The sequence below is a fragment of the Mustela putorius genome, unplaced genomic scaffold (assembly GCF_011764305.1).
Source record: "Mustela putorius furo isolate JIRA1106 unplaced genomic scaffold, ASM1176430v1.1 tig00003866_pilon_pilon_pilon, whole genome shotgun sequence".
NCBI lineage: Eukaryota > Metazoa > Chordata > Mammalia > Carnivora > Mustelidae > Mustela > Mustela putorius.
In genome coordinates, this window is record NW_025422018.1 from 3,883,843 (window position 1) to 3,955,931 (window position 72,089).

Genomic DNA, 72,089 nt, shown 5'->3' on the forward strand with positions numbered 1-72,089 from the left:
AGTGAGGGATGGGATTACGGCCTCCTTGAATCCTGGCCTATGGATGGGAGATTGCTGTCGGGGGTTGAGGGCAGTGGAAATGCCTGGAGTTTTCACAACTGCCATCCTCTGTTTATTCTCACCCGGAGCCCCAGGCTTGCATCTCAGGAGCTTTCCTGGCTCTGGCCTCGGCACAGCTGCCACGGGACTCCCCACTTCACCCTGCTCTCTCTGTTACTCGCCTTCCTCTCTTCTCTCCACATATGGCCCTATGAGATCTCTGAAGTATCTTGCTATGGAATGACAGAAATGCTTAGTGGTCCCCTCTGGAGCCTGGGACTAGGGGACTCCTGCAGCTTGAAACTCCTTACCTCACCCTCTGGGGTATAAGTCTCCCGAGGGTCTGGGAGTAAGGAAAAAGGGCTGCTTGAAGACACTCCATTAGTAACTGGCGTGATGGCCAAAAGGAGAGACAATTTCACATCAGCCTCTTCAAGTTGACTTTGTGTAAGAAAATGATAAATAGCAGCTCTTTGTAACGTAGCATAAAAAGACACATGACATTTAAATCAAAATGTTATTAATATCTTAGCTTCTTTCAATAAATGTTAAGCAGAAGTATATTTATTCAAATATTTTCTCATCTCATATATTTTGAATCCACAGTCAAATGTTTTCCTTTTATATTCACACTCCCATACCTTTTTCCATTTGGAATCGCGTCAATCAGTTTTACAGCTGAAGGCAGTGACGTGCTGACAGAAGGTGAATGCAACACGATCTGGTTTCTGATTAAATTTGCTATTTGTTGCTCTAAAACTTTGGGGAAATTATTTTCTTTTAAAACTGGAAGTGAAAACTTCATAAAGATTAATCTCAGTTAATAATATTGTGGGGACCTGTGATGCCACAGGTATGTATTTCTTAGATCCTGACATCTTAGCTTAACAAGGAACCAGTTTTCTTCTTTGAGGACATGAGTCTGTCCTTGATGTTTGTGAATCTGTTTTTTGTTTGTTTGTTTGTTTGTTTTTTAAGATTTTATTTATTTATTTGACAGAGAGAAGGAGAAAGAGCATAGGCAGGGGGAGCTGCAGAGGGAGCAGGGTCCCCAAGGAGCAGAGAACCCAATGCGAGCCTTGCTTGATTCCAGGACCTGGGATCATGACCTGAGAGGAAGGCTGAGGCTTATGGACTGAGCCACCCAGTGCCCCTGTGAACCTGTCTTTGGGACTTCCTTTCTTCTTATGACTTCATGAACCAAAATGTAAGATTTTCCTTTTTTCCTCTCTGCCATGAGAGGTGTCCCCTCTTTTCTTTCCTTCCAATAACTTTCCCTTCTATTTCTTAATTCTTTGGCTCTTGCCTCTGTTTCTAGATTATATTTCCTCCACTATAGAGTCTATATTATAAAAAATTTTCACTTCTATCTCTGAATTCTCCCTTGAAGGACAGTGTTAAATCTCTAAATACCAACTATCTACTACTTTGAGTACCTTATTGCTGCCTGATACTTAACATGGTTAAAACAGAATTCATTAATTTATCTTCATATCAGCTTTCTTGATGATTTTACATTATCACAGTTCCATACATAGTTGTGAAATCTATATTCCTTCTAGGTTTATACTTCTTATTTTTCCTCATTCAGTTCAATACATTATTGACTCCTATTTTTTGTCTGTTTATAATGTCTTTTAAGTTTCTTTTTCCTAGAATAGTTGGAGAGTTGTACATAGAAACTGGACATATTAATATCCCAAAATTATGCTTAGGCAATGTGATAGGCAGCCTCCAAGTGGGCTCCCAATGCTTTCCATGTCTTAATCCATGTTCTTGTGTAAGTTGTTCCCACTAAGTTTGAGTGATAAATAGAACTCAGCAGAACTGATAGTATGTCACCCCTGAGATTCTGTTATAAAAGACACTTCAGTTTCCACCCTCATCTTTCCTTCTCTCATGCCTTTTCTCTTGGTTCATGTCTGCCATGAGATAACTAGCCCTACAATGAAATTTTTGTGGCCAGGAACTGGGACCATTGTGCATAAACCAGTGAGAAACTGAGGCCTACTGCTAGCAGTCAAATGAGTGAGCTTAGCCATAGATCCCTCAACCTCACTGTAGCCTTGGTAACTATAGCCTTAGAAGATAACTTGTTTGCAGCCTTAGATGAAACTCACCATCAGGGACATGTAGCTAAGCTTCTTCCAAATTCCTGACCTGTGGAAATTGTATGAGATAATAAATGTTGGTTTAAGCTGAGTTTGGGGGTTAAACTGTCATGTATCAATAGGTAACTAATAAATGACTTTTGAATATAAAAATAATATTTATATAGTTATATTGTCTTGGAAAAAATCAAAGAAGGGAGAGGGGTCCAAAATAACACTGCTGGTGTCACACAGCCCTGGAGAGAGGAATCTGACTCTTTTGTGGAGAGAGTGCTCAGTGGCCCTGAAGACATGAAAAATCTCTACCCATGAGATACCATCAGAAACAAAGGCTTGAGTCAGAAGAGAATTTAAAAGTTGTCTAATTGTACCCAAAGCATCCATCTCCTGTTAGTCTTTTGAAAAGTGACTGAAAGGATCTAAAGGAAAAGAAGAGATTCACCCAGAATGTTTCAAAGTTATATGGTAGCCATGCTGAGCACTCAAGTGGCAGCTCAAGCTCTGATGAGAATGAGGAAAAAGCCTTTTAATCACAATTATGAAATGCTAATTGACAAACCTGTGCACATCAGAATGATACATCTGGCAAGGCTACTAGCTTGCATAGTGTAGCATAGCTGGTGTACAGAATGTTTTTTTCTTATAAAACAAAGTATTCTTATAGTGTTTCATTTTCAAGAAGATATTCATCAGAGTCCAGGAGTGTGCAAGACTTTCAATCTCTGAGAACAAAAGTGGTTAACAAGGCACTTTATCTCAAACATTAGTAATAATGATGAAAGCATAATTGCAGAAAGATGTACACCCATGCAAAAAAAAAAAAAAATGAAGGTAAAACTAAAACAATATATGGCCAGTCAATTCATTATTTTGGTTGATCTTCAGGTATAGACCATTGATTTCATGTGATCTTGTGAAAAAAATAAGATGGACATTTTGACACATGTATTTGCTAAGACAATAAGTAGAACAGAGTGAGAAATCATTTAAAAAAATAAATAATATTGAAAAATATATATTAAAAAATATAGATCATTAAAACTTTTTTTTTTTAAAGATTTTATTTATTTATTTGACAGGCAGAGATGACAAGTAGGCAGAGAGGCAGGCGGTGGGAGATGGGGGAGGGCTTAGTCCCAGGACCCTGAGATCATGACCTAAGCCAAAGGCAGAGGCTTAACTCACTGAGCCACCCAGGCGCCCTTCATTAAAATTCTTTACAGTATGTTTTGCAATCATTAGAAAGGCACAGGATGATGGATTCTTGTAACCGGGATAAATAACGTGATTGGTTCTGTTGCATACATTTTACTCTTCTATTTCCTCTCTTGGCTACTGTTATATTAATGTACTTGAATTTATTCTACTCAGGAATATACAAAATTTTTTTTAATGTTTTGAATACTTCAAAGAAACAGAGTTCATTATAGAACCCTTAAAACTGTTTTAAAGGAAAGGTTCCAAGTCATAATTATCACATAGAAAAAAAAAACATTAAAAGCCATAGATTTTTATGAAGCCACAATTAGTATGTGTAGTCACAGTAACTTGAATTATTCATTATCTCTTGAGGATACATGTTGATGGATGGAAAGACAATTATGATCAGTAGGTAAGAAGGTGAGGTTTTGACCTCTAGTTTGTAAGATAGTATTAACTACCGAGATATCAACCACTCCTTGAGAAAGGCTCAAACAGATTGGTCAAAACAGAAAAGTCTCAATCACCACAATTCAAAGGATATGAAAAAGTTATATTGCATCTGACAAGAGGGTTACGATTTTGATTCAAGACACATCTGATTAGTACATTTAACAAGACCCCTCCGCTGGCTCTAGAAACCAGGGGAGGGGAGTGTAATGTGTAATAAATTCACTCAAATGCCTCAGTATATTTTTCTACTGGGAAACTGGGTTAAGCAAAGAAGACAGCTAAATTTCAGATTTGCCAACTGTGTAGAGAAACTGCTTTAGTCAATATGGCAGAAGGGTCATTGTGGAAAGGTGGATAGTTTTGTTCTATATTTGAAGTTTTTGGAAGCATTTTGTAATATTTTCTGGGTAAGGATTCATGTCCATTAATAATAAGAGCTGAAATTTTAACTCTTTGGTAAAATTAAAGTTATCAATAGCCAAATTAAAGGAAATAGGAGAAGAGTAGAATTTTAAAATATATAGGAAATGAAGGTACAAATGGGGCTTTTTGGTATAGGTTGATATTGGGAGGTTTTAGAAGTTATACCAGTCATACCTTCAGTGTTCTTTTTTTTATTAAAATATGTAATAAAATCATCCTACTTAATCTGTTACCTGATTATGGAAGCCATATTTAGTCCTGAATTTATGTTTATGGGGGCACATTTAAAAAATTTTTCTTTAAATAGTTCTTTAAAATTTTACAACTATCATATGATCTCCCTGATATGAGGAAGTGGTAAAATTTTAAAGAACTATTTTTATTCTCAACTTTTAAAATTTTGATTTCTATATTAAACTAGAAAATAGCATATATATTATTGGTTGTTACATATATTTATATGTTATATTTTAGAAAAATCAAATCATTAAAACTAAAATATTTAATTGGAATGGTTGATAAGATTTTACTCACAGGATCTCATTCTCTATGTTGAAGCACTGGGGAAATGCAACACTATCCTAAGTTGATTTTATTTCTCTTAGTAAAAACTTTCTCCCTCCCTCCAAAATAGGATTCTATTGTTGTCTGGCATCCACCTCAGTTTCTGCAATACTAGTTGGTATAACCACACCCCAGAAGAGATGTTCTAAATTGCCCAGGAGAATCAAATTGAAAGTTGTTTAAAGGTAAATCAATTTCAGAATTCAAAACCATCCCAGCTCTACTTTCAGCATCCCAAATTTGTTTCTAGAAACAGACTTTTTTTTTTAAGAATTTTTTAAATATTTTATTTATTTATCAGAGGGGGGGGGGGAGAGAGCGAGCACAGGCAGACAGAGAGGCAGCAGAGGCAGAGGGAGAAGCAGGCTCCCCACCGAGCAAGGAGCCTGATGTGGGACTCGATCCCAGGACGCTGGGATCATGACCTGAGCCGAAGGCAGCTGCTTAACCAACTGAACCACCCAGGCGTCCCCCAAATTTGTTTTTAAAAAACTGATCTGCAGGTGAAATTCTTGAATTTAAAAAAAAAAAAAAAAAGCACATATGATTGGGATTGTCTTTCATTGTATTCAGTGATAATTTTAACAATAATTACAAACTTGAGTGGTTTTAAACATTGTTTTCAAAAAAGTGAAGAAAAAAGAAATGAAGGTAAATGATGATTTACTTTATTAAAAAAAAAAAGGAAAACTTTCTACTAAGTTGTGACTGAAGAAAGGAGTTTTACCATTTTCTATTGAAGTCCATAAACTGAATTATAAAAAATTAACTGCACGTGCTCTAGAAATGCTGTTGGATCTTCTCCTGGCCTCTTCAAATGGTAACATTAATAATTTCCTCTGGAATACAGGTAGATCTAATTAGAAATTAATAAAAATGATTAAGTTCTCATTTCTTCAGCCACTGATTCACCTTAAAAGATGGCAATGGAAAGCCCCAGGAGACTGTCTTAAGTAAGAGTTTTGTTTGAAGTTAAAAATATGCAGAAAATTAAAAACTAGCAATTTACTAATCTAAAATATTGTTTTACTTGTGGTATAATAGCACTGATAATATTCATAAGTTTACTTCATTTTATGCAAGAGACATATACATGCAATAACGTATACTTGTTACCAGAAGTAAAATTTGTTATTCTATAATGTAAGAGTATATTGACCCATATGTTTCTTTGGAGTTGTAAATATAGACCAGATGAGCCCAAGTTATTTTTTGTGTGTCAATGTAGGTAATTTCAGCTGGCAAATTAATGGATACATATCCTAAAATAGTGGTTCTCAAAGTTTGGTCTGTGTATCAAGTGCATAAGCAGCACCTGAAACTTGTTAAAAAATGCAAATTTATAGGTCCCACCCCAGATCTCCTGAATTAGAATGTTACTGGATCTGGGCCAACAATCTGGGTTTTAGCCAGCCCTCCAAATGATTCTGGTCTGTGCTCAATATAGAGAAACATTGTCCTAAAACAACACGGGGAAGAGGGACCCACTACAAAAGATGGCATTCTCACCCTTTTCAAATGTTAAATGTTGAAGAATCTTTCCACAAAACTCAAACTCTTTAAGACTCTTAGAGCAAAGATTATAATGGCTTTTGTTTTCAGGCTCAGTGAACTAAATTCAAATCTTGAATTTCAAAACTCAGGCACAAAAAAAACAGTCATTGAGGATTCTCTAAGGAATTGAAAAAACCACAGGGCGTATGATTTGGTCTCAGTAGCAAATTTTGGGGATTAATTCTTTGTATTGTTCATATGTGGACATGTTTTATCAACTTCCAATTCTAAAGCAAAATGAGGCATTGGCTATTGCAGAATTTCCCATCCAACTATGAAATATATATCAGTAATACCACTTCAAAGACTTTTCTTGTTTGAATGCTCTGAATAACTGTTAGAACATCAGAATTGGGGAATTAAGGAATAGGAATTAGGAATTCCTAATATCTGAACACAATCTGATGTTCTGTTCATTTTGGAGGCTCTTTAACTTCAATGGATAATTGAATAGAAGATAAAAATGCATAGGACTTTTAGGTCAGAGCCATGATTCCAATTGTCTTATTTAATGATCCAGTGTATCCTTTATGATTCAAAATGGATTACTCACCTTGGATCTGTCGTTGTTTTTTGTTGTTGCTACATTTTGAATGTGTGTGTCTGTGTTTTGGGGTGGGCAGGGAAGGAGTTTAAACCCATCCCATTTTTTGTGCATATATGGAAAACTAAAGCTGTTAACAATTTGTAATATTTTGAATATACACTTCTATCCATATTTGTATTATGATACTATGTATTTTATGGTGCTTCATTAATATGGAAGCTTGTTTATAAAATTTTTTAAAATATAGATATTTTTCCAACTGAATTTCTTCCTTTAATTTGTATTTGACAGTTGTCAAAGTAAATTTCATTATTTGCATATTTTTGAATCTATAGATCATTATTTCTACAGATTTAGTATTTTGTTTTCTGATAAATTATATGATTATTGAGAAAGTGATTATCACATGAAATAGATATGCATATACATATAGATAGATAAAGCTATGTATCACCTACTTGTTCTTGGTATAGTGATATACAGCATATAAATATATATATATATATATATACACACACATATATATATCCATATACATGTACATTTACTGTATAGATTTATATATTGTATAACAAAATATTTAAAATATTTATATATAATTTTACATTTATGTAATTAAGTTAGAATGAAAAATGGGAATTTTTGTCACCAACTTCTACAAAAGGTAATGTGCTTTCTTCTTCTTCTTAAACATAAACTATTTTAAACTATTAACTGAATTTATTTTTACCTATAAACAACATTAAAGCAATTTGTTAAATAAAAATATCTAACTCCCACCTAAAATCACTTATTACCCAGCAAATCATTAATTAGCTTACTTCAAGATAGGGGCCTGGTGGTAAGCAACTCTAACCACTCATGAGGGCAACAAACTATTACTAAGAATGTCCTTCAGTATAACCTAAGGAGTTTAAATACATTCAGGTACCTGTAGTCTGTTCTAAAGCTCCCCCAAAAAGAATTTTCAAGACCCAAAGCCCAGGACTTTTTGTTTTAATGCATCGTAAGAAATTTTCATTTTAAAACAAATAAAAGGGGGGTGCGCCTGGATGGCTCAGTGGGTTAAGTGTCTGCCTCTAGATTTCGGCTCAGGTCATGATCTCAATGTCCTGGGATCAAGCCCGCTATCAAGCTCCCTGCTCAGAAGATATCTGCTTCTATTTCTCCCTCTGCACTTTGCTCTGTGCACTTTCTTTCTCTTGCTCTCTCTCTCTCAAATAAATAAATAAGTAAATAAATAAATAAAATATTTAAATTTAAAAAATAAAACAAATAAATGGACAATATATGATCCACTGGAAATTGGAGTAAAGAATCTAGTTATGTGTCACCATTTTCAATGTTTTGCTTTTCTGGGCTTATCTGGAAGGACTCACACAACTAGTATTTTGGTTTCCTTAGCTCATTCTCAAGGTATTCAATCCATTATGCTTTCTGATTTCCAGGTATCCCCAGAACATCAGACAGTTGTCCTTTTCCAACCTCCAGAATGTTGGCGGTTTCATTCTCTCTCGTGTTGATTCTCTTTCATATTATTTATAATTTCAGTGGCCCTCTGTGTGTGAAAAGAAACAGAAGCATATGTTTAGTCTACCACATTTCTTCAAAATTAGAATTAGCATGACTGATGCACATTTTCTTTTTGGGGGGGAAAATTTTTCTTCTAGTAAAGGTTTGATTACAATTTTGCGTTTGTTCTAATTGACTAGGTCATATAACAAAGGACACAAATTATTTACAGTTTAGACTCTTTTTGCTCATCTTCTATACATAGTTTACTTTCCATTGGTTTTAATCTTTTGTTTTTTGTGTTTAAAGAAGGGTTTTTCAGTTGTTCTCAAGTTTCCCTCCATCCTCTGGATTGTTCGCCATGTCAGACCACCTCTAGCTGCCTACAGTGTAAACATTACTTCTGCTCTTTCTGGTCTCCCATATTCTGCCCCATCTCTCACCCAGCACTCAATCTTCCCCAGTCTATTTTGAAGATATTCTGCCCACAAGTTACTAGAAATTACATGATCTTTTAACATTTAAATTGGTGGTTCAAGGCTAATATTCTTCAGATTCCTATGACACATAGGTTCCACAGGTATGCCTCTCTTCCTGGTAATACTTCTTACTTTTGTCTTCTTTTCCTCAAGTACCTGCATTTGGTTCTTTCTATTCATTATTATTAAAGAAGAGATCACCTTAATAGCCATTTACCAGCAGATAAGATGACTAACCTTGGCAATATTCATAATAATCTTTCATATCTACCTACTTCCCTTCCCAAGTCCTTAAAGGTCAGATTGCCCTGTGTACTTCTTAGTCCAGTATACATGATCAAATAGGAAAACAATTAGTGTAGATATTTTGTTTGTTCATTTAAGATTCAATGAAAAACAAGCAAAAGAACACAAAGAATAATAAAAACAGATAAAAACCATAGCCTAGTTTTCTGGCAGTTTGAAGTTTTGGTTAATATGGGAAACTCTATCTGAGTCCCTTCTATCTTTTTGTCTACCAATGCTACTTCATTTGTTGAGATTATATCCCCTAAGGTACAATGTTAGTCTTCCCTGTGTGTGTGTGTGTGTGTGTGTGTGCGTGTGTGTGTGTGTGTGTGTGGTCTCATGAGTCACTGCATTCAAACTGATACGAGGATATTAATGGATATTTTGAGCAGCACATTGGCCACAGATCTGAGAGGACTAATTCACGGGCTTTTGATTTGTAGAGTCCCTGGTTCTTTGAACCCGAGCAAACCAGAGGGAGGTTCTATTTTGGTGGGGCTGGAAGAGTAACGTGGTAGGAAATAGGATATTTTTCCTATCTTTTGTAGGGGCATTATACTTCTAGTAGCAAAATGTGTTAACTCTGAACTGTCACTCAACTTAAATCTATAGTTCTTCTGGTTAAGAAAATTTTTCTCTCAGAGATAGACTAATTATTGCTTTAGAAGTTAGCCATTTTGTGTTTTTTTCTGTAATTATGAGGAATTTGGAATTGGTTATATGAGGGGAATAGACATCTTTTTTTGTAAATCTGTATGTTAGTGTATGTAATAAAAGCCACAGAAACATACTATGAGTTAATAATCGTTCAAAAATCCAACATTTCTATTTATGGGTAATTCTTTTTTGTGGGTGAGTATGGCATTTGAGATTATATTGCCTCAAATGTTAGAGTGGCCAAGTATCTTAAATAGGACTGACGTTATCATTGTAGTGAAAAATGGGATCTGAATATTGAGATGCTTGTTAAGAGAGTTGCATTTTTACAGGACAAAATAGAGGTAACTTTTTTATTTTTTAATTTTTAAAATTGTTTTAAGATTGTATTTATTTGAAAGAGAGCGAGTGAGAGAGAGAAAGAGAAAGAGAGAAAGAGAGTGAGAGCATGAGCTGGGGGGTAGGAGGGTAGGCAGAAGCAGAAGCCGAGTCCTTGCTGAGAAGGAGCCCAATGCAGGGCTCAATCCCAGGATCCTGGGGTCATGACCTGAGCTGAAGGCAGATGCTTAACCAACTGAGCCACCCGGGTGCCTCAGAAATAATTATTTTAAAGACAAGTTTTTCCAAATTGGATATATACTTTAACGTTTGAATCTTTTCATTGGCTAGTCCTTCCTTTTAGAGCAGGATATTGTACTTAGAAAATTGAGGGGAATAGCATATTCTTCAGCCCTTGATGACTTTATGGCTTTTTAAGTTCCTCAAACAAATCACATATGTTACTGCCAGTGTCTTTGGGCTTTCTGTTTTTTTCTGACTGGTATGCTATGTCTCTAGGTATCACTTCCTTCATTATCTTACTTCCTACAAATTTATGTCAAACTATTAATTCTTCTGAGAGGTTTTCCTGGATCATCATATATAAAAGTATATTTTCCCAAATACTAACTCACTTTCATTATTTTTTTCTTCATAGTATTTGTCCTTTCTTAAATTATATCATATTACTATTATTAATCTTTACACTATAGTATACCATTTACAAGGATGATATTCCTTGTTCTAGAATACTACTAGCCTGTTACTTATGATAGAAAACACATAGTAGGTATGAAGTATTTATAACATGAATTAATGAATAAGTGAACCAATAGAATAACTGAATGATTCTCACTTATGGCTCTTAAGTGGCCTGCGTAATTACGGTACTGTCCTCCCAGAGCACAGAAAACAAGGTCAGAATACAATGTCATATAATTAATAGGGGAGAGAACATGGGTGAGCAGAGCTATGTACTCACAGTCCAACTTATAAATAGGTTGTATTACAAAATATTAATTTTGCTGACAGCATATTTTTGTTAGTGAAACAGTGCAACAATAAAGATTTGTTTCTCAACTGAATTATAAAAGTTTAACTCAAATTATAGCTGAATTATAATATTAATTTCCTATGTTTTTTCTTACTGTTGCTATGGAGAATGTTTCATCCAAGATCTCAGACCCTCTATAAACATATGTCCACTTCAGTGGACTGTGGCCAGGATAGTTCTAAATTATGTATTAGAACAATCCAGAAATGTGAGGATCAAGGCCTTCCAAATGTTCATATTTATATGCATGTTTAAAAATTACTGAAACTGGAATATGTCACTAGAAGAAATAGTTTGGCAAAATCACAATTTGAGACCAGTATAAAACAAGCACTTGGAGTTTTATGAAAGAAAGCCATGGAATTTTCAGTCTTCTTCATTCCAATAGCCCAAGAGATCTTGTTTCACTCCAAACATCCTTTTTTTTTTTTTTTTTTTTTTTTTTTTTTTTTTTTTGGCTCTGGGTCTCCGATGCCCAGGACACTTATATCAGCCTCCTACTTTCATTCTTGCAAGTGTTTTGAACTTCTTCACTGATCTTGTGTCCTCAACTTGAGGCTTATGCTCAAACAAATTTAGAGTCAAAATGGCTCCTTAGTGTTTCTGCTTCTGTTTGCCTGAGATACGTCCATGCTCTGATTCCTCAGAACCCAAACCCTGACAGGGGCTGACATTGTGAGTATTCTGTTTCATCCCATGTGGCTGAAATTGGAGCACCCATAAGTGTAGTCAAAAGCAATGAAACTATCCAAAGCAGTCTGTATATCTGGTTGGATATTTTTATAAGATTGTCTTTACAAATAATAGGCATGCCAGTCAGTATTCATTTATTTCAACTCTTCCTTGATTCTGTGGTGATTATCTTCTGTGTGATTTGTCTTTTAGCTCCAAAAGATAATATTCTCATTTGATGCTATTTTGCTGGTTGAGGGAGAAAATTTGTCCTTCTCCTAAACCAGCTACTAAGGCAATTCCTTAATCCACTTCTCTAACTAGTTCATTCCATCTGTGCTAAGAGCAGAGTTCATACTGCTGTGGATATAGCAAGAAAGGATTTTGATGATGGTGATTTAAGGAAATTCTATCCATATACAGTTTTCATAGCTTGGGAAATTATTGAATTTCTAAACTGATACAATATTCTTTTTCTTTCTCATTAGTTATTCACTGGCTCAGTTATCTACTGTCACCATAATGCTCCATAAGAAACAACTACACAATCTCCGTAGCAAATATAGCAACAAGCATACATCACTCACATCGCTGAGGTGGTCAGGTTAGAAAACAGCTTATCTTGGCTGGGCTCTTTCATAGGTGGCATCAGTTGGCTGTCAGACAATCTAGGCTGACTTGATTGAGTTTGCTCATACTTTTGTAGGTCAGGTGGTGGATCATCCTTAAGTCTGTGGATTGGCTCTGACCAACCTGTTTCTTTTCTTTTTCTTTCTTTTTTTAAAGATTTTTTTAAAGATTATTTATTTATTTATTTGACAGACAGAGATCACAAGCAGGCAGAGAGGCAGGCAGAGAGAGAAGAAGAAACAAGTTCCCCGCTGAGCAGAGGGCCCAAATGGGGCTTGATCCCAGGACTCCGGGATCATGACCTGAGCCGAAGGCAGAGGCTTTAACCCACTAAGCAACCCAGGTGCCCCAAAAGCTCATATTCTTTTCCAATAAAAACTCATCTCTTAAATATTTAAATATTTAAACTTAATAAATTAATTAATATGTTTAAGAAATTGATAATAATTAATAATAATTTAATGAATTCATTAATTTAATTTAAATATTAAATATTGGATGAGAAACAGGATGGCTGTATGGGTACAGAAAGATTTTAAGTGTATAAGTTGCTTACCCTCATGATCTCCTGGCTAAAAGCTGCCCAGCATCAGAAGAGAGAATTCTACTGTACATCGTTAACCCTGGAAAAGGTCAAAATGCAAAATTTAATGCACTGTTTCTAATTGAATGAATATTGCGTTTGTATGATCATAAAGCTAAAAAATCAAAAATGAAACCATTGTAAGTTGGATATCATCTGTATGTATCGTTTGTTTTGCTTTTAAAAATATTACAAACCTAGGGATACCTGGGTGGTTCAGTTGGTTAAGCATCTGCCTTCAGTTCAAGTCATGATCTCAGAGTCCTGGGATCAAATCCCATGTCAGGCTCCATGTTTAGTGGGGAGTCTTCTTCTCCCTCTCTTTATTTGTGCATGCATGCTCTCTCTCTCTTTTTCTCTCTCAAATAAATAAATTAAATCTTAGAAAAAAATTACAAAGCTTGACTGCTATTTAGGGTTGATGAAATGTTCCAAAATTAGACAGTAGTTATGGTTGCACATCTCAATGAATATACTAAAAACCATTGAGCTCTATACATTATAAGGATGAATTTTGGCATAGGTAAATTAATCTTAATAAAATTTTTATTTAAAATTTGAAGAATTTTAATGTTATTATATGTATAAATAAGAAATTATACATATATATTTAATTTCCAAAGTTTTCATCCCTAAATTTATAAATAATAAATGAAAAAAATTTATTACCTTGTTCAATGTAGAATTTTAAAATGCTTTCTTAAAACTGATTTTGATATAGTTCTCAAGTAAATGCAATATAAAACCTTAAAATAAAATTAAATGAAATAATGTAAAATCATAGAAAAATATAAAACACTATAAAAATGATCTTTTATTATATTAAGTAAGCAGGTAAAATTTATGATTTGTAAAGTATCAAATATACTATTAAAATATTTATCTGGGTGCGCCTGGGTGGCTCAGTGGGTTAGGCCTCTGCCTTTGGCTCAGGTCATGATCCTGGGGTCCTGGGATCGAGTCCCGCATCGGGCTCTCTGCTCAGCGGGGAGCCTGCTTCCCTTCCTCTCTCTCTGCCTGCCTCTCTGCCTACTTGTGATCTCTCTCTGTCTAATAAATAAATAAATAAATAAAATCTTTATAAAAAATAATCGTATAAAATATTTATCTGCTATTTAAGCTCCCTCTCATCTCTGCCATTTATGGTGAATCACTAAGAACATAACCACATTTTTATACAAAAGATAATACAAGAGCTTTATGAAGTGCATATTAAATACAAAGTAAGGGTACTGGGAGAAAGTTAAGAAGATATTGACAAATAGGACAAGGTCTCTGCCTTCAAAATTTAAGAAAATGCTAATACTTAGACTTTAATTGAAAAGCTTTTTCCGAATTTATTTTTGTTATTTTCCTGGATTCTTTATGCAATGAACCCTTTAATTAGAAAAGATGTTATTTATGGGTTTTCTGATATCACATTATAAAATAAATATCTGCATTCTTAAATCGTGATGCTAATATTCTACCTTAACCCCCCCATTATTGATGTGACATTCTCAAAGGACCTTGTCATCAACACAGATAAAAGTACTTGAGCAAGCTGTCATTACTTAAAGTTATGATTCTGTGGTATGAGTCTTCCATTAGAGAGTTCAGAAATCAAATATGCCAAATGAAATAAAGTTTTGTGTACACAAAAATCATTACTTTATTTATTTATTTATTTATTTATTCATTCATTCATTCATTTATTTATTTTTACTTATTTTCAGCGTAACAGTATTCACTGTTTTTACACCACACCTGGTGGGAGGTTGGGGGAACAAGGTGGTGGGTATTAGGGAGGGCACGTATTGCATGGAGCATTGGGTGTGGTGCAAAAATCATTACTTTAAAAAAAGCATTATGAATATAAATTAGGCTGATAGATTGTCTTAATATCTCTCTTCTCAGATGTTTTTGGAAAAGTTAAGGCCCAAATGTGCTAGTTTGAACCCAATGAAATTGACGTTTTGTAGGCCTCAAATACTGACAACTTTGTGGGGCTCAATCAAATGAAAGCACTAATGATAAAGAGTATATTTTGAGGTACACAAGATATGTTTGCTACTTCCTCACAAAACTGTATTCTTTTCTCTGTATTAAGAAGATATTAAGTAAAACCCTAAATTGGTTGTCATTAAGTTATATCATGTTTTAATCCCTCAAAATGACTGGTTCCTGGGCACAGAATCAGCATTTCTATTCTTCTGTATCTTTGTGATTTTGTTGCTAACAGTAATATAGAGGTACTTGAAGACAATTAACTTACTGTAATCAAAACCTGTGCCATTCTAAATAGAGTTACTGGATTACTATCTAATCAACCTTCAGATTCCTTTCAAAATTAATCTAAGCCTGAAAAGAGGAAGGAGAAGCAAACAAAGGATAGACTACTGTATTTAATATGAATATTTATGTTGAAAAGCGTGTTCTATGGAGAATCATTAAAAAGTGCTGAGGATATCCTTGAGGTTTATCAAGCTTTGGAATAGATCATCACCAGATAAGTTGGTTTGAGGCATGAAACTTCCAGTTATTAGTATATATATCTTAATTTCTTTCTACCTTAGTTTTTTTTATCTATATAATATCAATCACAATATAATTTTCTCAGCCTCATTGTAGAGGTATTGTTGAGATTAAATATGCAGTATTCATAAACACTTCTTGCAAAATAAAAACAATTCAATAAATTTTAATAACTACTATTTTTTATTAATTTAAAATTGCAACAATGCAATACCTTAAAAAATATGACAAAAATAATTCATGTCTCAATAGTATTTCAAAGTGGTAATTATGACACTAAAAAACAAGATGGGATTGGGAGGGAAACAAACCATAAGTGACTCTTAATCTCACAAAACAAACTGAGGGTTGCTGGGGGGAGGGGGTTTGGGAGAAGGGGGTGGGATTATGGACATTGGGGAGGGTATGTGCTTTGGTGAGTGCTGTCAAGTGTGTAAACCTGGTGATTCACAGACCTGTACCCCTGGGGATAAAAATATATGTGTATAAAAAAAAATAAAAAATTAAAATACAAAAAAATAAAAATAAAAATAAAAGCAAGAAGGGGTAGCAAAAAAAAAAAAACAAAGAAAATGGCTCTATTTTCAAAACATGAACAAAATACAGTACATTTTACATTCAAACAATCCTACCATCTTGAAGTCCTTTCCCCCAGATTTCATATGTAAACTTATATTTTCAAATATCCCTGAAAGAAAGATCATTCAACTGTATGTTTTCAAATTTATGTATAATCAGAAACACTATCATAGCCTTTAATGAACTAAATTACTTTTATTATACCACAACATGTGAATAGACCTTTGCGTTTTGCAGTTAAAGTAAACATGCTCATATTGTAAGTTGTCCATCAAGAACTATTATCTGTGTACTAAATACAAACCAATTTATTGTATTAGGCAAGATACCTGGCTGCATACATGACTCAAATTGATGGACTATGAAGACATTTATTATCTAATGTAACTGTAAAGTTCCATCAGTCCAGGACTGTTTGACATAGTGGTCCAACAATATATTCAAGGACATGAGGTTCTTTGTACCTCTCTTCTCTACTATGTTCAGTTTGATTTTATGCTCATGGCTGCAAGAAGACTGTAGTAGATTCAGATGAAATAGTAAGATATGAAAATACCCAGATGAAGAAAAGGATTATTTCTTTCCATGTTCCCTGAAGAGACTTGAAACTCCTTACAGAACTTTTGCTCACAATTCATTTGTCAGCATAAGGGTATACGCAAATGAATGCCCATGGGGATAGGATTGCCATATTGGCTAAGATAAATCATTTAGCATGGGAAGGATGTTAGAGATTGTTTGAAGATGAACTAATGATAGTCACACTGAGAAGTGACCAAATGAAAAATTAAGCTCTAGGGCTACAAAAGGTTGAGTAAAATGTGAAATATAATTTTAATATACCACACTGAAGAGTCTACATGACTTAGCTATGGATAGTATTTACATAGTTATAATAATACAAATATTGACTATCGACTTAAGCACTAAAAACTAAAAACCCAACTTATACAGTTCTGTTGTAAGAAAGTGGGTGTATATAAATATATAAATATAAATATAAATATATGCATATTAATACTTATGTTTCTGCAATATGTGCTTTGGCAGGAAGAAGACAGGATAAAAAGCCCAATCTTCCTCTTCCATTGTCCATTTTGGGAAGTCTGCAGATAGCCTTTAAGATTGAGTAATCAAAAAACAATAGAATACACATGTGATTTAGGAAATAAAGATAAATAACAGAAGAAACAGCTAAATGTTTAATGTGACCCTGGGACTGACAATCGGGATAGAAGCATTGAGCAAGAAAGACTGTTGTGTTGGTATAAAATACATTTAACTTTTTAACTCTTTCAACAATAAGTGGCATAATCTTGATAAAATGAAAACTAAAGAAACAAATCAATAGGCAAATTATTCCTGAAAACAAAAGACAGGCTTGCATATACCAGCCTTCAAGGAAAGGCTGTGGAAGCAGTGTTGATTTTTTGTTTTTTGTTTTTTGTTTTAAATTAATTATTTATTTATTTGTCAGAGAGAGAGAGGGAGAGAGAGAGAGAGAGCACAAGCAAAGAGAGAAACAGCCTTCCTGCTTAGCAAGGAGCCCAATGTGGGGCTCGATCCCAGGACCACAGGACCATGATCAGAGCTGAAGGTAGATGCTTAATGACTGAGCCACCCAGGCACCCCGGAAGCAGTCTTGTTTTTATTTGTCAATTCGTTTGTACTATAAAGAAGCATGCCACTTGTGTGAATAATCTTTCAAAAATCAGTGACCTGATACATAAAGAAAAGAAATCCAAATACGACCATGATCTATGATTACATCCTCACCACCCAACATATACTCTGTTTTAATGAAATAATGCTTGGAATATAGGCACAGATATCTGGCAAATAAATAAATAAATAAATAAATAAATAAAATATTTATTTTTCTGTGAAATACTTGAAGAAAATGATATATTATAATCTTCTCTCTTTCCAACTCAACGTTGTTTCATATAGGAATATGAATTTAGAAGTACGGAATAAAGGAAAATTTATCTTTCTTCCAAAACTTTTATTGGACAGGTACTTATCTTTAAAGTTTTCTATTATCTTTATGATTTCATAACCGAATATCCTAAAAAGTAACATTTTCAAGGTTGATATTTTATGCAATAAAGACATTTCTTTTTTCTTCTTTTTTTTTTTTTTTATTATTTGTATTCTACCAAGGGAGTTTCTAAATAGAACATGTATCTATCCCAGGATAGCAACTACATAGTAAATAGGTCCAGATGTTTAGGATAACAACTTTCCACCTGCAAGTCTTTAGGATTCCTTTGCCTTCTTCCTCTCTACCTCCCGCCAAGTTCCCTTCTGTCATATCTTATTTAATGTAGCAGATGTGGATTAACTAGAGATGTACAACAGCTTTTTAAAATCGAACAATTACAGATTTTATCAGCATGGTAATAAAAAATTTTCATGTCTTTCAAACTCAAAAAAACCACTGGGTACTTGAAAAGATTTAAATAAGCTTACAATTCTCACATTAAGATTCAGTGATTTTTCAAAAAATAGTTCATATGACAGCTACAAGAACCTTGGAAAGAGGTTTTTTGATGGATTTTTCTTATACACGGTGCAATCTGAACCTAATTGCTGCATGTGAACCCAAGTAGAGTTAGGGAGATAAGGAGGCTTAGTTTCCTAGTGACAGAGAAATAACAATGAAAGGTGAAATAGGCGCCCTAGTAATATAAGGAGCATGTCTTCAGGGAAACTGGTCTTGTCCATATGAAGGGAACTCAAGTAATATCTTGAGTGTCCCCAAGGATTGATCTATCCTTATGCAGATGCAATAACCATGGTTCTGTATCGTGAGCTCCCCTCCATGTATGATGCTGGCTCCCGTGCCAAACCACTGAAGGAGAGAAAAATGATTACGCTATATGTCCAATTGATTCTGCCTCTCTTGTGGAGTGTGTCAAATAAATTGCATTTTTCCTGAACCCATTTAGATGGAGTATAATCCTGCTGTGTTCTTTTGGATCTTGTACAGATTTCTGATTGCTGAATTGTAACACTAATCATAATAATTATCTATGTAATAAGTTCACAATATGAATTGTTACAGATGGTCACATTTTCTATCACAGAGCAATCAAGCTTATTTGTACAATCTACTTGCTCCTAGATAAAACAAAAGGCAACATGTAAGTTTCTGTATGTTCATCACACATTATAAGTGGCAATTTAGGTCTAGTACATCAGAGAAAATGAGAGATGATAAGAGAGAGTGCTAAAGAACTTTTCAATGAAAGCATATTTGGATTTTCTATTAGTTTTACAGATATTATCATTATATAGCCAATTAAATACTAAAGATTTGTTGTGTTTTTTCACAGCAAGCAATTTATTTTTTCCTATCTAGAATCTGAAATTCATTCTGATGAAAGAGGACATGCAAATGAATTATAATTCAAATATAATAACAATATAAGTTATTGAAATAGGATGTAGAGCATATTTATGACCTTCAAAAAATGGTTTTCTAGGATTGATTGCAACTAGAAACAATTTATCCTGTCATTTAACAGTTGCCATGTTGTGCTTTCCTTGATGAGCCAAATCTGGTCTCCATCTAAGGTAGTATCAGAGCTGAAGAGATACTTTGCAGATATTAATACTCTGTTTTTATTTTCTTGTTGCTGATTCTGAAACATGGTCCATTATTTCTACTAGTTTGCTAAAAAAAAAAAAAAATCATTACAGCAGAGGAAAAATGACTTCTCTGACTTTTGTTTAATATTTCACCTAAGTCAAAGGAGACTTTGGCTTTATGAAGGTAAATTTACAGAATATATTTAAAAAGACTACTGACCTGGGGCACCTGGGTGGCTCACTAGGTTAAAGCCTCTGCCTTCGGCTCAGGTCATGATCCCAGGGTCCTGTGATCAAGCCCCGCATCTGGCTCTCTGCTCAGCAGGGAGCCTGCTTCCTTCTCTCTGCCTGCCTCTTTGCCTACTTATGATCTCTGTCAAATAAATAAATAAAATCTTAAAAAAAAAAAAAAACTACTGACCTAAATTAATTGTTCTATGCTATCTTACATCTATTCACACACACACACACATGCACATTCATCTGTAAAAATACTTATATCCTATTACTTTGCTTTTTTGAGTTCCTTCTTGGTTTTATTAATGATTTGATTTTTAGCCACTAAAATATATTGGTCATTCCTGAAATAAAAACAAAAAATGATTTTTGCTTAGTAACTGTTCATACCATAGTCATTGTTATGAACCATTTGTACCGTATCCTTAATATTAAAGTAACTATAAGTATCACCAACATAGTTATTTAGCAAACTTTTAATTACACATGACTTAATATATTTTAAGCTGATGTCAGAGAATCACTGAATATACAAGCAATAGTTGTGTTATTTGAGAAATGAAGGATTCAAATACATGTAAATGGGAACTTTTCCCTCTGCATTATCTGATTGTTTAGCCTATTCACATTAATATCTACAAGATATATATTAATAGATAGCTAGATATCAGCTTAATAGATAGCTAACACAATCTTTAATTTTTTTTGAGCTACGGTTTTAGCTTGTTTGTATTTCCTAAAAACTTGACTTCTACTTTATTGTAAAGAATAAATCTTTAAATTTCCTAACTTTCTAAATTATAAGCAAAAAAAAAAAAAAAAAAAAAAAAGGAGGGGGAAGAAAAGAAAGAAAAGAAGAGAAGATAAAAGAAAAGAAAATGGAAAGAACACTGTTCCGGGAGAGCCAGAAGACATCAATTATTTCATTTAAACTCCAGGAGAAAATAACAAAGATAACAGACATCATGTTCCTTTTGATGCTTGGAAGATTGTTAACTGAATGATTTAAAAGTGTTCAAATAGAAGGGTGCCTGGTGGCTTAGTTGGTTAAGTGACTGACTCTGGATTTCTGCTCAGGTCATGATCTCAGGTCATGATCTCAGGGTTCTGAGATCAAGTCCTGTGTTGAGCCCCTCGTGTGGGACTCCATGCTGAGCGTGGAGCCTGCTTAAGATTTTTTCTCTCTCTCTGCCACTCTCTTTCCTCCACCCCTCAAAGAAAAAAAAAAAAAAAGTTCAAATATAAAAAATTCTCACACAACATTATTTTCCTTAGGTATTGAAGGATGCATGGAGCAGTAAGAGTCATATAAATATGTCACAGAGAATTCCATGACCATGTATTCTCTCTGACTCACAAGGACACGCCTCCTTTCAAGGTCATGTTGTTACATAAATGATCTTTAGGCTAACCTACATACTTCTTTTGCTAGTTTTTAAGAGTGAACGTTACAAACATCTACTTTGTGCTTAGTTAGTCATGTGCTGTGGTGAATCCTCTCAATGGATTATTTCATTTTTCACAACTTTGTGAAGAAGTTATGAATATTATTCCCATTTTCAGCTCAGAAAACTGAGGTTTAGTGCCATTACTTACCTGGGTCATTCAGCTGGACCTAAACATGTTTCTTTCTCCATTCCAGAGTCCGAGATCTTAGATCTTAAGCATAGTTATTTTAAATAAATATATTCAAGGATGTTTAGGGGATGGGCATACAGAATGGTCTGTAAATATCTTTTCTTACAAAATACTACTTCCAGGCTCTAGGGGCCAAATCTTCAAATTAAAACTATTACCACCATAAAATATATGTTTGGCAAAGATTTAACTCATTAATGATTGAACTAGTAAAAGAATAAAGCCTTTTCAAGAAGCATTTTGAGTATCAGGTGTTTATAGGTGTTGGGCCTTTGGTTAAGTCCCAACAGAGCAGGAAAAAACAAAAATTGGAGGTTCTCTTTTCTAATGGACATTATTTACATCTGTGCCAGCAGCAGTAACAAGTTATATATAACTTCCAGAGTCTCAGCCCTTAATTAACAGTCAAAGCCAAACAAAGGTACCTTCCCTAGAGGATTAAATAATCTTTGAGTGAGTTCAATAAACAATGTCTCAGCAGTCTCTTGGCCTTATTTGCATATTTTCAATGATTTTTCTTTACAAAATTATCAACCCTAAAACCTGACACCTTGCTTGTGGCTTTGATGTCATTTACACCCTGAGACTTCGTTATCACTCTTCCTATTTCTGCCCTCCTCACTCTGTCATGTTGTATAATTTCCTTATAAACTATGAGTTCAGGTTTTTCTTTTTCATTTCTGTTTAGCATTCTGAGAGTCCTTTTAACCCAACACCTGTTTTGTAAGAAAAAAAATCTGGGAAATTTATATCCATTATTACCTCAAATAATTATCACTCTTCATTTTTATTTCTTCTGCTTTGAAATAAACAAATCTTATTTTCCATATATTGGCACCTTTTCTTCTAGCTTCCCTAGATCTAAGCTTATCTTTTAATCATTTTCATTTCTTTGTTATTGCTTTCTCTGAGAAGTTTCCATGATCTAATCTTCCAATTGGTTTATATATTCTTCATCTGTATCCATATGGTCCTTAATTCCACATATTTTTATTTTATAAAATAAAATATATTTTATAAAATATATATATTTTATATAAATATTTATATTTTATAAAATATATCTATTTTATAAAATATATATGCTATAATTTAAATATCATATATTATGTATAATATATGATATATTATATATGAATATAATATAAATACAATATAAAATATATATAATGTATTCTGTTTATTTTGTCTGTTTTTCTTTCTTTGTTTTATCTTGATAATATATACCCTTTTTCATTTAGTTTGTTTTTGTTTGACCAACTTTAAATTTGATAACTGTGTTCTAATATTTCTGCTTTTAACAGAATCAGTCTGTTAAAACACTGATGACACACTTGTGTGTCTCAAGTGTCTTGATATTTGTGCCTGTGAGTTCATTGCTTATGAAGGAAAGTCAGACTCTGTCAATTCCAATGTGCTAAAGGGATTTGGGGGTGGGGTAGGGGGTAGATGATTCCCAAAGTGGAAAATCTCACGCACCAATAACCATTAGTAATGACTGCCTCCATTACACAAATCCTTAGCTAAATGGCTTCCCTCTTTACCTTCCAAGGAGAATCAGCTTTAAGACAGACAATCCCTACAGTAGTTTATAATGTGCCAACCCAGGGAGTTTGGAGATGGTGTGCAGAAGTGGCTGACCAAACTTATTCCCCATCTTCTGTGTTAGTTTTTTTTTTTTTTTATATATATAAGCCAGGGCTTCAGTGCTGTTCTAATTCCATTCTTGAAGACACCTGTACCAGAATTCTGAGTAGTCACTGGTAGGGGAAGCACACTTTGCCCCAACATGGTTCTATGGGAGAGGCTGAAGCGAGCTTCCCATAGGTCCCTCCATTTTTTGCTCTCATCCCTTGCTCAATCAAAAATGCCCCCTCACACATAGCAGTTACACACTTCTCTCTGCCACCACAAGATTTTTTTACATTATATTTCCAGGTCTTTGATTCATTTCTTACTTTTATTGTTCAAGTCATATAAAATTTGAAATAATATTTTTTTTCATGACACACAAACTTATACTAGAAGCAAGCAATATAAAGTGAAAATGCTCATAATTCAAATATAAATACTTTATTGTCACATTTCTATGAAATAAAATAATAGTTCCATTATTGGAAATGTTCAATACTCTATATACATTTCTCTGCAGTCTTTGGAATGTGTTTCATGGAGTAAAAGGAAAACAGAAATACATTTCAATCTTGACTTTTTAATAGTGGCTATAACTGAATTATCATTTGGAAATCCTCTATTTTGCCAGATATGGAAATATAGCAAGAATCTTTAACATTTGTTTAGACCTAGTTGAAAGGTGTCATGAAAATAAGGCCTTTAATCTCTTCTTGAATGATTTCTTATTCAAACTCAGCTGGGGTTCTGAGAGCAGAATGTTCTGCTTTCTTGAATCTCCAGTCAAGGGAACCTTTAATTCACTCTGTTTCCTAATAAATCTAGGAAAACCAGTTTCATTTCTGCATTTTCATTCTGCATCTTATATATTCTCCATCATTGATTTATTTCAGGCAGAAATATGTACAACAATAGATAAATAGTATGTCTCTGATTTTACATAGAGTTAAGTTATTCTAAGCAAATGAAATTTTTCTTTATTGTTTGTAAGGATCACAAGTGAGTTACTTGGTTACTATAATATGGAGCTCAAAGCCTAGGTTTTGTGTATAAATTATTTTGCCAGATATTAGTATGAGTTTGTGTGTGTGTGTGCACATGTGTGTGTTTTTCCCTTATGTATTTCTCTGAAAAACTGATAAAAAATACTTGTGATTTTTTACTTGGGAAAATAATACTTAAATATTAAATTTTAGTTTGAAGAGAAACTCGTCTTAAAACATGGCAGAAAGAGATCTCAGTAACATGATTTCCTGGAAATAAGTTGGGGAATAAACTCTGTTTGCTGTGTGAGCAGCTATGGACTTTGGGAAGAATTGACTCTGGCTATCTGAAGAATCACAGTCACTGTGCTTTGGGATACTACGCTCTAAAGCTCCAAGTTCATTGTAAGTACTGACATGACTCCCTGATTATTTACAGTAGCACTGGAAGTTTTTCTTATATCAGCTCTGGCAGAGGCAAAAAAAAAAAGGATGGGAATGAAAATGGTTTCATACACAGGTGCTTCAACTACCACTGTATTTTTGTATTTCGAGTTATAATACATGTCCTAACTCAAATCCCATTTTTCACATAATGTAATAACAACACTGCTGTTACATAGTGATTGGTATTATAAAATGTGCTGTGAGATAAATGCTGTTATTATGAAAATCCTATTAGCAAGTCCCTATGTACTGTACATGTAGGGCAGATTTATTAGCATACACTCTGTAGTCACTTTCTGAAAACAGTTTTACCAGCTATGAAATACTATGCAATAATGCCATTAATAAATGTGCCTAATTGCAGTATATAAAAGTGAAATGCTGAATAGCTTGAAATGGGTTTTGTGAATAGTGAGATTATTTCAAGTAGATGCACTGAGCAAAGGATACACTGTGTCCCCCCTTTTTAATACTGCCACATGTCAAGTAATAGATCATTAAAGTGCATAGTCAGTTAGGCTAATAAGAAAATGTAGGTTCTTTTACAAAAAACTGTCAGTAGATGGCAATGTGACTGTTTTGTAAAGCATTTTTATTCCATATGGAACTAAAAACTTGAGATCATTCACATTTGCTACCTAAATTACTGTAATTTTTCCCCAAAAAGGGCTCCAAGAGCCATTTTAAACTATTCTTTAAATAATTGATAGTTACAAATGAAAAGTCAAGCCTAGAATTTCCAAAGTGATCAAAGTTGTTTTAATTTTCCATTGGTCATGGTTGAATAAAAATAATGTTACAAACTATACCATTAATAACCAGGAATTATAGAGCCTCATTTCAAACTAAAGCGTTTTTAGCAAATCCATATTATAATCTTACTTAGGCACTGTCACCAGCTATGGCCCACTGGTGGACTATTTATTATAAGACTCAGGAATAATGTCATATTGAAAATTTTTATTTTGGTTTGTTTTCATCTTTTCTTTTATCCTTTCAACTCTCTTCTGATCCAAATACATCACCTCTGTTGTTTTTAGTGTTGCTTTAACTAAGTACTCACATAATAACATATAACATTAAATATTCTTAAAAAGTCAAAGCTTGTTAGGGAGTCTGCATGTATACTTCAAGAGGCCATGGCTTCTGAGTTCATCACAAATTATAATAATATATTTTGGAAAGAAATTCTGGGACTTGAGTTTTGGCTAATGTGGAAATTCTAAGAGAAGGAAAAATATGTTGAAATTTCTGAACAATTCTACCAGAAGAAACAAAGATATTATTCAGCTCTGCAGAATGATTTAATCATAGTGGGCTTTAAACTTGTGATTCCATTTGGGGTGTGGGAGGGTAAAGAGAGACAAAGTACCAGGAACAGAATTCTATGAATGGGCAATGTGGTACAACGGGGAAGTACTGATCCATTGAAACATATGACTACCTATCATAGACTAACCTGGGGGAGAGTCAATTAAATAATCTGGGTTGCCATTTTATTGATAAAATGAATGGAAGTAAGTTGTCAATCTCTAATATTTCTTCAGCTCTGATTAGCAGTTGAAAGTCTAGTCTAACTTCTGCCCCATTTTGATTAGCAAGATACACCCAAATGGGATAAATCCAACCTGTAGGGATCCTATTTCATTCAGCATCCTTGAGAACCTATTTAAGGCCCACCCCAAATGAATTAGAACTAATTAGTTAACATCTCAGAAATTGGGATTTTTGAGGGCTGGTTTCTTTCTTTTCATAACTCCTTAGAAGTCTTCCTGAATGGGGCATTTGAAAGTCCATCAACCACAAAGGATCCTTGGATCTGTATTTAAATATATAATCTAAAGAGTAATTTTGCCAAATGTTCTAAAGTAGGGAGAGTATTCTTTGTAGAAATATACAATTTAATATTAACATACATTGGAGAATTAAGGAAGATAGTGAATTTGTTTTGATTTTTTATTTTATAATTTTAACAAATCAGTTCTCTTATGATAAATTTTGACAACGTTAGCAGCAAGGACAAACACAAATTAAAAACAAGAGGCTTAATTCTCACTGTTGAACATTGGAGAAGAGACCACCCTCCCCTTCTTTTTATCAGAACTTTTACCTTAGAAAACTTGTAATTGTGATACTTTCTCAACTTCTTGATATGTATATAACTTTTTTTTGAAGACCTTTGGTCAGTTGGTCTAAGGTCAGTTTTAGAGAACTCACTAACCCAAGGAGCCACTAGCCACCTCTTTGAAATGTAATAACATTAAGAGAGATAACACCCTTATATCTCAGTTTCTGTAGGAAGGTAGGAGCCTACATTCATGGTGGTCACCTTGTTCCAAGATGCAAAATTACCTCTGGTCATAAAAGTGAAAAGTTTATTTTTCTTCTGGATAAAGCTAATTCAGATGGTCACCCCAGTTAGCAAGTAAAGTTAGTTTGAATTATGTGTGACAAAGGGTGTTGTCAAGTCTTTTTACTTGAAGCTCAGTTACTGTTTCTTGATTGTTCATGTAATGGGTTGTATCTGCTTGACTGTGTAAAGCAATACAATTTATTTTTTTCTTTGCAGTCTCTTAACTGATTGTCTGAGACACTCATTACCTTTTGGTGTAATGCTTATTCAGTCATAAAAGTTGTTGCTGTCATTGTTTTTCTCTACAACCTTTGTGAAGAGGATTTCTAAGTTGGGAGATTTTGTGTTTAAGTAAATTTCCCCAACAGTATTTAACTAGAATTCAGATCTGATTTTCTTCCTCCCAGTTCAACTCAACCCCTCACATTGCTCTGGGGAAGAATCAGATTTTTATACTACTTACCATTTCTTTTTGATACAGTTGCAACTTATGTTCATGATCGTTCATTCTTCATTGAAGATAATTGTGTGTCTTAGAGCATGTACCTTTCAAATAAAGCAATCAAGACATACATATAGAAGAAAGCTATCAAAGAAAGTGTGGAAAAGAAAAGAAAGTTTAGGCACCTTTAGGTCTTAAAGAAGCATTCACTTCAGGTGAGTTTCCATTTTTTTAAAATCTATGTGGTTTTTATGAAATGTTTTGGTCAATAAGGATAGCTGTTTGGCAGCATTTATGGCTAAAACAATGTTAAAAATTAAGAAAAATGAGTAAAAATGCTTTACAGAATTCTTTCATCTCATTTGTGAAGGAAATGATATTATTTATCATTAAACAAGATTTATGTGTTATTCCTATTAAAATATAACGTTCTTTTCAAGGAAACCATGAGAAAGCAGTGGTTTTGGATTTCTTTTGGAAGTAGACATGCTAAAATAATAAAGATATCTCTCTATATATTATAAAACATCTTTCTTTTATCAATTGTTTTATTAGGTATTTCTCCATCTATCATCATCACATATACATGTGAGTGAGAATACTCACTCTGTGAATGATACTTTGATAATTATTTCTAAATCAAATGTCTGGATGGAAGGTTATATATCATTAATTTTGCAAGACTTTGTTGGAGACCATTTAATATACAAAAATATAGTTTTCCTTTATAAATGCTAATATTTCTACCCTTTAAAAAATGTAGAGTTTTCTACTATACTAAATAGAAAAATAATTGTAAACCCTCCATAATATATTTCTAAGTTTTATCATTCTTGTTATGTATGCTATAAAACTATATACAGAGACATAAAATACAGCCCATTGACCCACCTTCAGTTCTATAATAGTCTTTGGAAATAAATCTTAAAGCATAGATTTGATTCTTCAAGAAGAGGAGGGTCAAAGAGTAGCATATATAATATGCGTATTCTTAACATCTGAACCCTATGGTATCCAGAGCTTCTAAATGATTAGGTGTTGAAGGTTAGATTGGACGTCATTGAAAAGACAATTTTCCTTGGACTGGCAGTAATATCATAGGCTGGCCTAAGACCTCAAAGTCAGAAGCTATTATCAATCAGTCTTCAGAAGAGATGTTATTTTATAAAAATCTCTAAGGTTAAAGGAAGAGACTACACTTGCATTAAACATCTTTTGCTTCTCTGTTTGAGGAGTGCTAGCAAATCTTCTATATTTATTTCTTCTGGAAAATTCTATGATAAATCCATTGTGAAACTTATTACTTTTAGGAGATTGACATTTAAACACTGATTTACACTAAGTATATTTTCTGCATGCAGTCAAGTTCTATTGATGTCTTTAGTGTTCTAAGTATTCTGCCAGGTATATTTGAGTGCTAAATAAGACTATTGAAAGTAAAAGCTTTTTCATTTCTCAATATACTTACTCTGATTTACGTACTCAGATTTTCAGATATAACTTTGATATAATGCTGAAGAAAAATAATCTGAAGTCTAAATGGAATCATATTCCTACAAGAGTTGGGAAGGACCCTAAGAAACTTTTAGTTGGTCTTTTCCTTTAGTCAGAACTACATTATCTCAGATATGTGAGAGTAATTCCAAGAATACTTTCAAAAGTAACAATCTGTTTTAATCTGTAGGGACTCTGTGTAAGGAAATTGTTCACATAACCAAATCTGTTACTTAAAAAAAAAAATAATGTTTTTCACTTATTCTCTCTTAGATAGAGTGAAGTTTACTGAAAACTACTTTGGTAGAGTCTGCTGTTAAGACAGTTAACAAACAGTCTTCAACTTGTGATTTTTTTATTTTAATTAAGTAAATTCTTTTGTTTTTTATGATTTTAGTCATTGGAAGGTAAATATGCTGAATTTGTTTTTCAGTATCTTGACTTTGAAATATCTATCTTGACTTGGAAATAATATCTTGATTCTAATGATATTTGGGTAGCTACATCACATTTCTAGGGAATTTGTTTAAATTTTTAATATTTGCCCCTTTTTTCTGAGTCTTTTTCTAAAGGGAATAAAATGAATAAAATTAATACTGCCTCACTGACTTTTTTCAGGAAACTAAGTACTCCAGTGTTTACATGTTTATTTTAAAATTCTCTAAAGTAACAAATTCTTTCATTTGATACATGTTAGATCTCTGTATTTAGTAATGAATGCCTTTAAATGCATAGTTATTATAACTTCAGATATTTAGCAATTATCCTTACATTGATGAATACCCAAAATGAAGGGGCGATCATTTTTTTTCTGCAACATCTTCAACTAGATATTATGCTCTGACCTTATGGAGAACAACTTGGTTTTACATATCATCAGCATGGTACAAATTATGAAATAATTGTTTACTTAGGATTAACTTACATTCATAGCAGCCATAGCAAATAAAAAAGAAATTGGATTGGTCAAAATAGAAAATTATTAGTATTTTTACATGTTGCGAACTCTAAGGAAACATTGTGAGGATTACTTAGAGACAGTGGGGTTGGCTCCTGAGTTTGCCGTAATTCTTCCAGTGTTCCACTGGGAAAGGTTCCAAGCAGTTTTAAAAATTATTTATTTTTTATGGATCTAAACTAACAATTGGTGGTTGGTAGTAATAAACTGGTTTCCTCTTATGCCCAAAGTTTAGGAGTAATTAAGCATAATTTTAACCTTTTCCAAGATTGGGTGGGAAAGGTCCTCATGTATAAATATTTGTCTTCGGATAAAATAGCTGATTACACAAGTAAGAGCAGGTGCATGACAAACAAGTCACTATTGGGATGGAATACTTCAAGTTAGAGAGGAAAATGTGAGCCATCTTGGAAAACTACTACTTCTATATCTGAAATGGGCATAGATTTTTAAAATATATGCATGAGAATAAATAGCATAACTTTGTTGATATCCATATATGAAGCAGAGATGCATTTCACACCTTATATTTGCATTATGATTTCATTACTATTGTTGTAATTTACATTATTTATCTTAAAAGACATTGTATGTGTTAGATATTAGATATTAGATGTTTTTATAGTATAAGTATATTTCCATTCTGCGTTTTCTAACACGCATTTATATAGGCAAATAGAAAACATTCTACCTTACTGGTACCCAACTGTAACAAATTTTCACAGCAACATTAAAAGAAAATTATCTAAGATTTTCTCAGAACTAGTATCTTTAATGACATGGTTTCATTACAGATGTCATGAGTCGATAATACTATAGATCCAAAATCTGTTATCCACAGTGCTGAAATCCAAAAGCAGGAATATCACAAATAGTTTTGTTTTTTTTTTAAAGAATTTATTTATTTATTTGACAGAGATCACAAGTAGGCAGAGAGGCAGGCAGAGAGAGAGGAGGAAACAGGCTCCCCGCTGAGCAGAGAGCCCGATGCGGGACTCGATCCCAGGACTCCGGGATCATGACCTGAGCCGAAGGCAGTGGCTTAACCCACTGAGCCACCCAGGCGCCCACAAATAGTTTTTGAAACTAATTTTTAATAGAAACTTTCCCAAACTGATATTGCTATTTATAGTGTTTATCTCTCTTAGAGTGGATATTCATACTTTTTACTGCATATATATTAAGATTTGATTACTGTGTAAAGTGCCAACCCTGCTGTGAGAATTACACAATACACAATATATGCATAAATTAACCTTACAATACTTGACAGTTTCTGAATTATGAACCATTCTATCTGAAGTTACATATTTCAAATTATTTTTTTTCACCATCCATTTGTTATTGAAGGTCACACAATAAACCAAAATATTAAAGATGGAAGGTATTTAGAAATCCTGCACTTCAATCATGCACTTTCCTTTCTAGCAAGAGAAACTGATGACCAAGGAAGTAATTACTTTGTTTAAAATCATGCAACTAGTAAGTGAATGTTGGGAAGACTGAATCCAACTCTCTGTAAACAACAACAAAAATAAATAAATAAAAATGTGCCGGGGGGCGGGGGGTGGGACTTGCTATGCAGCAGCAGAAGAAAAATGTGATGAGATTTTGCAGTTCAATGGGGAAATGGTGCTGGAGCAATTAGATATTCATATGGGAAAATGGACATTACCTCTACCTCACTTCATACACAAAAATCAATAGAAGACTTATCAGGGCCCTAAATGTAAAAAGTAAATCAATAAAGCTTTAAGAGGAAAACGTAGGAGATTGTCTTTCCTACCTTTCTGTAAACACAGATTTCTGAAGTTGGGTCTAATAAGAACTAACTATAAAAGGAAAACAGATGATAACTCCAACTTCAAAGACAAACTTCTTTTTTATCAAATGGCACAATAAAGAAAGGAAATTGTAAAACGCACAATAGGAAAAAGATATATCTACAAATTTCTGACAAATATATCAGGACTATATAAAGAACTACCACAAATCAATAACTAAACCACCTTGTTAAAACACACACAGAGGCACAGTGGAAATCACTTTGCATAAGGGGGTATCCAAAAAACAAACAAACCAAAAAAAAAAAAAGCACTAATAAGCAAATCAAGAGGGGCCCAACAATATTAATCATCAGGAAATGAAAATTAATCCACAATAAGATAGCACTATACCCTGAAAACTCTGAAAACTAAAATGACAGATAATAGATACTGAACTATGCATTCATTCAACTAATAATTTTTATGTCTTCTCTATTTGCTAACCACTTATTAATTACTAAGAATACCTAGAAAGTAACAGTTGCCCTCAAGTTGCTTAGCCTAGTGACTATGAATGGTGAATAGAATGATTGTGTGTTAGAAGGAAGATGATTTCAAGCTGGAAAAATGGTAGTAGCAGTGGAGTATGGAAATGCATGGATTATTTAAGAAATGAAAGTAGTTCATTTGAAAGAGGATAGGTTTCACTGAATAATATGATAATCTCATTCAAGTTTCTCTACCTTGCATAGAAATATTTTCCTCGTCTGTCTTTTACTTTATGTTTATCTTTTTTCTCTTTGTCTTTTTCTCCCTTCCCCACTTCCTTACTTTCATTCTTTTACTCTTTTTTTTTCAAGAAACTTGCATTTATCCTCAACTCACAATTTGCACATCCTACTGAGCTCCTTATATTAGGATTTAATCATATATCACTTATGTGGATGTAGTTATTATGAAGCTATATCACCAGAAAGAGAGAGACTAAACAGGATCCTAAATTCCTAAATAGACAACTAACCACAAACCACTGCATTAGGTTTCAGAGTGAAATGCAAAAGGGTATTCTGAACTATTTCAAATTAAATGAATTCTTCTTACCCTGAACTCCATTGTAAAACTCATACACATATTGAATCTGTCTGGGATGGACAATATATGAGCTATGAGATTCTTTTTTTAACACTCTACCCTGATACATTGGGCTTTTCCCCCAAGTCCACTTACTAATTCTGATTTCAGGGGGAAAGATGTATTTTCCATTGAGGTCTATAACAAAGCTGGTGCATTCATTCAACCCCGGGCCTTTCCAAAACAGGAAAGATTTAGAACCACAAAACAGCACAGCCTAGAGGCTGCCATCATAACTCCTAAAACAGAGAGATTTGGAATTCTGAGGCCAATTCTGCTACCTGTCTGACTTTGACTAAGTTGTTTAATTCATGATCTTCACCTTCTCCTCTTATAAATAATAAATAATAACTAATGCTTACTAAATGCAATCATTGTTTAAAGCATCCTTAGAGGTACTGACTCATTTAATGCACAAAGCAATGGAATGAAAAGAACATTATTATCTTCACTTTATAGACAAGGAAACTAAAGAAACAACAACTTAAGTAACTTGCCTAAAATCACATTAACTTTTGAGGTAAAGGTTTTGTTTTTGAAACAATGCTAACCCTGGGCCTTCTCACTTCAGTCAAGACTGACTTTGTGACCCCAGCCAATCAAATAATTTCTGTTTCTCTTTCCCTTGCTCTTCATTCTTTATCTTATATAATAGCTTCCTGACTTTCAGCCACTCTGCAATTGTCCATATGGAGACTTTCTGCTGTATGGAGCGTTACATGGAATTTGTTTCACTTAAGTTGTATTCTTTCATCATTTTTTTCTTTTTACAAACATTTTTATTTAAATTTAATTAATTAGCACAAAATATATTACTGGTTTCAGATGTAGAGGTCAGTGATTCATTAGTCTTTAATAATACCCAGTGCTCCTTACATCAAGTGCCTTTCTTTAATGCCCATCACCAAGTTACCCCATCTTTCCACCCACACCCTTCCAGTTTGTTTCCTATGATTAAGAGTCTCTTATGGTTTGTCTCCCTCTCTGGCTTCACCTTGTTTCATTTTTTCCTCTCTTCTCCTATGATCTTTTGTCTTGTTTCTTAAAATTCCATGTATCAGTGAGATCACATAATAATTGTCTTTCTCCGATTAACTTATTTCACTCAACATAATCCCTCTAGTTCCATCCATGTCATTACACATGGCAAGATTTCAATTTTTGATGGTTGAGTAATGTTCCATCACACACACACACACACACACACACACACATATACACATATGATTTAAGGGTGTGATATATGGAGGGCACATATTGCATGGAGTACCAGGTGTGGAGCAAAAACAATGAATTTTGGAACACTGAAAAAAAATTAAATTAAATAATAAAATAAAGGGTGTGATATATATATAACACATACAATAATAATTTATTTTAATACAAGTAATCAAGTTAAATAAAAGGAAATTAATTTAGTTTAACATGCATCTGCTATATATTATTAATGAAGGCTATCTAGAACATATAAATGATTTCATTAATTATTATATATGGCTTGTAAAATTTGAAAGAAAACAATTCTAAGCCTAATAGAACTTTTTTTCCTTAAGTCTGGAAACTCACAGTGCCAATGGAAATAAAATAAAGTGGGGGAGAAAGTTGGAAGTATCTGTGGGAGAAAATAAATTTCTTGGTAGATTATTCAGTTTATTAGGGATAGGGTCATGCAAAATATATGCCTATAATATATGGATATTAATTTTGAGGTTTCAGATTCATTCAAAACTACAGGAATTTGTGAGTAACACAGAGAGAAGGAAAATACATATTTCTCTTAATAGTTAAAACTTTATGAAACAAACTTAAGAAAAATACATTATTAGACTTATCAAACCAATTTAAGAAGTTTAATTCATTATACTTCTCCAGCTATCCAATAAGTTGTTATAAATCTAGTATGAAATCAAAGAAAAACAATAACATCTTCTTTTGTAATTTTTTAAAAAGATTTAAATTTATTGATTTGAGAGAGAGCATGCAAGTGTGGGAGTGGGGTAGGTGGGGGGGAAGGGCAGAGGCAGAAGAGGAGAGAAAATGTTAAGCAGACTACCTGCTGAGCAAAGATCCTCGCGGGGGGTGGGGGGGTGGGAGGGGGGGAGGCCTCAATCTCATGACCCTTAGATCATGACCTGAACCAAAATCAAGAGTTGGATGTTTAACCAACTGAAACACCCAGGGACCCCTGTTAGTAATGTTAGCATATCTATCTAGGCAACTAGACCAGAGACATGTAAGCATTTTCCATTTCTCAAATCATGAGGGTCTTACAAAATGCATACTTTGAAATAGGTTCTCACTGAATGACAATTAAATGAATGAATAAATTAGTAGAAGGCCACTCAAATATATAATTGAAACTAAAGATAGAGAAGTAGAGTCTGTCATTTTTTAAATTGCCCTAAGAGTTTGGGACTAAATAGATCCAACAGACTGAAAAAGAAAATACTGTCTTCCTCACTCAAGTAATTTGATCTGGCAGTGTTTATAAACAAATGGATACAATATAGTACATTCTAGTCCCCTTCCTTCTCCTTCCCTTTTAAAAATGCCTCACTCAGGCAAGTGCTGTGACATCAAGATGAATTTAATGACGTCTTTGTGATGTATTTGCAATAAAAATACCTTTTTAAATTTGTTTAATGTAGACATACTAGGCAAGAGTAACTTTGGGGAGAAGGCACGTACATTCCAAACAAGCCAAAATGAAATGAATATGGCATAAGGAAGTCAGGTATTGATAACCTGCATAAAGAAAGCAAGCAAGCAAGAAATCTGCATAAAAGAGTACTTTTCTATTTTGTATTTCTTTCTACTTTGTGCTAGAACTAAACTTACTAAATTATATAATTACTCAGGTAACTCTTTGGAAATCAGTATCTTATATAGCTAAACAAAATTCGTTCTGCTACAATCAACTCATTTTTTTGTTGTTGTTTACTTTGAAGGTATTTGTGACACATCTAATACAAAGCTCTCATTAAATACCAGCAGTAAAAGACTTAATGCCAATCATACCAGAAACTACATAGCTATGACAAATTCTTTATAATTATCATAAAAATATATTAAAAGCATAGTTTCATAGCCATGAAATTTAAATAAGATTAATCAATTTATACTTAAGTAAACAAATATCTAGGAACTGCATTAAAAATTAAATATAACCAAAATCATTTTTATTAATAAAGTTACATTTCTTGTACATGAACTAAATAATTATATATTCTTCTTATCTACTAAATGCCTATTATTGTTCATTGACAAAAATTACTTAATTCCTGCCATTTTTAAACTCAATTAAATATCAGGATATTTTCTTCTTTTAAAATTTAATATAAAATGACAAAAATTAAGTTCTATTGAAGGCAAAAAGATGACTAGTTATAATAATATTTTAGAGCACCTGGATGACTCAATCAGTTAAGCATCTGACTTTTAATATCATCTCAGGTCTTGATCTCGGGGTCCTGAGTTCAAGTTCTATAATGGACTTCACACTGGACATGGAGCCTACTTAAAAAATAATAACAAAAAAATAATAATGACTTAGTGAATTTTCTTGAATCTCATTTGAAAAATATCATGGAATGAAATAATTTATATCAAAGCAGCAACATCTTCCCCCATCATTTATTTCATCAGTTATTTCATCATTTTATTTCATTATGTTTTTGGTCCAGTTATCCTATCTTGAGTCACTTTCCTTATTTACTTATGTGATTTAAGGGTTTAAAATTCTTTGTAGTGGCTATTTTGATAACTGTCATCTCATGAGTTGTGAGGTAATCTGTTTGCAAGAAAAGAAAGTTGATGAGTCAATGGTATGAATCATTATATTAAAGCCCTAATTATAAACTGTTGACATTCTTTTAAAAATTTTTCAAAATCCTTAACGTGGTTCGGATTTAAAAGAAATATTTTCTATAGATGGAGATCTTTTGCACACAGAGTTTCCAACTATAGGCCTAAAGATCTTAACTTTCTATTCCTTATAGTACCACACTATTTTTTTTTTTAAGTAGAAAAGCAAATGAAAGCTATTACTCTTAATGGTTTAGGTAGGCTCAGCTTAAAAGTTAGTCCTTAGGATTCCATTAGATTTTTGAGAAGTTACTTTACTTCGTAGATTTTAAAGCTATGTTAAAATACATTATTTGGCTTATGAAGCATAGAGACAATGGAGTCAAATTTTGATAAATAGAGATAAGCATTAAATTCTGGTTCATTTCTCCAAAAAGGCATCTGTGGATTTTGGTTTGAGATTTAGGATAATTTTAAACAGTGAATATCATTAAACATTGAACTAGAATTTGGATCTATCCACATAAGTGCCAACTCATACTTACAAAACACTTCAAAATATATATTCTGTTTTTAAGAAACTTCATTTGTTGTAGTCTAGTAATATGGAAATGCCACACAATTTTCCAAGCTCAGAGAATTGTTCATAGCTTTACTTTTTCAAAATCATTACCTAACGTGATCATGTAGTTAATATGCCATGTTCAAATAAGTCAAAAAACATGAAATAAAAAACCAAACCTAGCAAAAAATGTATTATCGTGTTTCCTATAGAAATATGAGTAACTATGGAATCAGTGCTGGGTAATTCATGTTGCTATTTATTTTCTCAAAATTTTGACCTCTGTAGACAAAATCCTACCTCAACGGAGAAACAGAAATTTCAGGTAGTTCCCAATTCTTCAGGACATAGTTCCTTGCCTTCATTTGTTTTCCTTGTATTGAATATGCTAAAATTAAGGCTTTTGTGATGATTTTTCCATTGACATATATATTAGTTTCCTGCTCTTTCACAAAATTTGTACCAAAGATTGGTGAAAATTGGTGCCCACAGCTTGTCAAGAATGTTGTGGATTGCTTTATTGAACTCTATCATTCACTTTTTATTTATTTTCAAGTGGTAGGGATTGATTTTGAGGTATATGCCAGTTAGATTTACTTGATCCATGGTACAGCTTAAAAGAGGCCACTTAGCTGAAAACATATATTATTGCTTTTAAGGGGGGTGTATAAGAGGGTAGGGATAGAATTAAGCAAATAACTAGTAATTGAAGTTATTACTGGACCAGCAACCCAGATGCCACCGCTCCAATTCTGGATTATTACCATGCTCTATCAGTCAACTTTTTGGTAGGGAATGGGTTACATTGTCAAACTGGGAATTTGAAGAGAGTCTAGTAAAGTATTCACAAAGATGTAGCAAAATATAACAAAATTGAAGGGCATTTTATAATAACATGGGGCACTGTTACTACTCCTAAACCTGAAAAATAAGGACAAGATGAAGTTAAAGGAATCAGAAGAACTGGTTCCTTGACAAAGTCTGTGATCATCCAATAAGGCATGTTGTTGGGCAGTGAACCTTCTAAACAGAGCTGTGGAAATGGTTACCATGATCTTTCCCTCTCCGAACTCCTACTATTGTTCCTCTTGGCTGGATCTGACTGGTAGCCAGAGAGCTAGAAAGTTTGTTAATGTACCTCCATTGGGCACAGGTGGGGTTTGGAAAGTTGGGAAAATAGAGGAGCATAGGAACAATGTCCAAAATACTCTGCATACTATAATTTATAGTGGTGGAACAATTAGATGGCTAAATAATTTTATACAGGTCAAAATTATTTATATTATTTTTTAACCATCTGCCATAGCCTCTAATGCAAAGATACATAGATATAGATATAAAGATATATAGACTATATTATATTAATCCTTTAAGTTTCTTGTCAGGTAGAAATCAGGTAATGCTGCCCTCATTTCACAAATTATTAATTAGCCTAATAGCAGACATGTACCCAGGAAGTGGTAGAATGTGGATTCAAACTCACCTTCTGCTTTTCAAGCCCAGTGTTATCTCCATTAATTTGTTTTTATTAAAAAAAGTATTTGGGAATATTTATTTTCTTCCCCTAAAAATGTGATGATTAAGCATTCTTGGCAAGCTTAAGTATTTGACCTCAGTCAGTCAGTTGGGTATTTGATACATGAAGTCAAGTAACCATTTTGGTTGAACTATTTGACATGTCATTTACTATTAATCAATTAAGCTGATGACTTATAGACTCAGTTTAGAGAGTGTTAAACTAAAAATCAAAAGCAGTTTTGACTCTAGAAGAGTCTCCTTCATCTTCTTGTAAAATACAAAGAAATTTATCTCTGAAATATAGTTTAATATAACCATTCTATATAATTTGTTATACTCTATATCTTAATATAATCATAATATAATCAATACAGTTCATATATTCAATAATAATTATAAGTGTAATTATTATTACAAGTGAGACCGGCAGGGAAAGAGGAAGGGTGGTTCTGAAGTAGATTCCTCACTGAGTGCCAGCCCAACACAGGCCTGGATCTCACAACCCTGAGATCATGACCCTGAGATCATGATCTGAGCCCAAACCAAAGTCTGAGGTTTAACTAACTGAGCCACCCAGGAGCCCCTCAAGCTTTGTCTTCTTAATAACTAAGTCATCTAGTATGAAGTAAGGTAGAATCTTTCATTAGAGTGTGTTCAAAATTTAATGGCAGAGAATTAGTTTATCATTTTAAGCTGTCCTTTGTTAAAAGATATTCATTGGTAGTCGTCATTAAGTATTACTGTTCTGACCATGCAGTTCCAAGACACAATGACTCAGTGTGACGTAAAGGCCAGACCACTGATTTCCAGGTATGAGCTTGATCTGGGCTCAACTTTGGCACTAGCCAAGTTATGAGAGAGTGTTAGCTTCTCAATCCATAAAATGTGTTTCCTGAAAAATCTGGCATGGAGTTTTATCATCTAAAAATTATCTTCCTCCTCAACTATTCTTCCAAGTTAGAATTGTTTACTTGAGTAAAAACTACTGCATTCATGCAAACGTGACAAGTGTTTCCTGCATGTTGTTTAAAAACAAGTAAAACAAAAATTAGTCTTAATCCCTGCCATGAGAATTTGGGTCCAGTAGTAATTAGCTCTTTTGTTCTATCTTAATTAAAATGTACACTTTCACTGGTAGCAGCAGTATAAAGAACTGCTAATTTAGATTTTTTTCCCATTTCCTCCATTAACTTCAATATATTTCATGGAAGAAAAACTATATGGTGATGAAATAAAGACCAAATATTTCAATTTGGCTTGAGTAAATATATGCAACTCTATATATCTTGGTAATTTGAAATAAATGTATTATATTAGGTTTCACACAATCAAAAAAGCAGAGTAGTGTTACAACTTCATGCAAATACTAACTTTCATTGTGTTAGTTTTAGTAATGCATGGAAATAGCATTAATAATTTAAATATATATTTTATTGCTTAATGAAACTGCTAAAGCAGTTTTATTTTGAATTGGATTTCTAGTAAAACACTGACCAAGAAATCATCCTCTAAATACTTCTCTTAAAAAATAGCTTAGCAGCTAATACATTTAGTGTTACAGACATTTTGCAAAAATATTTACTGATTTGTTAATATGTAAAATTCAATTGCATGAAAACAGCAAGAATACTGAATTTAGTTTACAAGCTTATTTCTAATTATTTCTATCTGGGTCACTCCTTAGAGAGTAATTATCCCTGTAGATAGTATAGAGATTGGGAAGCATTTGAAGTCAAAAAGGAAAAGGGAATGAAGTTTCATTTCTACTTTAGCCTATGGAGCATCCTCGCGGGGGAGGAGTGGAGTTATCCAAGTTGTCTACCCTTGTCATTTCTCATGCTGTTACAAATCTCATCCGAAATCTTCAATTACGTTTTCAAAACCATCTTGAAGCAATGCAGACCCTAGATGTCCCAAATGCATGTCCTGAGACTCTCTACGTCTCTTCTACCTCCATTCAATTTTTCTTCGTATCCCTCCAGCACATGCTTCTAAAGTCAGGCTTTCTCTCATGGTATTCCTTCTAGTTAGAGCATTTTCACCCCCTTATTCACCCTTAAAACAGAGTTTAACATGCTTTTATTTCTAAAGTTTTTCTGTAATATCCTATACCCATCTTGTACCTTCTATTTTCTGATTTACCCTCCAACTCAGAAAATAATTGTTAGGTAATTACTGTATTTGCCTTAAAGTTGTTCTTACATAAATTCCATGAAGGCTTAGATTTTGTCTAATTTGGAAGCATTCTGAATACTGCTTGATACTGATTGGATTTTTGCTTTGTTTTTTTCTTTCTTTCTTTCTTTCTTTCTTTCTTTCTTTTATTAAGTAGATACGTGTCTCATTTCCTTATGACTATGTGCTGTACTCTGCAGAGAAATTTTCTTCTACACACAATACAGTTACTAAGCTAGGGGGCTTTAGAGAAATACTAGGTGGTTTAACTTTCTAAGTTGACCAGAAATAAATTGTCCTGAGGGTGTTTAAAATTATGAAATATGTGAACTAGCTGTAACCTGTATCATGCTTCAAGGTAAAAAAAAAATAAGAAAAAAAGCACACTCATGATTGTTATGGGTACATAAACACCACAAATCACATTATAATTCTTAAGAGACAATTGTCTTATTTCTAATTATCTTTTTGAAATTCACCAAACTGAAAATGCATGCTTGATATGCTCCCACATAATACTTTGGATTTACAGATGGAATACTTGGTACAGCATTTATTCTTTTTTTTTTTCCTCATAGATTTCACACCTTTGCAAGAAACCTACGGACAAGTGCTAAGTCATTTGATTTATTTAACTCTGAATTTCTTTGCTTTAGGATTATAAATCAGACTCTTATTGTCACTTTAATGCAGAAAGTGTTCTTTTGTGTTCATAATATAGATCAAGATGTGATTTAAGTCGAATCTTGTCAAGGTAACTCCTTTTTAAACTATGAGAAGAGACTTGGCTGTAGCCCAAAACTAATGGGAGTCATATTTTATAATAAAAAGCAATATGTTAGTAATAGAGGCTTTGCTGCTTCTTGCAATCTCCACAAGTACAACTTCTTGTCAGTTTTCACAGCTAATGTGTTTTTTTGTCAAGTCATAAGCACTTTAAAAAAGGCTCTACTTAATATTGTGGAAGACAGAAATTCTAATTTCCAAAGGAAGCAGTGAAAATAGAGATCTTAGCCTGGAGGAATAAGATATAAGATGCCTGACTATCAAATGAATCCCATTTTGAAAAGAGAGACCATCAGAAAGTAGAGTAGTGTGGGGGCGCCTGGGTGGCTCAGTGGGTTAAGCCGCTGCCTTCGGCTCAGGTCATGATCTCGGGGTCCTGGGATCGAGTCCCACATCGGGCTCTCTGCTCGGAGGGAGCCTGCTTCCCTCTCTCTCTCTCTCTGCCTGCCTCTCTGTCTACTTGTGATTTCTCTCTGTCAGATGGATAAATAAAATCTTAAAAAAAAAAAAAAAAAGAAAGTAGAGTAGTGTGAATATAAAATTGAACAAACTTTCAAATTGAACATAAAGGGGTGTCATATTGCCAGTACTTTTCCTCTTCCCCACACTTTATAAAGGAGTCCTTCAACTGATCAAATGTAAAAAGATGACAAGAAGTAATTTATATTGTTCACATCTACTATGTAATGACTCCTGTGAGGAACGAAAGTTAATTTCACTCGTGTTTGCATACACTGTAGACACTTGTCACACATTGCTCATAGCTTTTATAAGACTACTAGTCTGTACTGTAGAGATAGACATTGAGGAGAAACTAGAGCAAAAGTTTCAGAAATGTTCGTTACTTAAACTTTTAAACTTCTGTGACTGCTAATGTGAGAAAGCCAAAGATATGTTGCATAGGAAAAAAAAGACCAGTGTGAGCAATTAAGTCAAGTGGGAAGAACTCATTTTTTAAAATACTGATTACATTAAGTCATCTTCCTAGAGAAGCAAGTCAGTTTTATTTATTAAGTTCATAAATTTTATAAAAAAGGAAAGCTAACTCAATTTACAACTTTATTCTTCCATTTTTACATGGCATATGAGATTTCCAAAGCTCTCATTTGCCTATTAACTTACAGGGTTTTCAAAGACGTCCAACATTTCAAGGACATCCATGTAGCTTTTTAATATTTAGTTTTAAATTATGCAAATCCGCTATGTTCACATTGTTATAACTGTCTTCGTGTTTTCCTCCTTCATGGGGGTGTCACAGATGGAGGTGAATAGTCATCTTTGATGTCAGCGTGGCTTTCTTCAAGAAATATCATCAGTGGTTTAGTAGATGTAAACTTTTGCCTTTGCTCTTATGTGCTCTGGAATAAATTTATTATGTCACAGATGTCTTTCTTTTTATTTCGCTTATGTTTTTTACTTATATGACTGAATTCCAAACAGCAGTTAAGCTGCTTTGGACATTGAAACAAAATCTATCACTTACTTCATTTCATTTTATATTTCACAGTTTGGTTTATTGAAATATTTTAAATCTACCTTCCAGATGAAAATTCTGAGGTTCACAAAACTTACATAAATTGTAAAATCAGGGTGTAAGTATAGGTCTTATAGCCCTAGTAGGCTTCTCCCCCTACACACAAAGTTCCCTCAAATTATTTTGAAGACAAAGTCACCAACTCTTCTTAGGCCCATGGATTTAATATCTAGAGTATCTCCAAGTATTAATAAGGGTAGCGAAGATGAGCTTGTGAGAAATTTAATTCCTACACAAATGTACACATGTGCCTTATTATTTTATAAGAACGATCATTCCCAAAAAAACATTTCAGTAGAACCTGAAACTTCAGCTTTCCATCTTAACCTTTTCTTGAGTGCATCTAGAAAGTCAAATGTAAAAGGAAAATAATTTTACATGAAGAATCTTTTACTTATAATCCAGTAAGAGATGTAGTTTCATTCTGTAATGATCTGTTATTGGAACATATAATATCATTTTCATAGTTCTAGATTATTCAGTATCTTATTTAGGACAATTTTATTGGAATTAGTTTGTTTATATTCCCTAATAATTTAACATTGTTTAATTCTTATCTTTTATAATTCTTTGAACTATTTAAAATTAATTGTTTTGTCCTAGAAATCAATATCTATTATTTTTTTAAGTCTGAAATTTAAAAAAAAAGATTTATTTATTTATTTGAGAGAGAGAGAAAGCAAGGGGGAGGGGCAGAAGGAGCAGGAGAGGAAGATAATCTCAGGCAGACCCCTGCTGAGGGTGGAGCCAATGTGGAGCTCAATCTCACAATCCTGAGATCATGACCTGAGTTGAAATCAAGAATTGGAAACTTAATTGATTGAGCCACCCTAGTGCCCCAACAGCTATTAGTAAAAATCATTCCTTTTTCAGAAAAAAAGAAAAAAAAGTTTGTTCTTTTTGAGCTAGGTATATGCTAAAAATGGAGAGTTTTGTGTATCACTCTATTTAGGTAATTTATTAAAGTGAAAGAATATCCTTCACTTTAGTTCTTTATCTTGATTTAACCTGTCCTAATATGTTGTCCTTTTGCTGTCCATTGATATTCTCTCCAAGTAATCTCCTCCATTCCCAAGGGATTCAACAACCAGAGATAAGCTGAGAAGGGTTGAATTCCCATCTCTAAACTAAAACCTGCACTGAGCTACAAATTATTTGTCCAATGTCTCATTAAATCTCTATTGGGGCATCTTAAAGACAAATTAAACTAGGAGACTCATGATCCTTCCCTACATTCTTTTTTTTCTTTTCATTTTTCCTTTTTTATTTTTTATAAACATATATTTTTATCCCCAGGGGTACAGGTCTGTGAATCACCAGGTTTACACACTTCACAGCACTCACCCAAGCACATACCCTCCCCAATGTCCATAATCCCACCCTCTTCTCCCAAACTCCCTCCCCCCAGCAACCCTCAGTTTGTTTTGTGAGATTAAGAGTCACTGGGATTGGGAGGGAGACAAACCATAAGTGACTCTTAATCTCACAAAACAAACTGAGGGTTGCCGGGGGGAGGGGGTTTGGGAGAAGGGGGTGGGATTATGGACATTGGGGAGGGTATGTGATTTGGTGAGTGCTGTGAAGTGTGTAAACCTGGTGATTCACAGACCTGTACCCCTGGGGATAAAAATATATGTTTATAAAAATAAAAAAATTAAAAAAAAAAAAAAAAAAGAGTCACTTATGGTTTGTCTCCCTCCCAATCCCATCTTGTTTCATTGATTCTTTTTCTACCCACTTAAGCCCCCATGTTGCATCACCACTTCCTCATATCAGGGAGATCATATGATAGTTGTCTTTCTCTGCTTGACTTATTTCGCTAAGCATGATACGCTCTAGTTCCATCCATGTTGTCGCAAATGGCAAGATTTCAGCCATCAAAAGAAATGAAACCTTCCCTACATTCTTGAACAAACTCCTCCTCCAGTGTTTTCAATCTCATTCAATGCCAACATCACAGTTGCTGAAACTAATAACTTTGGAATCATCCTTGACTCCCTCTCTTCCTCACCCTTCCTTTAGTCTATCACCAAATTTTATTGATCCAAACACTTATCCCTTCTGTCACCTTCTCTTTATCCTTAACATTGCTAGAGACCGACGAACCATGCCCTTTAATGCCTAGACTATTGATAGAGCCTCTTTACCATTTTTCCCAATTCCTACTGCCATTTAGAAAACATTCTAAATACTTAATATGGACAGCAAGTCTATGTGAAAGATAATCTCTACTCACCTCTGAACCCAAGTTCATTTCTTTTTCCTTTTCAATATACATGCCTGTCTATGCTTCAGACAAATGGGACTTAACTCGTTCTAACACACTTTCTCTTTTCACATGCAGGCATCAGAACAGGAAATTGTTTCTTATTGGAGCTCCTATTTTCACCACTACATATACATAAGTTTATGTCATCCTTTATGTATTAACTAAGATGTCACTTCCTTTACTGATATTCCTAAACCAGATAGGGTACTCAGTAAATGATCTCTCCAAATCTCCTTTCATGACAGTCATCAAAGTTGTAATTATGTGTTCATTCCCTGTCTTTCACCCTAGAATTTAAATTCCATTAGGGCATAGACCATTTTATTTTGTCTGCTGAGTTCTTTGTATCCATCATAGGACACTGACAAAAAATGGATGCAATAAGCATATGAGTATTGAATAAATGAATATCATTTTGGTTCTTGATTATTTGTTCACAACACTATTCATTTCTGGAATCATCATGCCATCTACTTTGTAGACAAATATATATTTACATACTGGCATCCAAGTCTTAGTTTGTGATATAAGATCCGGTCAAAGTTAAAAACTGTCCTTTACCTTGGGGCAATTGGTAGCCTTCCTTTGATCCTGCCATTGAGTCAGGGTTAATTATAACTTTCAAGAATTCAAGAATTGGGACTTTTGTCAAAAAAGTAAATTTTACTTACTTAGTTGAATTTATTCTTTAAAAATCAATTGTGCAATATTATTAAAATTCATGAAAATGAATTAAACAGGATATGCAAATCTAAGCCCTAAAGATTTCAGAAATCAAATCACAAATTTTAAATCTCATTAATTAAAGTCACACCCAAATAACCCACACTGGTTCCTCTTATTTTTTTAAAAAATATTTATTTATCTATTTGAGACAGAGAAAAAGAAAGAGAGAGAGCATGAGCAGGGAGGGGCAGAGGGAGAGGAAGAGGGAGCAGCAGACTCCCCGCTGAGCAGAGAGCCTAACCAAATGGGGGCTCCATCTCAGAACCCAAGGAACTTGATGTGAGCCAAAGGCAAACACTAAATCAACTGAGCCACCCAGGCATCCCTCCTCTTATTTATTTATCATTTTTTATGACAGTAGATCTATACAAGCCTCATATCAAAAATAAGTTAGAAATGTTATGTTTGAAAATCTGATTTGCACTGTATGGGGATGCTGGTCTTATGTGAGTCAAATATGAATGCACATTTTCATATTATGAAACTATGATTTGGTATTTTCTGTGACTTTGTCAAATATACCCTGCATTCTAATCTCCATTCTGTTACAAAGCTACATTTCACTACTAATTATAAATCATCTTGATATCTTTGGTTACCACATAATGTTCAGGAAGGAAAGTGCCATTGACCATTTCCTCTCAGAAATGTGTATGACATTGCTGCTGTCTACAACTACCGTCATAGACTATGGAGTATGTGCATTGGACTTGAGCTCAAAAGGGCACTCACTCTGACAGTCAGAGATTGTCAAATAGAAAACTATGGTAGAAATGTAGGCTGCTACTGGAAAATAAAAAATAAGAATACAAAAGTAACAAAACAAAACAAAAAACTGCTCTGACTCTGACAAAGTAATGGAAGAGGAAGGATTCTTCACCGGATTAAATTTTAAACAATGCTAATTTAAAAGAGTGACAGTGTCTAGTTAACTCTCAATTTCAAAGTACTGGTGGATTTCCTGGAGATGATGGACTTTTCAAATCATCAGATTTTCCAACTGGAGATGCATCATTATGGCAAAGTTCGCTTATTTTCCTCAGTATCCATTATCACACACTATTCTCCTTGTACACTTATTTTCATAACATCCATTGAAGTCCAGCTGGAGACACTTCTCAGCTTTCTGGTCTGTTTCCATCTTAAGTTCTCAGTAATTAGAAAATAAACAGCAGTCATACAGCAAGTTCCATACCTGTTCCTTAACAGAACATTGCTTCCCTTCTATTTCTTCTCTGTCTCCTTTCTTGGGATTTATAGACTGAGCCAGCTTCAGACATGTAGATCAGGACAGCAGAGTAGCTGAGTAAAAAGTCACAAGAAACGTGGGAACACACCTTCCTATGGAGAACGTGGCTTTCCTAAACGGGGACTAAAATATGAGGAGAGATACAATTTGAAGGAAAGCTTGCGTTCTTAGAAATTTTTATATCATTCTTTGATTTCCTAAATAATAAAGTTGAAATAGAAATGAATAGGGATATTTATGTATGCATACCTGTATGTATGTGCATATATACGTTTTAAAATCTGCTGGCATGTAGCTTACATATCGTGTATTGTGTTAAATTAAAGGCAGGAGAAACCCTTGCATTTGTAAAAAAGTAATGTGATTAGGCAAGGGAATATCAAGGATAGTAGACTTGAATTTTTTTTAAAACTAGTTATCTCTTTTTTAATGGAAAATGCTAGAATATAGAATACTCCATTGTAGAAAACACAATTAAATTTAAAAATTACTAACTCTAAAAGTTTTTTGACTGTTCTCTTTTTACCTAGTGTTGTGCAGCCTTCCAACAGAAGGGTGATAATGCCTTTCTTTAAACACCTAGGCTCGGTGAAGTTTTATCTTTAACCTCCTTCAAGATTCTGCATAAAATTGTGGTTAAAAGCATGAAGATGTTACATATGCCTAAGATTGCCTTAATAACACTAACCCAAATTTTAGCTCTATTTCCAGATATCCAAATAAGCAATATTAACTATGTACATATGTATATACATGTATACACACAAACACACATATGTATACACATATAAACGACTTATTTGAGGTTCTTTTTCATTATATTTTTTTAAAAAATGTTGTTGTCATAGTTAACTTTTGCACAGATGCATCGATGGTGTTCCTAGTAACAATTAAATCGATTATCTTTATCCCATAATATTATCCCAAAGTCTTGGGCTTTGCCTCCTTTTAACCTTGCTATTCAATATTAATACATAACTTAAAAGCCTGTGGTGAGCCAATTAGTTATTCTCAGAGTATCACAAAGTCGTATACAAGAATAGGTGTTATTTCAAGTGTCTTGCTAACTCGGGGCTCTTAAGAAGTCTTATGTTTATAACTTTAAAAAACATAATTTATATTCTGATTTCATAGAGACTAATGTAAGCAAAGGGATCTAAATTGGGCTATCCAAATTAGTATCATTACCAGAAAGCCTGAATGCCCACAAGATGGGCTGGTGACAACTTGATTGTGTTCAGACACTTCCCAAATTAGGTGCTGTGTTTGAAAACTTGGCCCAAGTGAGATTGACACCAGCTTCTCAGCGAACAGTGAGGAAAACAGAAGGGAGATCAAATTTGGGCCTGCCAATCCTTGACAGGCTTGCTTTAACTTTCTCTCCCTGAAGTTCTTTGTCTTATATTCTCTCTTCACTGAAATTGTGACACAAAGGTTATGACAAGCATGTGAAAATAGCTAGTGACTTATTAATGTCTGCTATGACTTGGGAATCACAGAACAGCACAGTGTGGCTTCCATGATCTCCTTTCTTGCTTTCCACATATTGCAGCCAATCTCTTGAGCTGTCCAGAAGTGTCATATTCCTTCAGTGAAATAAAATCAGTGCATTAATATGCTTTTCTACCTTGAAGCTCATAGATACTTGTCGCATTAATATTTTGCTTAGACCAACTTTCCCTGAAATATAAGAAGGCAAATTATTCAATTCTTGAAATCCGAATGCAGGCTCATTCCCAACGTTCCGTTTACACATATATTGAAGCGATGGACTTTCTTAACAAACAGGAATTTTCATTTATTATATTCATCCAAAGGGAACTGAAAAAAGCAATATTGAAACAGGTATTTTATGAAGTGGAACCAATCACTAACCTCCTCCACAATACTAAATTTAGAACCCTTCAAGAGTGATCTCTCTCTCTCTCAGTTTTGGGACATGATTGGCTTTATTCTTTTACACTTAGTTGTTTTATTTTGTTTTAATAAGACTGTCATTTTTATTGGCTTAAATTTGAGCACAGACATGTGAAAGCTGTCCTTGTAGGGCTTTAGCTTATTTTGTTTTTCCTTCCTCTAGAAATTTAGAACATAGTATTGTCAATAACAATAACAACACAAACTTTTGGGAGCAAATCTGTCATTGCACACAATGATGGTTTCGAATTTAGAAGATAAATGAGGGGAATTTGAGGGAACAACTTAACATTCCTAGAGCAAGACAATTCTTCTTATTTATCTTTGCAGGATATAGAAGACAGCTAATAAAATGACTTTTTCACAACTCCTTTATTTTGCTGTTTTTGGCTCTTCACTGTTTCTTCAAAAGCATATCATCTGCTTGATAAAAGTATATGTATATTTTGATTTTCACTATTTTTCTGAAATAAAATTTTTGTCCAATATTCCTGGGTTTCTAAAATCTATATTTCTATTATGAATTTTTATTGTCATTGTGAAATAACAGATTAAGAAGGCAAATCATTTTTCCAAGGCTTATTTTTCCACTCAAATTATGATGAAACAAACTGATTGTGTAATGTTTCAAAATTTAGTTATTGATGAGAACTAATAATCTTTAAATTTGTTGCTGTTTAACCATGCAGAAGAGATTATCCTAAGTATATTATATTTACTATTTCTTTTTAGCCTCACAGCAAACCCTAAGAAGGGTGTCATCACTATTCCAATTTTACAGATGAAGCAACTGTTTCAGAGATATAATTGTTTAATGTATAAAATAATTAATACTAGGTTAACGTTCCACTATCATAAAGCAATCCACAATTTGTGATAACACTTTATGCCTGTTGGGCATCCTTGTGACTCATAAACATTGAAGACTTTTATCCTCCCTCAAAGTCTGCTATATGATAAGTCTGATGACTACTTATCCCAAGTCCAGAAAATAAGACAAATTTGAGTACTATAGCAAATACACACTGATCCAGACTTGTCTCTGTAACTCTTACATTTTGACCCAAAATAGCTATGTCTTCTGAAGAAATAGGATTATTTTAACCATGTAAAGTTCATGCAACCAATGGACTGTTGAAATACCGATGACAGGAACAAATAAGATACTGTAATATTCTTCCAATACTTTGTATCCTGTGAACTTTGGAATAGTCACACAAACTAGGCAGAGCATACAAAGGCACACACATGTGCAGGCATGCCCACATTTCTTGTGTAATATGAGGACACCAAGGCTCTGAGAGAGTAGATTGTTCAATTCTAAAGTCAAAGTCCCTTAGTTCATTGTGTTTTGTACACACACATTTTTCATTTGAGACCTTACACAGCAACTATAGCCTTTTGTGCTAGATGTATCTAAGAAGTTACCTTGCTAACATTTTTCATTTTACAGAGGTACGAACTAATATCCACAAAAATAATGTGACTTGCTCAAAATTTGGATTTTTTTCTTTTATTTTAACATCAACGTTCTGTATGATCTCTTGCAAATCACTTCTGTTCTCCAAGTTGTATTTCATGTTCTGTTCAATAACGGATTGATTATGAACTTTTTGGTCTCTTGCAATGTCACCGTGTATAGAGCAATACATTGCAAGGCCAGTCACGTCGGTTCCAAAGCCAAAACCCACTGTATGGCTCCATTCTTATTGTTCATCACTGGTGTTCTTCATTTGAATTTGTGTACATGCAGCCCTGAGATAGGTTGTCTCATCCCAGTTCTAGGTGAACACAGACTTTATGTGCTGTGTCTCTATATTCATAGTGTGGGAGGAGAAGGGGCAGTTCTGTAAAAACCCCTGCACTTCACAGTCCAACTTTTTAACACTTCGATGGCAGAGAACCTCAGGTTAATATGTTATCCACAAATCGAAATGTTAGCCCGTTATTTAGTATGGTTCTTAATGGTAGTATTTAATTAAAACAGAATTGCGGAAGAGTAATCAGCACTTAACTGTTCCTAAAATGTGCGCTTTGCTTTGAATATGAATTAAGTCCCTTTGTCCTCTTTATAAAAACCATTTCATAAAAGGAACATTCACCTTCCATTTGGCACTTCATTATAGTTTATTTGCGGCACACCTACAGACAGAAGATCATTCTCTCTTTTTATGTTCTTAAATCACTGTCATGGGCCAGCATTCTGCTTGCTAACCACCAAAGTTCAGGTGTGATGCAGAGAGAGAGTTTCTTAGTGAACTGAAGAAGTTTCTAGAGACAAATCTTGATTGAGTGACCTTGAATAAGTCTGTTTATTTAATTATGGGGCTCTCTCGAGGTTTATTATTTTTATAATGTTTTTTTAAGATTTTATTTATTTATTTGACAGAAAAAGAGCACCAGCACTCCCAAGTAAGTAGAGTAGCAGGCAGAGAGAGGGGGAGAAGCAGGCTCCCCACTGAACAGATAGCTCAGTAACATGGGGCTCCAACCCAGGACCCTGGGATCATGACCTGAGCCGAAGGCATTTGCCTAACCAACTGAGCCACCCAGGCACCCCCCTTCTGATGCTTAAATGAAACTACACACACACACACACACACACACACACACACACACACACACACAGGCACACACTACCCTGCATATGGAACATAGTAAGCACTTAGTAAATGTTAACTGTTGTTTTGCTTATGAAAGACCTAACATAAAAACTAGATTATTATTGTTCGTGCTTCCAGAACTGAGGCCAATATATTAGACCTTGTTATTGACTGAGATATTTTATAATTAACACAAATCAACATACCCTGTGTATCAGAAATCAGAGTAACAGAGTTATAGAGTTATTTGATTATTTCACAGATCATTCATATTTTTATGAATAAAGTTAACATTAAAGTATATGCAACAAAAATTTGTTGAAACCACTGTTTTCCAACCATTTCAACACCAAGATCCACTTTCCTTAGTGGATCTGACCTTCAGTATATTTTTCAAAACATTTGCTACTGTTGACCACATATCCATTTCTTGGATAAGTGTGAGATTTGCATTAATTTAGAACTAGCAAAAATCTTACTATGTTCAGACACCTCAGTGATTTCTTAGAACTATTTCTTAAAACCTTTGTGCCACAAAAGTTTTGTAACTTTTCTTATGTTTATATATTGCTGTAGAGTGTATAGAAATGTTTATATGAATTATGCTTATAATCCTGCAGACAGCACTTTATTATAGTCTTGTAAAAATTTGATGTAGCTAACATTATTTAAGAGACCTGGAGTGATTCAGCCAGATCTTGCTAGTGAGTGCTAGAACAAAGCCTAAATACTTTCTGGCTTCAAATTCTTTGCTCATTTTATCCACATTTTACTGCCTTGTAAAAGGATCTGGAATGTAAATGGAATGCCCAGCAGCCACCGAGGAGCTCAGGATGTTTAGAAGACAAAAACAGGGGCTTTGATTTATGACTCAGTTCTTGGATAGTTCTTTATTAGAATTTTAAGTGATCACTATTCTATTGTCAGATAACATATACCATGAGAACTCTTAGTTCGGTTGGCCAGATGGTACAGCCAGAAGACGGAGGGGAGACCCAAGTAGATTAAGCATGGAGCTGGAGGCAGGCATATGATTAGAATGCAAAGCCTCTGTTCTCCATCCATGCTTCTGACGCTGGGTTACTCTCTCCAAATGTTTTACGCAGTTGCCAAAAAATCTGCATAAAAATAATATTCATTTGTGCTTGCAGCATTCATTAGTTACCCTGAATTTTCTCTGAATATCAAATACATGCCTAAGTGAGATGAGATATAAAAGCAGCAGGCAATGCTATCCAATTACCCAGGGAATATTGCCAGTTCTCAGCAAAGCCGCCGAATGGCTGAACCTCAAGCCTCCATACATGTATCTCTAATTGCTTAGATTTTAGAGTTTGGGTCAGTCATCGGCTTTAAAGAACCCTAAAACACCGCTTAAAACAACACTTGGCTTTTTAAAATCCTGTGTGTGCCTTTAAAATCCTGTGTGCTTTGAACATAGATCTTGTCCATCTTAGTCTGAACGTCTCCATTGTAACAATCCTTCCTCAGCTTTTCCTGCGATCCTCTATGTAGAACCCCATATTTAATCATTCACACACGCTTTTTCTTATACTTCCCTATCCTCTTTCCTTCTCTCTGTAATTCTAGACAACTTACATTTAGTCCTTAATTGACAGCATGCTTCAACATATTTTTCATTGTTTACTGATTCATTTATTTGGCTGAGCTACAGGGTGTCAGTGAACTGACTGCAAGATGACACATAGGATGCTGGCAGACAGGCATGGGAAAAAACGGGGGAAACATGGGCGGGGACTCGAGAGTGTTCAGTTGAGGAGATTTATGTTCCCCAGTCAATCTTCTTTGCTCCTGGATTTATCCATAGTGACACTATCCAGAGCTGCAGATTTCCATCTGTGATGATAATTGTGATTTTGAGTTTTTATTTGGATTATAAACCTATCCCAGCTGGGTTTTCTTGTGTGGCTTTATTCTGGTTGGCAAAAATGAGATCTATTTAATATTATAAGCATATCGCAGCTTAAAAAAGTACTTTTGCATTCTACCCTAGGGCAGGTGGTTTCATTTACATTTTAAAAATAAGGAATGGGAGGTTATTGATTATAACTTGTCATGCAGTGCAAGCCAATTTCATTTGATTCTACACACTGCAAATTTCAGCCTTTGCTCAACAGGTAGTCTAAGGTTACGAAGAAAATAGCTTTTAAAATTATTGCCATTCAGCTTCATTTCCAGCAATACACTCCTTCACTCAGACTCTTTTCTGGGCTACTTCTAAGTGGCAGGCTCTATACTGGCTGCTAAGAACATGGAAGTGCTCTAGATGCCCCTGCAGCCAGTAACAACATAGTTTATAGTCTGATAGTGAGTAGTGCCATATTCCAAATAGCCCGGTTCTTCTGGGTATGTGTCCGAATTTCACTTGCTGTCTCCCTTGACTTTGTGTGGTGCATATGACCACTCCTGTCCAAGAAGTTATAAACACTAGTGTCTTCTCAGGCTGTTTTTCTCTTTGTGAGATTAGTCAGTTTCTTCTTCTCCCTGCCACTAAAAAAGCAATGCTCCAGGTAGAGGCTCTTCTAGTAGCTTGGTTCTGAGGGTGAGGACAATGACAACATAAAGAAGAGTCCTCAGTAGATACGTGGTGGGAATCTGGTATGAAAAGATATGACATTTTGTTTTTTAAGTTACTGAAGTATAGTGGAGTGTTGCTTTCTGCTGAATAACTTCAGTTGTCCTGACTATCATGCAAAGGAGCTTTCAAATTGAATTGCAAACTTTATTTCAAAGTTCCTCATTATTTATGTGTGTGTGTGTGTTTGTATAATTTCATTTAAGTCTGGAAGTCATCCTGAAATTTGATACTATTCCTTCCATTGTTTGACATCCCTCAGCTACAGAATAGAGGACCACAACTGCCCGTCACTTATGTCTGACTTCAAAAGCTACCCTCCTTCCCCTAGGAGGGCCCTAATAACAATGATTTGTTATCAAAATAGCATATCCATCATTTAACTATTAAGAACTGAACTTGTTTTTGAATGTAACATTTCTAGGATTTTTTTTTAAGATTTAAAAATATTAGACATTTACAAGTTTTCTGTCTTCACAAAACATATATTTTATAACTGAAGTATATGATAAAGTAACTGAGCTAATATCAGCAGTAGTCTCCAGGAGGTGCTTTTAAATCACCAAATAGACAAGTGGTAATGTGTATGGTGCTCTCTATCACCCAAGCTATCGATGATTGTATGCTCCTCCTATACTCCATGAATTCAAAAGAGAAACTCACATGGAGTCCCTTTTTCACAAAACATCCACCCCGAGTTTGCATAAAAGCAAGAAAGTCTAGGGAAACTTACACAGTAATATCCATATTAGTAAGGGAAATGAAAGTGATTTGGCTAGCAGCATACGAACTTGTGGACATCTGAAAGATTCATGGTCCTGCCCTGTCAACTGAAAAGCATCCAGCTCATTTTCCTTCATGCTGTGAGTGAGAGTAACCACGGTGGAGGCTATTCCAGTAGCTGTCACTAAATCATTTGTCCCATGGTGTAACCAAGTAATGGGGCAGGATGTCATACCTCAAAATGAAATTAAAATAAAATAGGGTAAAAATATAAGTGAAAGAAGAGAACCCTTTTATCTATGGTGAAATTTGAGGTAGTTGAGTTTTATCTCCAGACAGTTTTAAATCAACCTGGTGAACTCTAATTTATTAGTACCAGAAATAGTATTTGGCTTAAGTTTTCAATACCCTGACTTAATCCATACCAGATTTTCTGCACTCATGCTGTGGAGTTGTATGCTGGAACAGTAAGTGACAAGTGAATGAGGTTTCCCTCCTTCCCTCCTATTTTTCCTTTCTGAGTTGCATTGCCATTTACTCAGTGAAAGGAATTACAATGGTGAAACAAAAAGTATCCAATCTTTCACTCAACCTATTTTCTTAGTTTCTTTTAAGTCTGTGTTTCATAGTAACAATATTTTTTAAAAGACACATAGAAATTTATTTAAATAATTAAATCAGGAGTTTTTCCATTTTTATGAAAGAAAGCTCCCCCAAATGAGGTATTCTAGTCACTTTTCACAATGTTTTTTTCTAATGTCACTAATTCCCCTTCACTGTAATGGGATTTGGTGTCATTGACATTCTCATGAGATTTTTATAATATAAATCCATAGACATGATGTTACAATGTCAAATGAAATAAGCTGGCATGTCTATGGAGATATATGTCAATGATGCAAATATTTCTAACCTGTAGAGGTAGCAATATGTCAAGATGATGGCAAATAATGCCGGGGGATTTCTGGGGATACTATTTTCTGGAGCAAAAACAGTGCAAAAAAGACTGTTAATGCAGTTCTGTAGAGACAATGATCTGATTATCAAGGCTATAATAATAGAAATATTGCTAGTGCTTGTGATCATCAGAATTATTTTTTTCTGTATTTGGGGAATTGATATTTTTATATACCCCACTGCAAAGCACTAAAGAGCTTCTTGTGTCATAAAAAGGAAACTTCTGGTCTTATAATACACCAAACCAAGGAGAAAGGAGACTATCTCGGGATTTTTAAGATCAAGAAGACATATATCTTTTTACTCTGGGCCTACACTGAATCCTGAATCTGATTATTAGCTATTAAAGTAACCATTAATATCCATTTCTCCCATGCTTATATTTTTTAGGAGTGATTTAACTTTGGCAAAATTCGAGTTTGACACAGATGTGTTCATAAAACTTCTAAAATATGATTTTTAAAAATGAGGCACGACCTTAATCAGATAAATGGAGAAAAAGGAAAAAAAAAAAAAGAAAAAAGGTCATCCATTTAATTCTTTAAGTGTATTCAAGATAATGCCACAAGGAGAGTAATTTGACCTTACTGGGTAAAGCAATTTATTATAAATAAAGATATTTTTGGTGCCACTCATTTAAGTTTCTGCACATGGATAGAGTCCAGAATAAAATATTGAAATCCATGATTTTGAATTATGTGAGCTATTCCATCATTACTGCTGGAGCAGCAGACATAAGGCATAATTTCCGGCAGTGCAGTTATTGGAGTGATAGTGAAGTGGGTAAGAACGTGTGTCCAGAAACAGCACTTGAAGAAAGAATCAAAATAATATCATAGTCCCTCAGGAGAAAGAGGAGCTTATATACACAAACACATGTATCAAACCTTTCAAAGAGCTCAAAGTACTTTCAAGCATGTTGTTTTATCTTCTTTTATCATACTATTCTAGTGATACAAATAAGGGGAAAGATTGTTCTGTTTTTGCAGGGAAATGGACACAAGCTCAAGTCACTAGTTCTTTCTGATAATGTTTCTAAGGAGGATCATGTAGAATTTAGTTACTTCTGTCTAAAATATCCCAAGTTTTATTTATTTCAGGTAGGTCAAAAGTGCATAAAATGAAAATATTTTTCCATAATATCTTATTTAATTTTTAATACTATATTTCTCCACCTACCAAATCAGAATTAATTCCAGTTTTTTAGTGCCACAGCTTAGTCTTTCTCTTACAAAATTCTATTTCTAGAGGACTGACATTACCATCATGACTTACTACAAAGCTATGGTAATCAAGACAATGGGGCATTGGCAAACGAATGGACAAACAGATCAATGGAACAGAACAGAGAGCCCAGAAATAGTGCACATAAATATAGTCAATTGATATTTGACAAAGGACCAAAGACAATGCAATGGAGCAAAGATAAGTCTTTATAACAAATGGTGCTAGAACAATTAGCTATCCACATGCAAAACATGAATGTAGACACAGACTTTATACCTTCACAAAAATTAACTCAAAACAGATCACAGATCTCAAATAGATCTATAAACTCATAGAAGGTAGCACAGGAGAATCTAGATGACTGGGTATGATAATGGATTTTTAGTATAAAATGAAAGACATCATCAATAAAATAACTCATAACCAGGATTCATTAAAATAAAAACTTCTGCTCTGTAAGTGAAAAAGCCAAGAGGATGAAAAAATAAACCAGAGACTAGGAGAAAATATTTGCAAAATACACATCTAACAAAAGACTGTTACCTAAATATATATATATATATATATATATATATATATATATATTTATATATATATATAAAGAGATCTTAAAATTCAACAATAAGAACACAAAAAACCTGATTAAAAAATGGGCAAAAGACCTTAACAGATTCCTCACCAAAGATATACCGATGGCAAATGATCACATGAAAAATGTATCCCACACCATCTGTCATTGAGGAAATGCAAATTGAAATAACAGTGATGGGGCGTCTGGGTGGCTTAGTGGGTTAGGCCTCTGCTTTCAGCTCAGGTCATGATCTGAGCATCCTAGGATTAAGCCCCACATCCAGCTCTTTGCTCAGTGGAGAACCTGCTTCTTCCCTCTCTCTTTGCCTTCCTCTCTGCCTACTTCTGATCTCTCTCTCTCTTACTCTCTGTTAAATAAATAAATAAAATCTTAAAATAAAATAACAATGAGATACCACTACATACCTATCAGAATGGTCAAACTCCAAAACACTGACAACACCAAATGCTGGCAAGATGTAGAGCAACAGGAACTCTCATTCAGTGCTGGAGAGAATACAAAATGGTACTGCCACTTTTGAAAAACAGTTTGGTAGTTTCTTATAAAACTAAACATACTGTTATCATTCTATGTATCTATGTGTTATATCTACATATACATCATTCTGTGTATTAATTAGTCAAGGTTCTCCACAGAAACAAAGCTGATAGAAGATAGATGTAGAAAGGTATAGTTCTATATGTAAGAGGAGATTTTGTTAGGGAATCGGCTAACCTGATTATGGAGGCTGTAAAGAGCCAGGATCTACAGTCTGCAAGCTAGAGAACCAGGAAAGGTGGCGGTGTAATTCAGCCCAAGTCCAAAGGCTTGAAAATGGGGAAGCTAATAGCATAAATCCTGGTTAGAATCCAACGGCCTGGGGACCAGAGTCTCTGATATCTGAAGGCAGGAGAAGATGGGTTTTTCAGCTTAAGCACACAGAATTTGCTTTTCCTCCAACTTTTTCTTTTCTATTTGGATGCTTGAAGGATGGAATGATGCCCACCCACACTGGTGAAGGACATCTTTACCCATTCTACAGATTCAAAAGCTAATCTCCTCCAGAGATACCTTTACACACATACCCAGGAGTAATGTTTTACCACCTATCTGGATATCCACTGATCCAGTCAGATTGATCCATAAAATTAAGCATCACACATTCCTTGATATTCTCCTAAAGGAGTTGAAAACATATGCCCACATAAAAGACTACACAGGGGTACTTACAGCAACCTTATTCACAATTGTCAAAATTTGGAAGCAACCAAGCTGTCCTTCCATTGATTGAATAGATAAACTGTGGTATCTCTAGACAATGAATTATTATTCGTTGCTAAAAAGAAGTGAGCTGTCATGCCATGAAAAGACATGGAGGGAATTTAAACGTATTACTAATGAAAGAAGCCAATCTGAGAAGTTTACATACTATGAATTCCAACTATATGACATTCTGGAAAAGATAATACTATAGAGACAGTTAAAGATCAGTGGTTGCCAGAGGCTAGGGAAGAGTGAGAGATGAAAAGGTGGAACACACAAAATTTTAGGACAATAAAACTATTCCACATGATATTAAAACAATGCATCCATGTCATTATACATTTGTCCAAACCCACAGAATATACAACAGGTAGAGTGAATGTGAAATAAATTATGCACTTTGGATGATAGTGATATATTGATGGAGGTTTAGTGGGGGATTTTGATACTGGGGGAGGTTATGCATGTTTGGAGGCAAGGGGTAAGTGGGGAATCTGTACCTTCTTCTCAATTTTGCTCTAAGTCCAAAACTGCTCTAATAAGTAGTCTATTATTTAAATAAAATAAAATAAAATAAAATTCTGCTTTAAACAGCTGACCTGCTATAAACCAGCCTGGATTTATTTTTTATTCAATACTAACTGTGTTCTGGTAATTTTATTTATGTCTTTATTTTTTAATTCATTATTATTTTTTTTTTTAAGAGAGAGAAAGAAGTGGAGGGAGTTGGTAGAAGGTCAGGGAGAGAGAGAATCTTAAGCAGGCTCCACACCCAGCACAGAGCCCAGCACGGGACTCCATCTCAGGACCCTGAGATCACATCCTGAGCTGAAATCAAGAGTCAGATGCCTAACCGACTGAGTGGCTCAGGCACTCTTATAATGTCTTTAAAATAAGGTTAGAAACCCTGTTTTATAGATACGAAATATAAGAGTTGAAGAAAATTTTAAAAAAATGTGTAAGTCAAGCAGTCATAATCAACACTATTCAAGGTGTACATCAAGTCTATGCTGGGTTCCAAAGTCTGTACCCTTTGAGGAGACTTCGTGGTCAATCTATCCACCCATCCATCTAGTAAGCAACCATTTTAGTAAGGGAAAGTTTGAGTCAATCTGCCATTATTGATTACACTTTGTTAAGAGAATGAAAAAGTAATTCCTGGGCTTCTTGTATTCTTTTTACCACTCAGGAATCTTTCTGTGTATTCTGAGTAGAGATTAAGAATAGTAGGAGTGGTTATATCTTCTGTAGAATTTTTATACTTAACAGTAACCCATATATATATATGGATGCAAGCGGATTGTTAGGCCTAGTGTACAGCGTTATTTCTTATTCTACCTCATTTTTTTCCTTAAGTTTTTGTTGTCTTCAATAAGGGACAGATAGATAGATAGATAAACTATCTATCTATTTATTTATTTATTTTAGGGCATTATGTATTTGAGAATGGAATTTTTTTCTAACAAAAATCTATAAAATTCTATTATACAGGGATCTTACCTTAATGTAGAGTCAGTTGAATCATCGTTTAGAGTAAAATTATAATCACCTTCATTTGTAACGTACTATTACATGACAAAGAGCTTTTTTTCAAACTAAAGCCATGAGTAATTTTAAGAAAAAAGATTTTTCATTGAAATAATTTTGCTCTGTGCTAATCTACTTTTTATTTTCCATAAATCTAAACTAACCGGGTAATATTCAAAGTAGAAAGGTGATTTTAAGATTTACATAAAATATTTTTGCTAAAATGGTAGATGCTGCAACCACTCTTATTTTATGGGATGATCTTTTATAGGATTTTATGAGAGCTTATCAGAAATAAAAAGCACATATGAATGTAGAGTGTATATAAGGATTCTGTTTGCAAGGATTTAGTAAAATTTTATAGTCATGTTTGCTTGACACAAAGTCTAAGCAAAGCTAAAGACACGGCTTCACACTCCATTTGAAATTTTGAAATTGACTTTTTCTGTTAGGGGCTTTATACAGGATTTCAAATGCCAAAAATCTATCAAATAACTACACATGCTTTCTTTATATTTGATAAAACATATTATTTGCCGATTTGAATGGTGTGGCTCTATTAGGTAATATTACTTTGTAGTTACTGCAAAGTATTAGACATGTCATCTCTTAAAATGCCACATTTTTATGAATCTGTCTTAAAACTTGGGAAGAAAATCAGTAACTGTCTCCTCACCCATTCATTTCTCATTAACACTAGTAGTTATCTAAAATTATAATCTTTTCAAGAATCATGGTCAGCAAGTCCCACAGATCAATCCTCCCTCTTTGCTTCGATTCCCTGGTGTCTCAGTAGCCTCCTCTCCTTTCCAGAAAGCTCCCTGCTGGTTGTTTCTGGAGCTCATACAGAGCAGGTCTTCAAACTCACCTTCTCCAACTTGCCTCTTCCCCTTTATTAAGGAAATGAATTTTGCTGTAGCCCGTTCCAAGAAAGACCAATAAAAAATGAAAATATAGACGACTTAGAAATGATTGATAATTTCACAAAGGTGGCCTAAGTGCTGGGCCCTTCTAAGCATGGGGCCTGTTGAATAACAGGGTTAGTTTCCCATGAAACTGGCTACTGGATTTTAGGCCCCAGAATATCCCTTCTTGTCTGGCACATTCTTATGCTGATTATATCTTTAGTTGCCACACTCTGATTCTCTTTTTTATTTCCCCATAAAACAGCCTTAGAGGCTTGAAATTTCAGATTTACATCTCTTCTTCCTATTTTTTTCAAAAGGAAGGTAAAAAGAACAATATTGTGGAATTTTTCTTAGAATAATTATTCTTAAAAAAATCATACAAGACACTATTGATATTAAATCTTATTTGATAAGCATTATACTAGTATAAGCATTATACTATCAAATATTTTATCATTACTTAATTTTGTTGCTTTGTGTATTACTTAGAGTATGTATCTTTTCAAACTCAGTTACATGCATGTGAAAATGAATCATTTGACAACAGTGTTTATTAATGTGGTGGCAGCAGAGTGCTAAAATATTAATCCTTGTTACCACCACTAAGAGGGCAACGTTCTTCCATGGATGTGGCATCTTTTTCAGGTTATTTAGCTGTTCCTCCTCTTTCTGATCGGTACCTTCTGAGAACCATCTTTCTTCTTCACTATCTTCTTCCTATCCTGGTTTTGGTTTTCCTGTTTCCCTAACTCTGAAAACCTCTTAGATGTTCAGAAGGTACCAAATCATCTGCCTTGTTTCCAGCCTTGAGGTAACTGGCATTTGCATTTTCCTGCTGACTCTGTGGGTGATGCAATGACTTGCTAGTTCCTGGCTCTGTCAAAGGGGCACTTCAAATAGTGACAATTAATGATTTCTTTCCAGGGAAAGGAAGGTTTGGTGACGAGTATTGGTGGATATGAAGAATGTTTCTGAACATTTTCTCCAGAGAAAAGGTACAGCCTTAGTTATTTATTCGTGCTCAGGCTCAATCCTGGTCCTACCAGAGCTGAAAGCACTGCATGTAAAAATCCACTGATTCTTCACCCATTTCTTCTGCAGGCAGAACCACAACATCAACTTAGACTACCACTGACGAAACCAATGTATTCTGTGTTTTCATGTAAAAAGAGTTTTAGATCTCATTTCTCCACACAGAATTCTCAGTTCTTGCCTACAATTAGCCCATCTTTAACAAAAAGGGACCTGATCAAAACAATCTAATGCTTCAGCTAAAAGACAAAAGACTAAGAAATATCTAGAAGAATAAGGTATCAGTACTTTGTGTAGAATATAATGATGTGTTTGAGGTCTATAGAAATTTAGTTCTAAAATGATTTATTAATGTTACAATGTACTTAATAAATAACCATATTGCATTTGACAGATACATATAGACATAAAATACTAATTTGGGCTCCTGATACATCATCATTCTATCATTAATAACACTTATACTCAGTTTTTGTAATACCAATTTTCTCATGGAATGTCAACTCAATGGGAGACCAGCAGCCTTCTCTTTATAAAAAGTAATGTAGTATATCCTATTATACATCATCAATTATAATTACCCATGGTAAATTGTGCTTATTATGACTACTGTTGGTTATGTTTTCATGAGTGTTGTGGCTATTTTCTTCAGTTATTTCAGAGTAACTCATATGCCTTTCACACAGAATCAAGCAACACATTTGAAAATATTCATTAAATATATATGAATACTTTAATATACTAAAAATCCATACATAAAGGATGGTAAATTTAAAAATATGTAAACATTGGGGCGCCTGGGTGGCTCAGTGGGTTAAAGCTTCTGCCTTCGGCTCAGGTCATGGTCCCAGAGTCCTGGGAGTGAGCCCCCCACCCCTCTGCTCAGCAGGGAGCCTGCTTCCTCCCCTCTCTCTCTGCCTGCCTCTCTGCCTCCTTGTGATCTCTGTCTGTCAGGTAAATAAAGAAAATGCAAAAATAAATAAATAAATAAAAATAAAAATATGTAAACATCAAAAAAAAAAAGGCAAGTAAATGTTAGAGTGAAGAGCAATGGCTACATAGCAAACAACAAAAAAAAGTTAATTACTCCATTTGAACCTAATTTGAAACTTCCAAACTAAAATCTATCTAGAACACTTGATTATGGAGTAAAGCAAATATTTCTATGGCTGATTTCTCTTAGTTTATTTTTTGTGGGACATGCAAAGGATAGGGTTGGAGCCCAATGAATATATACATTGTAAAGACAGCTATGAAAAATTTTAAATGAAAATGTTTTATCTACATTTAATTTGATGGATATATTATATTTGGGTACCTTACTAATAACCAAACTTGCACAATTACATTATTAGCAGCCCAACTAAGCATCAAAATAATTTTATTGGATGATTTTACAACCCCTTATGGCTGATCAAATTGTTGTGGAAAACTGACTCTTGTGCTATTGAGCTTATGAAGTACAACATGAAGACAGAATTTCGAGATAAAGAAAAATGGTAGTTTTATTATTTTGCCAGACAAAGGAGGCTATAGCCGGCTAATGCCTTCAAAATTGCAGACCCACTGGGGTAAAAGGCTGAGGAATTTTAGAGGAAAACACAAGATCTGTGTGGTTTCTATAAGAATTTGGTCCCTGCAGCCAGCGCATTGGTTGGGTCTTTAAGGTGGTCTCATGCCTAGCATAAGCATTGGTCATCCGAGTCTCATTATTAAGTATACATTGAGGTCAGGGAGATATCAACATCAATACCAAGTTCTGGGAACAAAAGATTCTACAGAAAAGCAAGTGAAGAGGAGAGGGGGTCTTCAAGAATGAAGAAGAGAAAAATTTGTTCAAATTAAAGTCAAGCCTTGCTGAAGCATTAGTGTGTCTATCTTAATTTCCATCCATGTTTATATTTCTATAGAGATTTTCAGATAGCATCACTGAAAATGTATTTGCTGAAATTTAAATCATCCTAATGAAATAGGTCATCTTAAGAAATACAACTATTCCCATAGATTTGAGAAGTTTTACTTTTTTATAATGAAAATACCTTAATATTTAAAACCCTTTTATCTTAGTAAAAATTTGTATACATGATATAATTTATAGTTAATTTGAAATGCTTTTGATGGTTCAAAGAATTGTATAACATTCTTAAATGGCAATGATTATTCTACTGTAAACAATTTAACTAATCATTTTTCTTATCCTTAAAGGAAATCACATGATATTAGATGTTGCTAAGAAAAATTAAATTGAAGCATCTCCAATGTACAACTTATGTTTAAAAAGTGAATAAAGATTGGCTTCATAGTCATAATTTATTGAATGGGCCTATAAATGACATTAGAAATATCCAGTTACTTAAAAAAATTATGTTTTCACATTAGCTGCTCTTATATTTATATTTTGAATGATGCAACTAAGAGGTGCTGAGAAATATTTACAATAACAGATCATCAGGATAAAATAGGGACAATGTAGTTTAATCACTTTATTTATTTTTTTGAAATGTGCTTAATGGAAAGGATGAGTAACGGCCTTGCTTCAAAATTAAATTCTATTGCCCTGAGTGAGAGATTGAGTATTAGCATAACATTCTATTTATGTGAGTAATGCTGTAGTTTTGTCATTTTTTACATTACAGTGTAAGAAATGTAGTGATTTATTGTTGAATTTTTAAAGGGCAATGTTATACTGAAACCAGAGTCTGAAAGAAGCTAAAAATCATATTTGTCGAAAACTCAAGCCTTGACGTAGTTTATGATCACTGACTATTTGCCCTATTTATAGTGCTGTATTTAAAAGTAAACTAATCTAGCAAGATCAAATATGATTGATGTTTGCTTATTTATTATTTTCCAATGTTTCATTTTTTGGTTTTATGATGGTTTTAAGATATAAGATATATAAAGTTATGTGGAAGTTAGAGAATGCATAACACTTTTTCCTTTCATTACACTCCTTTTGAAGAGAATTATTTTCTGAATATTCAGCTTGAGTCCTATCAGCATCTATTATAATTAGAGTAATTTTAAAAATATCAGATGACTTATGAATATCCTCTTCAGCTACGCAAGTGAGATATAAAATGGTTGCACGAGTATTTGAATGCTATGGTCTCGTATACAAGGTAATTATCACCAATGTGAAAGACATCCCACTTATAAATTATGAGGGCTTGAGAACTTGAAACTTTTGCAATATTATAGGAAGCAAGATCTAACTGACAACTTCTCATGTAGCCAAGCATCTGGAAACAGGGAGTGAACCTATATATCACTGTTCAAAGCAAGAGTACAAACATATCTGTAGTCTCCATTAAAACTAATTTCTTAATTCAGTCTGTTAGACTCATAGAATATAAGAATAATAGCTATATTTGCTTTTTTTAAAAGATTTTATTTATTTATTTGACAGAGATCACAAGGCAGAGAGAGAGAGGAGGAGGAAACAGGCTCCCTGCAGAGCAGAGAGTCCGACATGGGGCTCGATCCCAGTACCCTGAGATCATGACTGAGCCAAAGGCAGAGGCTTTAAACCACTGAGCCACACAGGCATCCCTTTCCTTCTGTTTTCAAACAACTATTTATCAGTAAATTTTAATCCTGACTTGAAGTTATCATTTTTGATATAACTACAAATAAATCACACTTTGATATTCCATACATCACAAGGCAATTATCCAAGTATATGAAGAGCAAGAAGATATTGTAAGTGACTTGAGTACATAAGCCTTGGGTGAGAAGGCAGAAGAACCACTCACTAAAAGGCAGTACCAAGCAAATGAATCTGAGCATAACCTATAGGATTAATGTGGATGGGAATGTCTGATTTACCTCATCCAGCTGGGCTGATTGGACTGACTATAGTAAGTTGCACTCACTGGAATTGCCATTCAATGGAATCTTTATTCCATCACTTGGATCAAGAATGAAACCAAGCCAAGATACACTTCTCAATTTGATAGATATTTTAGATAATGTACTCTACCTTGGAAAAAATGATTTTGTGTATATTGTGGGAAAATTCAAGTGGTTAATGTTTCTAGACTTCAATATACAATAGGACTAAGAATGAAAAACATTGAATTAGCGAAGCTCAATCTATAATTACCACTTGCACCAGGCAAGGAAAATATTTTATTGCCAACTGACCTGAATAATAGAGGGGGATGGAAAGAAGGAAGCCTATTTATTTGAGACACCAAGTGAAAACTATGAAACACAAAGGGGAAAAGGCGGTTTCATTGAGAATAAAATATTCATGTTGATAACTTACATAAAACAAAAGATGGAGTGTTTTCTGCAGGGAAATTACTTTCTTTGATGAGCTCTATTTATGCATGATGGAGTTTTAAATTTTTGAAAACCCCCTTGGTTATTTTTTCTCCCTTTCAATTCTTGTGGTTTTAATTTCAGACATAAACAGATGTAAAATTTTCTTGCTAAAAGCTCCTTACTCTGTTTAAAGTCGAATTTATGACAGAGGAAAAAGAACCCAGAATGCCTTCTTACAATGACAGTGATTAGGAAATCAATATTTAAGGCATCAGTCTCATGAATTGCACGGTGAGCAGTGGCTCCATTCATTTTGAAACTACTCTATGATAAAATATATCTTCATTTACTTTGCTCATTTTTAACATTGTTTTGTTTGAAGCATATTCTTGAGGGATGCTGAGTATTATATCTGCTAACTAGCAGCTTGAGTTTGGAAGCAATTTCATTTGAGTGAAATTCACTATATGATAACTTTGCTTGAGTGGTCTGCAAGCTACATGGTAAGGTTCAGATATTTACTTCTTGAGGATAGAAAGCTCTTGGCTTTTCTTGGTAATTTAAGGTGGGAGGCATTTTAGAGGTCGTACCGGCAAGCCAGAATTTGAATCTTCTGTGTTGCCTATCACCCTAATCAAAAGAGAAGGGAAAATAGAATATACCTCCTCTAGAGACTTGGGTTCCTGCAGTAGAATGTCAGAGAGATGGGAAAATAAATGTATTGGTCTTTGTATGTAAACTTATTTGTGCCTCGTGGAGTCACCGTGCAATGTGACACTATTTGAAGACGGTGGCTCCTATCAGCCTTGCAGAGGGCTGGGACAAGAATGGGCAGGACAATGAATGTTTACAAGTTGACGTAGATCAGCAAAGCGTTTATAGTGCTTGCTTACATGAAACTGCCTGGTCCATTAAGAGCAAATTTTTAGGGAAGTGTACTTAGTAAAATAACCATAAACAAATCTCTGTGGAATTACCTAGTGTGTTAAATAGGTACCTACACTGGCAGACTGTCTGCTCTTAGGATGGAGGGACTCTGACTTTGTTGCCTAAATCAAAATAGTTTGTAAATCTCTCTGAGTGATTGAGTTCTGCACTCCTGGACAGCAGGGGTCTAGCTAACAGGGTCAGGACTATATTTTCACACCTTTATGATCTGGCAAAATCTAGTGATTGCAACATGTTTTCAAAACTCAGAAAATGCTAAACAAACAAACAAAAATGACTACACATATATTTGTATTTATTTATAAGCACATATATAACAGAAACAGATGTACACACTCACATTTTTGAACCCTCATACAGAGTTAGAGAGTTGAAAAGCATGTGGATTCACAGAAGAATAATGTTTAAGAAATCAAAGTTTGGAGGATGCCTCTGCCTCTAAATCTGAGACAGTGGTTTTGCCAAACTGGTATGTATTTGACAAATATTAATTATTAGGCCCTGGAGATTCAGAGACAAAATATGACCTATTTACACACTTGAAAAGCTTACAATGAGCTGAGGGAGACAGAGAAGTCAATCAGTTTTTTTTTTTAATGGCTTAAAATACTAAGTATAAAGTAAGTAAAAGTTATTAGATAAGTCTACTTGACTCAGTCTAAGGAGTAAGGGAAGTTTTTGGAGATGGTGATATGCAACTGATTTCTGAAGAGTAAGTGAGCCCAAGGCTGTGATGGTGTGTAGGAATTCAAGGTGAATGAGACATGGGAATATGTAAAAACCTGAATGTTAAAGAAGGCATATGAATGATGGTGCCATATTCCTGCCAGAAGACAGCTGGATAGGTGGAGAGAGCACTGATTGGAGCCAGAGCTCCACTAGGTCCTGGCTCTGTCTAACATACTCTTTAGTGATTTTTTGCAAGCACCTCACTTCTATGTTTCATTTTTTAATCAGTAAAATGTTTTTAATAATACATTGTCTTTGAGGGATGCTCTGAAGATATGTTTTGCAATGGTACATACAGAGAAGGGTGCAATAAAAAATATTTAAAGAGGTTATAATTACCAACAATGGCCTGAACCAGAGGTTCCTAATCTTGGCTGTGTACTGGAAAGGCTTAAGGAAATTTAAAAAATGCTGACACTTGCCTCTCACCCCAAGAGATTCTGATTTGAGAGGACATGGCATAGTTTGAGAGAATACAGGAAAATCTGAAAAATAATAAGAATAAGTAAGGACAGAGGAAATAATTGGGAAAATATGGCCTTTTTCAGAGAAGGTTATATTAGACTTTATCATTATGCTAAAGACTAGATATCTTCACTCCACAGAACAGAAAGATTACCATGGTTAGGTGTGGTTAAAGAAGTATTTCTGGGCTTCACCTGTTCCAAAGTAGTTGACTGCTGGGGAGTTAACCAGCAAAGATAGAATTTCTGCAATCTGGAAAACCTCTTCTAACACGAAATGCATCAATTCTATGTTTTGTATTATGGGAGAATAAGTTCTAAGTTTTAATGCCTTAGAATAGTATAGATGAAACATGGAAGGAGTGGTAAGGGGATCTAATACTGAGAAGAAAGATTCTTTGAGTTTTTTAAAGTACTATAGTTTAGTCCATCTAATTAATATGCATTTCGAAAGAGACTGAGGCCCCGCTTTGAAGATGTGAAATACAGCAAAAGCAATCCTGCCTAATCCTTTAACCATAGGTTTGATGACTGGCAACAATATTTTTAACTATGTTAGGAGTAAAAGAAATAGGCTGAATTGCAGGGAAAAGAATTTTAAATACGTACTAGAGAAAGCAAGGAGCTCGGTTTGAATCTTAAAAACAATTTACTCTCCCCCCACTCCCCGGTCTTTCACAAACAAGCCGTGATATACCCTGATTACCAGCAAGAATCATATTCTCCAATGCTAAACATCAAAGAAAAGCCAAAAGAAGCAAAATTCCTTTTAATGCACTCAGATTCCTAAGGTCTAGAGTTTATTTTTTGCATGAAGAACAACTATACTGATATTTTGATTATGTAAATAAAACACAGTATGCTACACCATTGTGATTGTTATCAGGGACCTCCAGAAAAATGAATTATTTTACCTATGTATTGTTTTTCTCATGAAAATACTTCAGGCTAATTGGAAAATAATTAACTACATTCATTTCCTCCCTGTGAAAGTCTTTTGATATTGCAGAAATATTTCCCTGTGAAATGTATAATTGCTGAAATATTTCCCACCTAAAATCATTCTAGTTACTTTGTGCCATTCTTGAGAAAGAAATACTTGAAATCCTACCATTATTAAAAGAAATCTTATTAAAGGCCTTCAATACATTGCCATGCTAAGCAATACCTATGAAGTATTTCAGGAGTAGAAATTAAGGATCAGGCTATAATTAGAGCATATGAGGATAATCATGGGTGATACATATCCATTTTTGTGCTTCTTCACACACTCACATAGTTGCAAACTTGTCTGTGCATGCTGTTTTTAATTTTGTACTCAGAACATACACAAGATTCCATTTACAGTCTGACATTTTCTTCAACCACTCAGATGGACTGTTTTATTAGTTATTGTTCAATGCACCAACTTCCTTCATGTAAACGTATCTGGGGATCACTGTTTAGTCACCATCTTATTTGACTTCTCAGCATTCGCTGAAGTTATTAGTCCTTTCTTGAGATGTTTTTTTTGTGTGTGTGTTAATGTCCACCCATCAAAGACCGCCAGAATATACCTGTAGTTGAACAAATTGGGCTTTTGGATATTGCTGGGAGAAGGGAGATTGCATACCCCCAGGAACTTGGGGCATCTTAATAAGAGCATGCTAGAAAGTTCTTGTTATTGGTTGTGTTAGGTGATTTTTGGAAGATAATTTAAGGAAGTGGAATTTATTCTAGACCGGTTACGTTTAGGAAGCAATTGGAGTCTATGACTGAATATCTTAATAATTTTTATTTAGCAGATAGAACAGGGTAAGGTTGAAGCTATAATTAGTGAAGAAGCAGAAGTCCCTTGTGTTAGTTGGGAGGAGGGAAGTATGGAAATCTTCATAGTTTTCACGGTGTTCTTAGTTTCATCTGTGTGCAGACAACAATGACAGAGTGCTTTTGTTTTTGTCTCATTCTATCACAGTTACATAGTAACCTTATCTCACACTAGAGTTTCATGAAATTGTTCCTGCTCAGCAGGGAACCACATGACTCACCTTTGTACAAGGCCAGTTCCCAGCTAACAGCTGTCAGTACTACCTTTTTCTTTCTTAGTATCATGGTTCTGTATTCTTTTTTTTTTTTTTAACCTCTGTACCACATGCTCCTTTTCAGTCTTTCCAACAGCATCTTCCCCCATATATGATTTTTAACTTCAGGGTTTCCCCGGCCTTATTTCTGAAACATCTTTAATATTCTCTTATACGTCTTTTCTTAGGCGATTTCACTTATTTTTATGATTTTAATTACTATCTGATTTTTTCTATCTGTCTATCTATCTGATCTGATCTGTCTGATCTATCTTAAAAGATGAGTTGGAAAACTACAGCTCAGTCTGTTTTTGCCCAGGGTGTAAGATGGTTTTTATATGTTTAAATAATTGGAAAGAAATCCAAGGAAAAATAATATTTCATGATACATGAAGTTTATATGTTGGGGTTAATGCAGAGCATGAAATCAACCATAATACTGGGCTTGCTAAAATGTAACACAAGAGGCCAATGGGGGCGAAGGAAGGTTTCCAAGAAGAGTCTGGGCCTTTGGAGGCCTGCATGGAGGCGTGGGCCACCAGGCCTGCATGAGGACTCTGAGGTTGAAATGCTGGGGGGAGTTGTTTTCCCAAAGCTTCCTTATCCCAAACAGCCACTGGATGATCTAAGATTTATGCATCGGCCCTTAGGCTACGTTCAGTAGAACACACAGATTAGCATATCTTATCCTTCCAGTAAACAGATCCTCCTGGTTTCAGTAAGACCCCTTGTCACACATCACAAGCTTAAGAAACAGTGATAAGGCTTTATGATTATCCCCAAAGACCAATAAAAGTGGGAGCAAAGAAGAGCAAAGGGT